Source organism: Blennius ocellaris, assembly GCF_963422515.1.
Source record: "Blennius ocellaris genome assembly, chromosome: 12".
NCBI classification, from domain to species: domain Eukaryota; kingdom Metazoa; phylum Chordata; class Actinopteri; order Blenniiformes; family Blenniidae; genus Blennius; species Blennius ocellaris.
This window is the reverse complement of record NC_137661.1, coordinates 1,756,483-1,828,571: the sequence shown is the minus strand read 5'-3', so window position 1 is coordinate 1,828,571 and position 72,089 is coordinate 1,756,483. Positions and strand designations below refer to the sequence as shown.

Sequence of the window (72,089 nt, the reverse complement as noted above, 5' to 3'; positions counted from 1 at the left end):
AATGATATTTCTCTGCTGGAACAACTTCAAAATGGTTTGAGATTGAAGACCACAGGATTTATGACAGGAATATAATTTCAAGTGTCTCAAAAAGGCCAGCGAATGTAAATAATTTAAAGACAATAAAACCTTCTGTCAAGAGTCACATGTAGGACAAACATAAAATCTAAAATATCTTTTTTTTTCATAGAAATTGGCTTAAACTACATTTCCCCTCCTAAAGCAGTTCATTTATTGTGGTTGAGGATCATAATAATGTTTCACAGTTCAACGTCTTAGGTGGGATTTAGTCATTAAATTATTTTTCTCAGGAAATATTTTAAATCCATGTTTTGGAATTTGACACAGGGAATCATTATAGGAACAATACTAATGCTAATTACACCAAGAATTTCTCAGTGAGTCAACAAGAATTTCTCAATGAGTCAACATCTTACATGCACATGATTGTTCTTACATTGAAAAACGTATTTCATTGTTTGACAAATTAGAAACATAATAAAGGATCATACTAGAATAACTAAAGTACTGGCTTTTTCCAAATATATTAGATGTAATATGGTTCCAGAAGTGAAAAAACATTGATCAAAGACCAGCATCTTAAAGGTTATTTATATTTTTATGTCACATTTTGTTGAACACAAAACACAAAAGTACCCTAAAAATTATTTCAGGCATCTATAATTACTTGAGTCGCAGATTTAGTTGTTTTTAATCAAGATGTATAAAAACAAAGTACCAGGTTCCAAGGACATGAACTCCAGGTGGTGATGGACCAGGGATGGACGGGTTCTCAAAGATACAAGCTTCTCAGAGTTTTAGGAATCGTCACCATAACAATATCTGTGTACGGGACGTCTTCAGAAGTGAACTTTAAGTATTGTGGGACTTGTTCACTCTTGTGGATAATCAGGAAGTCGCTTGTGTCCATCTGAACCATCCCCACAACTCTTCCTGTTAGAAGACACTGCCGCTGCCTGCTTTGTGGACTCAAACACTTTATGCTGATGTTTTCAGGATGTAATATAGGCATCCTGTTATTGGGGTTTTTTTTCGTGTGTGTGTTGTATGTGTTTTTTATTCCAGTACTACAAACATACTCTCCACATCCCACCTTCCCCAGATTGACTCTCACATCCCAGCCAGGCTGCATGAGTTAATATGCTCATAAACCTCTTCAACTGAGTCTCTCCATAGGATCCACAGTTTTATGGGATCTTGTCAAACGGGTTCTCGAAGCAGCTCTGCAGTGTCGTAGCTCATATCTCTGCATTGTAAACTTTTAATTAGATACAAGGGCTTTTAAAACAAGAACAGATAAAAGTATACCAGGAAATTTACAGGATGTTTGTCAGCTTTTCTTTACTCAAAGTACCTTGTCCAAAGTTAAAAACAATCATTAAGACTGAGCAGAATTAGTAAAACTGCAGACAAATCTCCAAAACCATGAGCCGAAAGACACGGAAAGACTTTGTCAAAGTGAAAGTTGGGATCAAATTCCCAGTGGGTTCATGGTGACGTTCCCGTTTTGAAATGAAGCAAACTGGCCTGATCTGTTCCTCTGGAGACACAAACGACATGACAGCTGTCGTTTATCTGTGAACAGCAGCTCATCTACTAGTTTGTGGTCATAATGTAAAGCTGCTCAGGACTTCCTCTTTTCATCCACACTGTCAGCTTAACTGTGCATCCACACACAACTGACAGGAATACTTATTCTTTAACTTATCTTTATCCTTTAGCAGAATCTTTTACAACCAATAGACCAAGTCTTAAAAGAAACACGGAGGATTGAAATTATTTTTTTTGTTTGTTGTTTTTTTGTTTTTTTTTTCAAAATGAAGCTCCACGTCCCACGGGACCAGACCAACTTGATTTCCTCTGGTTTGTTGCAAACTCCTGACAATCTTTGCAGCAGATTGCCGCGTCACATTCCCCGAGGGGTAATCCAGCAGAAACTCCTGGCTGAGCTCCCTGGGTGGGGTCCAAACTGTCTGAAACAATCAGCCGCTCTCTGGCAACATGTTCACCTAATATGGGCCGAATGTTTGCCCTGCAGTTCCCTTCCTGTCGGGGGATAACGACACCACCAGAGTGTTTCTCAGTCCTCCTGCAGTCTGGACACGTAAGACGTGTTTACACGGAAACACAGAGCAGGTTTTAAAAGGGAGAAGTTGTGAATCGTTTTTGCACGAACAAGGAGAAGTGAAGTTTTGAATGTTATTTAATTTAGTGATCTTCACTTCCCACTGATGGAGGGACTTCCTTAAATGGACAAACGTCTTCCATGCTGTCAGGGTGCAGGCGTCACCTGACAGGAAAGGCTTTTTCACAGAACTCGATTTGGAGAAAAACCTACCTGTGGAGAAAATATCCGCAGCGACCGCCAGAAAAGCATCGGACACCACGCCTTCTGACGCCACCGTGATGTTCAGCTGTCGTGCAACGTTACGATACACATTAGGACGAAGGTATTCCAACTCGTCGCCTGAACGAGACAGAACAAACATATTTGTCATATGAAAGCTGAAAAACGCAGGATGAGAACAAAACAGTGGAGCATTTTGAATCTTGCAAATATACAACAGAATAAACGCATACATTATTAGACAACATCAAGCAAAGCCATAGGTTTTAAAGAGTTTGAGCAACTGTTTATAAGCTGTTTTTTAACTGTTAAGAAAAGAATAGTTGAGTTGACGCGACTGTGCAATAATTGTGAAAAACTTTTTTTTTCTTTTTGTTCTCCAATAAATCAAGTGTCTTTGGATTATTATTTTTCTCTTTGAGACTCAAAATATAATCACACATTAGAGCCAAAAGCAACTCTTGACCTCATGAACACTGTTAGTAAAATAAAGAAATATGCACATAAGCTCCAGAAGCTGCACTGCATGCCTGTGAACATTTTGAAAGTCATCGTATCTCCAGTTCTTGTCATAATGTGAACTGGATTTTCCCGCTGATGCGTCACCTCTGATCTGAAAGGCTTCATCAGTCTCATCTGATCTGGTGACTCTATATCTATGTTGGTAGGATCATTCATTTCTAGAGTAAAAAGTTTAAACCAGGTTAGAGTAAAGGTGAGAATATCAAGGTAAACCATACAAGTTGCAGCGTTACTATCGATGTATTGATGAACTTGTGGTTTATTGTTGTTGTTATTGTTGTCATTGTTACATCACGTTGTATTTCCATATTCCTACTGTGACCAGCCCTCATTCCTTGTGCTTAAAGCCGAACTCGTCCAACCAGCAGCGTCAACAAGAAGACAGTCAGTCAGCAATAACCCTTCATGTGCATCACTGAAATCCTATGAGCAGGTTTACACAACAAGTGTAGAATCTAAATGCACAAAGTGGAAACGCAGAAGAAAGATGCCATATTGTGTGAAACAATAAATAGTGTGTAATGACTTCATTGGGGTAGATTTGTCTGTCTGTATCCTGCTACTGCACAGATTTTGTTATTTCCACCACAGATAGCTGTCAGGCCCTGGAAGATTGAATTAAATGGGAGGTGATCTAGAAACGTATTTCTGAGTTCAGCCATCCCTTGGTGGACTTCATACATCTCTGATTGCTCTTGTAAAAAATTGTTTATATTTTTAATTTAGGTTTGATTATATATCGATAAAGTCGGCTGTCTAAATCACACTCTCGTGTTGCAAATACTGAACAAATAATTTTAGTTGGGCAGCTTAGCAGTCGTCGTAACTAATATAATTGAAAGGTTAACATAGTGAGTGTGAATTACACTGTCTTAAAGCCAACAAATTCCTTATTTAAATGTCTGACAACTGTTGATGATCCAGTCGAGGCATGTTGATGGAGAGCCGGAGGTCTGTCTCTGCAGTGACCAGCTCATAGCAACATGATCTTAAAGTAAGTCAGGAATATGCTGTAGATACTTTCATTGTCGCTGCAAAGTGACTTCTGGAATCAATTTAGTGACGTTTTTAAAGCTGCATTTGAACTCTGACTTTTATTTCAAGCATGTGCAGCTCGACACGCCACCGCAGTCTCTTTACCAACCACTAACAGAGAATATGGAAATTGTATACAGTTTGTATTGTTAAAATTTGACTGAGTGGTTACAAATACAAGGTTTAATAGTGTGAAGAACTTACGAGACACATCTGGTTAAATAATTGCATTTTCATCAGAGTATTGCTGGATAACTGCACAAGGACTGAAAGAACAAGTTATTCTTCAAATGTTTATTTTCCTCCAAAAACAGTTTCAAAAATAAAGATGAGTTCTTCAGTCTGTTTTTTGTTTTGTTTTTGTTACTTCCAGTAAACTGGATAATTACAACAAATGTCACTTTGCTCTTTGTAACAATGAAGCAAGTTGTTAGGTTCCACTTTTTAATCGTTTTTTCCGGGATTCCAGTCACTGTCCGGTGCCTCTGCAGACATTGTAATTACATGACTGGCAATGACACGTTTCTGGATTATTACATGGCAACGTGCCGGAGTCTCCACCTCAAACAAACAACCATCAGAGCTCACAAACCTGATTTGACCTGAACAATCAATGAATGTAGGATCAATTGTATTTTTCTTAATTGTGGCTCACAAAAGCCCATGAATACATTTACATTGTCTTGAAGGAATTTTATGAAGCAGTACAATCTGTGAACCTAAATCTCTTTCGTGTTATTAATGGTATTTACAGACATTGGGGTCTTGCTGCTGGGGGGCCACACTGTGGGCTCCATGTGCTCCAGTCCTTCAATGATTGCTTACATAAGATCAAGGGATTGAGCAACAATTAACTAACCAATTGAAATCACTCCAAACACTGAATTACTGGGGTTCAAGCATCACATGTATGTGTCTGCTGATTGAAATAGGAAACATTCATTCATTTACATCAAATGTATTATCACAGGTGAGGATGGCTTTTATTTTTAACAGCTCTCACAATAGTTACAATTGTTTCACAAATGTTGAATGCTTCATTTGTGATCCTTGTGAAACCATGTGAAGTTTGAAATAGAAGTACGACGAAGAAATAGAAGTTTCTGGTTTAGATTTTCAACATTACGCATTGGTAAACCTGTGAAACTATTGGAGTCTGTCGAGACTGTATTTATTTACCAGCCTCCACAGTGATTGATTGGCCTTGTTCATGTTTTATTTACGACTCAATGGGGATTCATTGGAAGTTTATTTATGTTCTGTTTATACGCCTGATTTAAAAAGACACACACCCACACACGCGCACACACTCACCCAGCCACAGGATGACGGAGGAGACGTCCCCCAGCGCGCCACCTGACGCGGCCAGGCCGTGCTCGGGTTTGGACCAGCCGATCCCGGCTCGGTTCAGTCTGGAGTGGATGTAGTCCCGGCACAGCGCTTTGGCCTGGGACACCAGCTCCTTGTCGGTGGGCGAGCGGTCAAACACTTCGGCTGCGAACACAGACGAGCGTCGCAACATCTCCATGCCCCGGCTGTCATCCGCTGAGGAGTCTCCGCACTCTCCCCCACCCCGCCCTCACCTGCCTCCCCCCACCTCGGTTTCGTTTCCTCAGGACGATGGGAACGCTTGTTGGGATTATCCTGGAGAACAAACACCCGGATTAGATTGTAGGCATCTTCTGACAGCCTGGATAAAACCTGCCGATGCGGACGCGCTGCGCTGAACTGGAGGCGCAGCGGGAACGTTGGACGAGTTCTGCGTGAATGTGGTGATAAAGTTAGTCGGTTTACCTGAGACGCTATGACGATGACTCAACCACACTGTCCCGCATATCCCGCCGCATTATGACTTGCCACCGAGCTGACAAGTGCCTCTGATCGGTGAGTTTTAGGCAGGAAAGCTTTACCGCCGCTCCGCGTAAAATATGCGCTGCGGAGCGGAGTGGGAGAGGCGCTCCTTCTAAGGACACTTATTGTGGAGTCCAGGGGCGGAGATACACCATCAGTAGCACAAGACACGCCCTCTGCCCCCCCCCCCCCCCCTCCCCCCCTCCCCAACTCACACACACACACACACACACACACATACAAACCTGCGTATTTATTTACTCTTTCATCAATCCTTCAGCCCGCAATGGTACTTTCCGTAATCCTCCATCTTCCTGACATTGATCTAATCCAGAGGGTCCAAACTAAAGATCAATAGCTAAATGTGGCTCTCAAAACATTTTTTTATGGTTCCTGACAGTTATAAAACATGAATGACCTACATTGGGACACTGAACAATTTAAATGGCTTCATTTGGGTCAGTATTGTGTGAGATAATGTTTGAGTAAGTTAATTGGAAGTTGAATCGATTTTCTTGGTTTTAATAGAAGGAGACACATTTTATTGATCCTCCGGGGAAAAATACTTCTTTGTATTCAACCCATCCTAATTATAGTTAACACTGACTTGCCACAGAGCGGCACCCTGGGAGCAGAAGAGGTCAAAGGTCAGGCTCTAGGACCTTCACTGACCTGGAGGCCACCACTGCCTCTAACAGTCCACCAGTCATCTAGAAAATCTTCTCCCTGCAGTGCCCATGGCTCAGGGGTCACATTCATTACATCTTAAAGATCAGTAACAAGACGACATAACACACTTTAAATACACACCTACAAAACTATTGGAGTTAATTATGAAAAAATTCACCCACAATTCTTTAAGTTTGATGAAAATATCAACAGATTGACTTTAAATTGGGAAATCAGTTCAATGTCAACATCAAGCCATGCACCACAATGCCTCCGGGTGTAAATGACCTGGTGTCCTCTCTCTGTGCAAGTATCCAGTACATTTTGCATGTTTACCTCCAGTGTGGTTGAGATGCTGATGATACTTCACTCGAGTCTCAGTGTTTTTTCTATGTCCACAACAGAAATCCACAGTATAGAAATGAGCAGGAACAAATAGTTTTAAAATATCAGTCAATATTTTTCCTTACATTTCTTTCAATTTGCTTTTGATATTTTTGTAATTGACAAAGTCAGCAGGCATGATTGGACCCTCTGTGCATCCAGTTTAGCCTCCTTGACTAAATGTATGGCATCCCTGCTGTGGTGAGGACTTCAGCCTTTTGTGTATGTTTACACTGTGCGACCCTGAGTGAAAAACCCCTTATGGATCCCTGACCTCGCCCTGAACTTAGTCCAGAAGTTTACTATAGTGTGGGAGCGTGAGCCCTCTCTCACACAGCTGAAGCCATTTATTTTTTATTTCTTCACTATATTTCTTCTCATATGTTTGGGAAAGTGCAGTCCGTACTTATTATAGTGTCATATTCAATAAAACTTTTAATTTGTCAAACTAAGAAATATGTTCTCAGATGTAAGAAAAACAATCACGTGCATGTAAGATGTTGACTCATTGAGAAATTCTTGGTGTAATTAGCATTAGTATTGTTCCTATAATGACTCCCTGTATCTAATTCCTAAACATGTATTTAAACTATTTCCTGAGAAAAAGGATTTAATGACTAAATCCCACCTAAGACGTTGAACTGTGAAACATTATTATGATCCTCAACTAACTGCTTTAGGAGGGGAAATGTAGTTTAGGTCTATTTCTGTATAAAGAATGTTTTAGACTTTGTTTGTCCTGCAAGTGACTCTTGACACAAAGTTGTATTGCTTTTCAATTATTTACATTTGGTGACCTTTTCAGAGACACTTGAAATTATAGTCCTGTCATAAATCATGTGCTCAACCAGTTAAATCTCAATTGTGTCATTGTTCCAGCATATAAACATTATTGTGAGACTCATTCTGCTGAAGGCCTCCACCTCTGCAGGTTTCTTCCGGTTAAAGGGAAGTTTGTTTCTCTTCACAGAATCCTTTGCTTTGCTCATGTGGTATTGTTGATTTTTATCTGTTTGTATCTGTGCTGGAGAATTGAGTTGAGTTGAGTCGAGTCGAGTCGAGTCGAGTCGAGTCGAGTCGAGTCGAGTCGAGTCGAGTCGAGTCGAGTCGAGTCGAGTCGAGTTGAGTTGCTCACGTTTCTTGGTGTTTTTACTGTGGTAGTTTAGCAACATGGATGAAATACACATCCTCTAATCAACATATTATATGCTGTACATTTTCTACCCATTCTGAACTTACAGAGTTGCTGTGGACTGAGTTGTGAGTTGTTGTGGACTGTTTCTGGTCTTGTGCTTCTTGAATGTTGTGGTGACACACCTCCTTTGCTGGTCACTCAGAAATGGGAAGTTGCAGGTGACTGATCGCTGCTTCTGTGTTTTAAAACTTCAGACAGACGCAGGTGAGGCTCTTTCCCTGTGTTTCCACCGAATCTAACTAAGTACTGACAACGTATTTAACAATGCAACAAAACAGTTTGATCCACTTCACAGCAGCTTCTCATAATGTGAACCATTCATCAAGCTGAAGTGATTTCCAAACATGGAGGAAGTGAAACTTTCCCTGTGGTCTCTGGTTGACGAGTCGGTTTTACCTCATGACCCTGCAGGTGTTGCTGCTCTTTTCAGTGGGAGGAAACAGTGACGTGGTGCCTGTCTACTTGTTTTAACGTGCCAAGAGGGCAGATGACTTATTATGTGAGCCCTCTGTGACCCACTAATCCACGCTGATAAGGATTTAAAGCCAGCACAGTGTCAGACCTGTTACTTGGAACACACTGTTTTACGAGCCTGTCAAAGTGTTTGTGTGAAAGTATGGTCCTGAGACGGTCTATCACCCCAGATAACAGCACGGAGTGTAAAGTCCGATCAGTTTGTCATTTACACTCGCTGGGTGTGTGAGTGTGTTTTGGCAGTGTTGATGACCCGGCTGATGTGGATACCATGCGTAACTCGAGAGAGATCACACTCACACACACGCCTTCTCCACACCCTAACAGAAAACAGTTTGAGCAGATTTCCTTGGCTGACGAGCGGTAAGGGCATTCTGGGGATGCCGCCACACCCACAGCCTCTACTGTTTAGACATGCCTGAGGAATGCCCTGCTTTGTTTGTGATGGACTGACACAGCAGTTGCAGATCCACCTCAACCAGGAAGAGGACTTGAACAAATGCAAGGTTTCCCAGTCTTTATCCTCATTTGACAACATTGACAACGCTTTGCACCATGCATGTGAACATATTGTCCCATGTCGGTGAAGATGTTGGCATCACAGTGTGCTCCCTCTTCAGGTCAGGTTATACAGGTTCTACAGACAAAACTCATATACAGGTTGCATGCATTTATTATTGCTACTAGGAGAGCAACATGCTGAACTACTGGCTGGGAGTGTTCTGAAGAACACTTTATAAAGTGGCATTTCCCTGAAGGCGCACGGTGGAGCAGTGGTTCGCACTGCTGCCTCACTGTGAGGGGGTCCTGAGTTTATGTGTGGAGTTCCCCCCCCCAGGTCAAAACATGCATGTGAGGTGAACTGGTGACCCTAAATTGAACAGGATAAAGTGGTGTAGAAGATGGATGGATGATGATGATGATGATGATGATGATGATGATGATGCTTTATGCATCCCACAATGAGAGAATGTATTTGTTACAGCAGCATAAAAGGTAAAAAAAAAAAGCAATAAAGAGAAGCAAAATACAGATACAAGATAAACCACAATCTATTTCTACTATAAACCATTGTAACAATAAGCCTATAACTGAAGAGTGACTGTAGAAGTAAGTAAATGTGCAAAATAGATAAATATGTGCAAAAACGGCAGCAAAGTATGTGGGAAAGTTGAATGTTCTCCCAGCCTGAGATCATTTTATTGATAAATGCCACAACGTGTCATCATGTCTACTCCTTCCCTTTCAAAGTTCTCCAATTCAAAACAGCATGAGCATCTCTTCTCTATTTAAATAAAACTCGGAGTTGTAATATTAGTTTATTTAAGCCTGTTTTTGCCACGTGTGCTTTGAAGCCACAAAGAAGGTCGAGTTGGTTTTACACTCCTAAAAACACGTACAAAGCAGTCGTAAACGAATGTAATGGCCTGATAATATTCCGTTAGCACCAAACCCTGACCCCGGACCTCTGCTGGAAAATGTGTGGTTGTTGTACAATCAACCTGAAAGTAAAACCTCATTAACAAAGGTGCTGCTTTATGTAAAGAGTCATTTTGTGACTGAATGGAAATGGCTTTCAAGCTTGGGCGTGAGGTTTCTTTGTGTTTTCTAAACAAATCCTGAGTCATAGAGGAACTTAAAATTCCAGTGTTGCTGGATTGAGAAGGATAAAATGATAAGATGCTGCAACCCCAGAGCTCAGGAGTTTTTTTTTGTTTGTTTTTGTTCCAGCAATGTCTGGAGTAAACGTAATAAAAGTACTAATGAAAGTAGGTGAAAGGGTTCGAAGCCAATTAATAAACATATGTAGCTGAGTTGAATAATGAATTAATGAATAATAATAATACACAACTAATAAAAGCATGAAATTTGCTTTTCAATCAATCAATCAATCAATCAAATTTCATTTGTATAGCCCTTTACAATAACCCAGTGGTATCCAAAGTGCTTTACAACAAAGCTATAAAACAATGCATTAAGAAATAAATACAAGAATAATACATAAAAACAATAAATAAAACACAGGTGCTGACTGTGGGAGGAGCGACGGTGCTGCAGGTTGGTGAAGCCTTGCAGAAATTCATAAAAACAGAGCATACAGAATAAAATACACTGCCCCAGACAGAAGGCGGAGATCAGTAGTGGTGCGAATGTCGGGGGGCAGTTTGTTCCACAGTCTGGGAGCAGCAATAGCAAGAGAGCGTCACCCCACTGTTTATATATCCACCTTGGAATGTCTAGAACAGTGTTTTTCAACCTTTTTTGAGCCAAGACACACTTTTTTCTTTGGAAAAATCTGGAGGCACACCACCACCCGAAAATGTTAAAATGTGAAACTCTGTAGCCTCTATTAACAATATAAAGTCATTCTCATCAATGCTTTATCAACAGGAATCAAATAAATACAGACAAAAGTATTTCCCAATTTCTTTATTTTTATTTTGACTCCCTCAGTGTGAAACCTGGACCTGATGGATGAAGAGCTGAGATCCTGGTTTTCAAAAACTTCTCCATCACTGTCACTGACACAGTACTTTGATACAAGATGGTAGCAGGAGGTGGAGATGAACCACACTGACGTCTGTCACTTTCGATTTCAACGGCAAAGTTATGTGCTGCCCTCTAGTGGTGAAGAGTATTTATACATGATTACTCTGCAACACACTGCTCTCACAGTTGACAGCGGCTGTGAGAGTAAATTATTTTTTAGAGAAAAAAATGTGAAATTGGATAATTTCCCATGGCACACCTGACTATATCTCGTGGAAACACCAGTGTGACACAGTGGTTGAAAAACACTGTCCTAGACAAACACATCAGGGGTGGTTGGGGGTGGATGTGTTTAACAGCCAAACCACAGCAAGAGTCACATCACATTTGAAACACACACAACACGTCCACCCCCCCCCCCCCCCCCCCTGCTTTTCAATGAAGCAGAGGGAAGCTGAAAATATCTCCCAAAGGCATCAAATTACAGATGAGACATTTCCATGATGTCAAACAAAATTGTGTTTTATTTACATGTTTAAGTAACAGAAAACAAACAACAGGCTCCCAGAAAATGGCGTCTCTGGTTCACCATCGTGAAGCTCTTTTCTTCTTCTGTTGTTTTGCTTTCTTCTCTTGTCTTCTGGTCACAAACTTCTTTCCTTGTCCCAAATCTGAAAAACAAAATGTGTTTTGTGTTAAACAATGCTGGTTAAACAGCCTATCAACCAAGGTTAGTGTAGCTCTCTAATTAACTAGATATAAAATAAAGCCCATCTAACCGATCCAGTCACTTTTCAATGATGAATTACAACTTGTCTTGTCATTGAGGTGCTTACTTGGATTATTGTTGGGCTGGTTCTTTTCCGTCGGGTTGGAGGAGCAGTCAGAAGTGGTGACCTTTGCCTCCTCTTTATTAGGTTGTGGTGATCTTTAATAAGCAAGAGGGAAAATTGTTAGTTTCAGTTCAGTTAGTGTTTTTTCTTAAAATACTCAAACTCCTCAGAGCGGTAGAGTTTGGACAAATACCTGTTGACAGAGGCTGGAGGTTGTTGTGAGATTTGTTGTGCCGGGGCCTGGTCCTGCTTGTTCAGGTCAGACTGACTATATTTGGACCAATATTTGCATCCGGGCCAGGTGATGCTGGCAAGTAGTGGCTCAATATAGTCAAATTCATAAGAACTGCAACTGTCGCACTCCTCCAGGGGTTTGCTGTAAGAGTTCACATTGGAACATTAATGATCATTACACTGAACAGCTTGCAAAAGCACAATGATGTTGAATATTTGTAACACTTAGCAGCTATTGTATTGGTCTGTTTGTTTAAAAGACTCAAAATCATCAGAGAGACGACGAGAGGACAAATACCTGTTGACAGTCTCTGCATGGTCCAACTCCTCCAGGTGTTTTTTGTTATTTGAAGACTTTTCTTCACTGAAGGTGATGCTGGAGAAAAGAGGCTGGATATATTCATCCTCCTCAGAGCTGCAACCGTCACACTCCACTACGTGTTTGCTGCAAGAATTCACAATGGAAGATTAACAATCATTACACTGAACAGCTTGCAAAAGCACAATGATGTTGAATATTTGTAACACTTAGCATCTATTGTATTGGTCTGTTTGTTTAAAAGACTCAAAATCATCAGAGAAAGGAAGTTAGTTTGTACAATGACGTTGAATACTTGTAGACACACTTACTCGCTGCTGTCCTTTTTGTCTTTGAGACAGTCCAATGTAAGGAAAGAATGGGAGACGACCTCGGATGCTGTGACCCTTGTAAAATAATCTGTGTTCAGCATCTGTCCCACCAGGTCCATGAAGTCCTCCTGGTCACACTTAACAGCTGGGTCATCGTGTGTGGGAATCACACCAGGGACCTTCCAGGGACAATAAAACAAGGCAAAAGGCCTTTAGAGACAGAACGGAACTTGTTCAGAAAGAAAAACTGTTTTCCAAGAAATTTCACAAACATTGAAAATGTCTTGAATTTGCTTGCGCAGGTTGTCCTGGGTCCATTCTGTTGACAGTGGAGGACTCATTTCACCTGGAGACTGAAGACAGGAAGGAATTGATTTACTACAGATGCAGAAGAAAAGTGAAAATACACAACTTTCACTGGTCAAACAGTCAAAAGAGAGACAGCAAACAGTACCTTTAAAGTCCAACCCTGGCCGAACCTGGTGCCGCTGAAGAAGTCCTCAGTCCGTGTGCAGTGGTCCAGCAGTTGGTTTGGCGGCTGTTCAATGACGGACACGATTTGTCTGACCTGTGGAGTCAACACAGTGTTGCAGCATACGTCCAAAAAGACACCAATATTGCTCTACGCATTACCTACTATTATAGGAGCACTAATTTGAGTTAGGACTCAATGCACAAAGTGTCTTGACATTTAAAAACATGTTCACCCTTTTAACAACTCAGTGCTTCAAAGCACTGAATAGAAACGGTTCCATGAATCACTGATTCCAACTCTGTCAAAGAGGTTTCAATGAAAGGAAGTGTATTATTTACCAGATCATCGTCATCCTCGGCTTGAAACAGTGGCCTTCCTGTGAGCAGTTCTACTGCCACGCATCCCAATGACCACACGTCGAAAGTGTAGTCAATGAAATTCCCCAGCAGAATCTCTGGAGGACTGAAAAAGACACAGGAAGGTGAGGATGAGGTGGTCTGATGAAGAACCTGAGAAGTCAGCTCACAGTGCAGATCCACATGTGCTCCAGATATGTAGTCCAGATGTGGTTCACATACTTGTAACACAAGTTGCCCACGTATTTCCACTGCTTCTCCAAGGGGTTGCGTATGGCCAGGCCAAAGTCAATGACTTGTACTTGGAGTTGTTCTGCATCTCGATCCACCAGCATGATGTTGCTGGGATTCAAGTCAGCATGAACAACTCCTGCTTCCTTCAGGAAACTCAGAGCTTCAGCCAGCTGAAAGAAAAGACACGACAACACTCAAAATGAAATGCATTTCAAAAGCATCACCATTTTTACTACCGTTTTAAAGAAGTAAAGCTACACGTCCATCTACAACCCTAAACACGCTGCAAATACTTTACTGTGTTTCATCATTTCTGTTCTCTGACTTTAAAATTCAAGCTACGTCATGGAAAGGAAGTTGCAGCTGGAGAGTTTTAGTAAACTAAAGCATGGAATCAGGAGATGTTGAACAAGATGACAAAACAAAGAGAAAAAGAAGAGAAGAAGGTGAAACCTGATGGAGAAGTGCTCTGATGTCTTCCAGTGGAAGCTTCCCCCGCTCTCCCAGGTAGTCTGCCAGACTGATGTCTAACATGGGGAACTCGATGCAGAGGCTTCCCTCAAACATGAAGGAAGCATTACAGGTGGCAATGTGGAACTCTTCTGCCCCCAAATCCTTGAGGTAGTTCAGTACCTTCACCTGGAACCACACAAGGCCACATGAAACCAACTGCTACATAAACATAGAGGCACCAAGTGAAATGGTAACGAGTGTTTTATCGTCTCACCTCCTCTTTCGCCTGTTGGATGAAGACACTGACTATTTTCAAAGCCACCACTTCATTTGAGGGTTTCTTCAAGCACCGGAGCACGGTTCCAGAAGAACCCTCGCCCAGGAGAGCTTCCACCAGATAATCACAGGTGGGAGATGAGATTATGGAGCCACTTGGGTAAGAACTGGAGTCCATCGCTGGTTCCTCAGCACCGACCGTCAGAGAACTATGAGAAATGTCTGCTCTGCTGCAGCCAGAGAGCCAAACATTTGGTGTGAGAGCAAAGCAGGCTAACAGTTAAAAATCACACATTAATATTCTGGGGTTAAGAAATACTAAACTTGTCTCTTCTCAGGTCTGTTTGTTTAAAAGACTCAAAATCATCAGAGATAAAGTTTGGACAAATACCTGTTGACAGTCTCTAAATGATCCAACTCCTCCAGGTGCTTTTCATTGGTTGAACACTTTTCAACACTGAAGGTGATGCTGGAGAAAAGAGGCTGGATATATTCATCCTCCTCAGAGCTGCAAGCGTCACACTCCACCACGTGTTTGCTGCAAGAGTTCACAATGGAAGATTAACAATCTTTACACTGAACAGCTTGCAAAAGCACAATTATGTTGAATATTTGTAACACTTAGCAGCTATTGTATTGGTCTGTTTGTTTAAAAGACTCAAAATCATCAGAGAGACGACGAGAGGACAAATACCTGTTGACAGACTCTGCGAGGTCCAACTCCTCCAGGTGCTTTTCTTCAGGTGAACAAGTCACTTCTGGAAAGAAATCTTCTTGCACCGAGGGAAACCCATGGCTTGTTCTTTCCTGGCCATTCTCCACCTCTTCATGCAGGTCCTTCAGCGCTTTTTCCAGAGCACCGATTTTCTCCTGCTCGTCATTCAGATTTTTCAAAAACATCGCTGCAACTCCCATCACCTCCGCCGCGAGGGTCTGTCTGTTGATAGTGGGAGCGCCACTAATGTACTGCAAAACACAAGCAAAGACCATCATTAGACCTGCTCAGTTTAATTTTTGCCTTAGTTACCTTAGAAAACGTTATTATGGTCTTCAATCTTCCTCTCATTTCATTTACATCCAAAATGACGTGGTTCTACTGGAAATACTTGTATTTAACAACAACTTACATTCAAAATCTGGACCACTCCGTGAAGCACATTCCCCTCTCCGGTCTCCATCTCTGGAAGCTGTGGTGGGACCGTCAAGTTGTTCATGGCGTTGTCACGACAATCTGCAGCAAATATTTGTAGAAGTATATTGTCAATTTTTCACAGAAACTTGACAATTGGTAATGTCACCAAATGTACTTTTTTGCATTCAACTCACAGTTTTGACGGAAATAGAGAATGTTTTCTGGAATCAAATCCTTGAGAAGAATCTTGCAATGGATGAAGTCTCTCAGAGAATCGCTGTCGTGTGTCGAACAATCGCTGGAGGATGAAGAACTGGAAATCGAACTGGAATCTGGAGGGAAACTCGTGACTGCCAACACTGAACGAAGCTGATCCGGACTGAAAGGAAAAGGCCAAATGGCTTCTATCTGCTGTCTGTCCTTTGATGTGTCCTTTGATGCATCCTTTGAGGGCCTCAAGGGGCGGGGCCTCGTTGGGGAGGAGCTTCGTGGAGATGATCAAAGGACCTTTGATCTTCTCCAATTTTTTAAAGAGCCCTTTATGACACATCAAAGGACAGATCGCAGATAGAAGCCATTTGGCCTTTTCCTTTCAGTCCGGATCAGCTTCGTTCAGTGTTGGCAGTCACGAGTTTCCCTCCAGATTCCAGTTCGACACACGACAGCGATTCTCTGAGAGACTTCATCCATTGCAAGATTCTTCTCAAGGATTTGATTCCAGAAAACATTCTCTATTTCCGTCAAAACTGTGAGTTGAATGCAAAAAAGTACATTTGGTGACATTACCAATTGTCAAGTTTCTGTGAAAAATTGACAATATACTTCTACAAATATTTGCTGCAGATTGTCGTGACAACGCGATGAACAACTTGACGGTCCCACCACAGCTTCCAGAGATGGAGACCGGAGAGGGGAATGTGCTTCACGGAGTGGTCCAGATTTTGAATGTAAGTTGTTGTTAAATACAAGTATTTCCAGTAGAACCACGTCATTTTGGATGTAAATGAAATGAGAGGAAGATTGAAGACCATAATAACGTTTTCTAAGGTAACTAAGGCAAAAATTAAACTGAGCAGGTCTAATGATGGTCTTTGCTTGTGTTTTGCAGTACATTAGTGGCGCTCCCACTATCAACAGACAGACCCTCGCGGCGGAGGTGATGGGAGTTGCAGCGATGTTTTTGAAAAATCTGAATGACGAGCAGGAGAAAATCGGTGCTCTGGAAAAAGCGCTGAAGGACCTGCATGAAGAGGTGGAGAATGGCCAGGAAAGAACAAGCCATGGGTTTCCCTCGGTGCAAGAAGATTTCTTTCCAGAAGTGACTTGTTCACCTGAAGAAAAGCACCTGGAGGAGTTGGACCTCGCAGAGTCTGTCAACAGGTATTTGTCCTCTCGTCGTCTCTCTGATGATTTTGAGTCTTTTAAACAAACAGACCAATACAATAGCTGCTAAGTGTTACAAATATTCAACATAATTGTGCTTTTGCAAGCTGTTCAGTGTAAAGATTGTTAATCTTCCATTGTGAACTCTTGCAGCAAACATGTGGTGGAGTGTGACGGTTGCAGCTCTGAGGAGGATGAATATATCCAGCCTCTTTTCTCCAGCATCACCTTCAGTGAAGAAAAGTGTTCAACCAATGAAAAGCACCTGGAGGAGTTGGATCATTCAGAGACTGTCAACAGGTATTTGTCCAAACTTTATCTCTGATGATTTTGAGTCTTTTAAACAAACAGACCTGAGAAGAGACAAGTTTAGTATTTCTTAACCCCAGAATATTAATGTGTGATTTTTAACTGTTAGCCTGCTTTGCTCTCACACCAAATGTTTGGCTCTCTGGCTGCAGCAGAGCAGACATTTCTCATAGTTCTCTGACGGTCGGTGCTGAGGAACCAGCGATGGACTCCAGTTCTTACCCAAGTGGCTCCATAATCTCATCTCCCACCTGTGATTATCTGGTGGAGGCTCTCCTGGGCGAGGGTTCTTCTGGAACCGTGCTCCGGTGCTTGAAGAAACCCTCAAATGAAGTGGTGGCTTTGAAAATAGTCAGTGTCTTCATCCAACAGGCGAAAGAGGAGGTGAGACGATAAAACACTCGTTACCATTTCACTTGGTGCCTCTATGTTTATGTAGCAGTTGGTTTCATGTGGCCTTGTGTGGTTCCAGGTGAAGGTACTGAACTACCTCAAGGATTTGGGGGCAGAAGAGTTCCACATTGCCACATGTAATGCTTCCTTCATGTTTGAGGGAAGCCTCTGCATCGAGTTCCCCATGTTAGACATCAGTCTGGCAGACTACCTGGGAGAGCGGGGGAAGCTTCCACTGGAAGACATCAGAGCACTTCTCCATCAGGTTTCACCTTCTTCTCTTCTTTTTCTCTTTGTTTTGTCATCTTGTTCAACATCTCCTGATTCCATGCTTTGGTTTACTAAAACTCTCCAGCTGCAACTTCCTTTCCATGACGTAGCTTGAATTTTAAAGTCAGAGAACAGAAATGATGAAACACAGTAAAGTATTTGCAGCGTGTTTAGGGTTGTAGATGGACGTGTAGCTTCACTTCTTTAAAACGGTAGTAAAAATGGTGATGCTTTTGAAATGCATTTCATTTTGAGTGTTGTCGTGTCTTTTCTTTCAGCTGGCTGAAGCTCTGAGTTTCCTGAAGGAAGCAGGAGTTGTTCATGCTGACTTGAATCCCAGCAACATCATGCTGGTGGATCGAGATGCAGAACAACTCCAAGTACAAGTCATTGACTTTGGCCTGGCCATACGCAACCCCTTGGAGAAGCAGTGGAAATACGTGGGCAACTTGTGTTACAAGTATGTGAACCACATCTGGACTACACATCTGGAGCACATGTGGATCTGCACTGTGAGCTGACTTCTCAGGTTCTTCATCAGACCACCTCATCCTCACCTTCCTGTGTCTTTTTCAGTCCTCCAGAGATTCTGCTGGGGAATTTCATTGACTACACTTTCGACGTGTGGTCATTGGGATGCGTGGCAGTAGAACTGCTCACAGGAAGGCCACTGTTTCAAGCCGAGGATGACGATGATCTGGTAAATAATACACTTCCTTTCATTGAAACCTCTTTGACAGAGTTGGAATCAGTGATTCATGGAACCGTTTCTATTCACTGCTTTGAAGCACTGAGTTGTTAAAAGGGTGAACATGTTTTTAAATGTCAAGACACTTTGTGCATTGAGTCCTAACTCAAATTAGTGCTCCTATAATAGTAGGTAATGCGTAGAGCAACATTGGTGTCTTTTTGGACGTATGCTGCAACACTGTGTTGACTCCACAGGTCAGACAAATCGTGTCCGTCATTGAACAGCCGCCAAACCAACTGCTGGACCACTGCACACGGACTGAGGACTTCTTCAGCGGCACCAGGTTCGGCCAGGGTTGGACTTTAAAGGTACTGTTTGCTGTCTCTCTTTTGACTGTTTGACCAGTGAAAGTTGTGTATTTTCACTTTTCTTCTGCATCTGTAGTAAATCAATTCCTTCCTGTCTTCAGTCCCCAGGTGAAATGAGTCCTCCACTGTCAACAGAATGGACCCAGGACAACCTGCGCAAGCAAATTCAAGACATTTTCAATGTTTGTGAAATTTCTTGGAAAACAGTTTTTCTTTCTGAACAAGTTCCGTTCTGTCTCTAAAGGCCTTTTGCCTTGTTTTATTGTTCCTGGAAGGTCCCTGGTGCGATTCCCACACACGATGACCCAGCTGTGAAGTGTGACCAGGAGGACTTCATGGACCTGGTGGGACAGATGCTGAACACAGATTATTTTACAAGGGTCACAGCATCCGAGGTCGTCTCCCATTCTTTCCTTACATTGGACTGTCTCAAAGACAAAAAGGACAGCAGCGAGTAAGTGTGTCTACAAGTATTCAACGTCATTGTACAAACTAACTTCCTTTCTCTGATGATTTTGAGTCTTTTAAACAAACAGACCAATACAATAGATGCTAAGTGTTACAAATATTCAACATCATTGTGCTTTTGCAAGCTGTTCAGTGTAATGATTGTTAATCTTCCATTGTGAATTCTTGCAGCAAACACGTAGTGGAGTGTGACGGTTGCAGCTCTGAGGAGGATGAATATATCCAGCCTCTTTTCTCCAGCATCACCTTCAGTGAAGAAAAGTCTTCAAATAACAAAAAACACCTGGAGGAGTTGGACCTTGCAGAGACTGTCAACAGGTATTTGTCCTCTCGTCGTCTCTCTGATGATTTTGAGTCTTTTAAACAAACAGACCAATACAATAGCTGCTAAGTGTTACAAATATTCAACATCATTGTGCTTTTGCAAGCTGTTCAGTGTAATGATCATTAATGTTCCAATGTGAACTCTTACAGCAAACCCCTGGAGGAGTGCGACAGTTGCAGTTCTTATGAATTTGACTATATTGAGCCACTACTTGCCAGCATCACCTGGCCCGGATGCAAATATTGGTCCAAATATAGTCAGTCTGACCTGAACAAGCAGGACCAGGCCCCGGCACAACAAGTCTCACAACAACCTCCAGCCTCTGTCAACAGGTATTTGTCCAAACTCTACCGCTCTGAGGAGTTTGAGTATTTTAAGAAAAAACACTAACTGAACTGAAACTAACAATTTTCCCTCTTGCTTATTAAAGATCACCACAACCTAATAAAGAGGAGACAAAGGTCACCACTTCTGACTGCTCCTCCAACCCCACGGAAAAGAACCAGCCCAACAATAATCCAAGTAAGCACCTCAATGACAAGACAAGTTGTAATTCATCATTGAAAAGTGACTGGATCGGTTAGATGGGCTTTATTTTATATCTAGTTAATTAGAGAGCTACACTAACCTTGGTTGATAGGCTGTTTAACCAGCATTGTTTAACACAAAACACATGTTGTTTTTCAGATTTGGGACAAGGAAAGAAGTTTGTGACCAGAAGACAAGAGAAGAAAGCAAAACAACAGAAGAAGAAAAGAGCTTCACGATGGTGAACCAGAGACGCCATTTTCTGGGAGCCTGTTGTTTGTTTTCTGTTACTTAAACATGTAAATAAAACACAATTTTGTTTGACATCATGGAAATGTCTCATCTGTAATTTGATGCCTTTGGGAGATATTTTCAGCTTCCCTCTGCTTCATTGAAAAGCAGGGGGGGGGGGGGGGGGGTGGACGTGTTGTGTGTGTTTCAAATGTGATGTGACTCTTGCTGTGGTTTGGCTGTTAAACACATCCACCCCCAACCACCCCTGATGTGTTTGTCTAGGACAGTGTTTTTCAACCACTGTGTCACACTGGTGTTTCCACGAGATATAATCAGGTGTGCCATGGGAAATTATCCAATTTCACATTTTTTTCTCTAAAAAAACATTTGCTCTCACAGCCTCAGTGTGTTGCAGAGTAATCATGTATAAATACTCTTCACCACTAGAGGGCAGCATAGAACTTTGCCGGTGAAATGTAAAGTGACAGACGTCAGTGTGGTTCATCTCCACCTCCTGCTCCCATCTTATATCAAAGTACTGTGTCAGTGACAGTGATGGAGAAGTTTTTGAAAAGGAAGAATGTGAACCAGGATCTCAGCTCTTCATCCATCAGGTCCAGAAAAGAAAAAAAACAATCCACACTGAGCATATGCGAGAAGAATCTCCAGCTTTTAACTTCACAGTAGACCTGGTTTCATATGGAACAGCCTGAACCAAATTCCTTATCCAGCCTCATTAAAATAAAAAAAAAAATCCCTGATCCAGTGGTTGAAGTAGAAATGACTTATTTTGACACTTTGAATATGATGTGGTAAAATACTATTATAATCTGATAATCAGATACACTAATACAGTGTTTTTCAACCTTTTTTGAGCCAAGGCACACTTTTTTCTTTGGAAAAATTTCGAGGCTGTTGGAATTCGTACCTGTGTTCCCCTGAATTCCTGCGTGTTCGTTTGATCCGGGAGAGGCAGAAACAGTTAATTTCTTCAATAGTGAATTTAATAATCACACAAACAAGAGATTACAAAAATGCATATTAGATTACATAATGCTACAAAATTCCATATATCAGAGATTACATAATACGAGCTCGGACCGTTCTTCCTTGCAGACCCAAATGTGCAGGCTGGGTCTACAGTGAAGAATGGCACAACTGCAACACGGGGTTCATATTTATACATTTGCATACGCCACCTCAACCTCACATTGGTCAGTTCCTCGTGATGTATGCGTTGCTCTGGTGAAGTTGCTATTCCTTTGTCTTCAAAACTGCTTCAAACTGGTTCTTCTCTGAGCTCGACGTTCTGTGGGACAAAGTGACCTCTGACCTCTTATCTGTCCATCCAATCTTACCTTGACCATGTTTCAGCAAGTGGAGCACTGAGGAGACGTCGCCAACCAACTTGGAAAGTCCCTGAACATGGATTTAGAGCCGTTATTCCCAACTTAGGAGTGGGAGAAACTCCAGCTGTGTAGAAACACAACTGAATACAATATGTTTAACTTCTATATTCCTTCAAGGCACACCACCACCCGAAAATGTTCAAATGTGAAACTCTGTAGCCTCTATTAACAATATAAAGGTTAAGTTTCGATTTCAACGGCAAAGTTATGTGCTGCCATCTATTGGCGAAGAGTATTGTAGCATCACGGAGTTGGTCGCTGCAGGGCATGATGGGAGTTCAGGTTATGTATTGCCGGAGGTTATTGAGGGTTATTGTTGGGGTTGTTGTGTGTGTTGGTTTGTGCTTGTGTTGTGTTTTTGTTCCTCGGTTCAGATAGTTAATTTTTTCATCTAGTTTGGTTTGTTGGATGTCGGTGGTCAACCATGAGTGAGAAATGTGTTGTGTGGAGTGTCATCCTGTTATGAAGTTCTGTTTGCATGTGTTCATGTCAAAGTAAAAGCCTCTGATGATCAGCTTGCAGAAAAGTATCTCTTCTCAGCAATTCATTGCTGCTCTCACAGTTGACAGTGGCTGTGAGATCAAATATTTTTCTAGAAAAAATAAAGGTGAAGAGTATTTATTCATAATTACTCTACAACACAAATGTTTATTTAGAAAAAAATGTGAAATTGGATAAATACCTACGGCACACCTGACAAATATCTCACGGGGCACAGTGGTTGAAAAACACTGGCCTAGAAGAAGCTGCCCTGGAGAACACAGGGCCCTGCCATGGTCACGTACAGTTAAAATGATTTTGCGGTCTTCAGGTCTCCAGACAAGATGTCTAAGTTTGGTGAGGTTGCTTTCGAAATGATGATTTTACTTTACTTTTTAATGAAATTTAAAGGCCACTTCTCAAAGGAGGGTTCTTCCAAAAAGTGACTGATAAATGGGTAGGACTGAAGAGCTTCACAAACCTGTTAAAGCATCTTAAAATCAACTGAAGTCAATGCAGCAGCTCAAAACTGGCTGTAAAGTGTTTTCTCTCTATGGATCTGGTCCTCCACGACAGAGTGATGCAGAGTGTTGTAACTGACCAAAGTTTTTCAAAAGCGTAAGTGTTTCTGGGTTTGAGAGCAGCGCCGGCTCTCTGGAGTGTTTTTGAAGTGATAAAATCCAGTTTTCATTATACTGTATTTCTAATTTGCGTTTAAAAAATTAGAGATTTGAAGTAAAGAATTTTTTTTTCTTTATTGACAGGATTTTGGGACAGTTATTAAGATCCAGGTTTTGTTGTAAAGAAAGTTTTATTGCATTAAAACATTCAATATTTAAAATCCAGTTAAAACGGAAAATAAATCAAGTGGAAACTGAACTGATGTCGTTCCTCCTGAAGACAAAGTGGCAGCTTTTAGAAATCAGACCAGGACTTTATCCTGGAGACGGCGCAATATATTTTATAGCTTTTAAATGAACATTTGAGGTTCAAAACTCATCACACAGATCAAATACACACTCTAGTTAAAGTACTGAAAAAGAAATTAAACTGAAGCCAATAATTCACAATGCTCAGAATGTATCCGGCCCCAAAAAATGAGTTTGAAAAAGAAGTAGGAATTAATCATTTTAAAGGCAGGTTGTTGGTAAAAAGTCAGAGCTTTTGTTTCAAATTCAGTTCAACAAAGATGAATTTGCTGAAACAAAAATATATTCAGTCTGATGGTTTAGAATCAGTTTGACTGTTTCAATGTATTGACATTTTTCATATATGTTTTATGAGCCCGTTTTGTCTGGAACCTGAATGCGCTGCTGCTTGTCTTGGCCACGACACTCTTGAAAGATATTTTTGATCTCAATGAGGTTTGTTCTGGTAAAATAAAGGTCAAGAAGAAGGTGCTAATGCTAATCTACTGGCAGTAAGATGCTTCCAGGTGTTTTAATGGGCTGAAACAGACTCTGCCCGTCAGTTCTGACCCGAGCTACATTACATACATACAGAACATCTTATTTTGACAATCGACAACAGGACAAAAGAGCTTTGGGGCTGCTTGAGTTGTGGTGTTATTCAGAGACATATACTTTATTACTATACTTCATTATGAAGACAAATCTGTCCTGCAAGATGAATGGATGGATGTTGACAAAGAGCTGATCTAGAACAAGGGTCGCAACCTTTAATGCTCAGAGAGCCATTTGGTTTCCCACTGAACACAACACCCAGAGTCACAGACACCTTATTTTGACAGTCCCACAGGAAGACCATGCCAGGAGGACACTACACACAAAACCTTCTTCACTGCTGGTTGACAACTTACAACTAATAAACTAAACTACATGAACTAAGCAACAAAAACACAACACAACACAATTATTACCAACACTACAAACCTAACATAACCCCCAATAATTACATTTAAAACACCACAAACAGAAACTCCCATAATGCATTGCAGCTCTCAGCTCCTTTATTGCTACACATTATTAAAATGGAAGATAAATGTGGAGATGTGGATTGTTAGAACCATGAGTGTGATGGTGTGTCTTTAATGTCCTGTAGTTGTTGTGGAATTCACTAGAATGTTCCGTCACTCTCAACAAGTCTGGAATGAACCTCCTGGAAGTGTCGGCCTTTACTGTGAAAGGTACAGGAAGCTCCCAGCTTCAGATACCAGTTGAGCTGCAATTCTACGTTCTTCATTGTTGCGTAATGACGTTACATCGCTGCGTCGTTCACAACCCTACATTTTACCACTCTTTGTAGCGGGACTGAGCTCTGGGTGGCTTTGCCTCCTTACGTCCCTCTCTGGGTGGCTTTGCCTCCTTACGCCCCTCTCTGGGTGGCTTTGCCTCCTTACGCCCCTCTCTGGGTGGCTTTGCCTCCTTACGTCCCTCTCTGGGTGGCTTTGCCTCCTTACGTCCCTCTCTGGGTGGCTTTGCCTCCTTACGTCCCTCTCTGGGTGGCTTTGCCTCCTTACGTCCCTCTCTGGGTGGCTTTGCCTCCTTACGTCCCTCTCTGGGTGGCTTTGCCTCCTTACGTCCCTCTCTGGGTGGCTTTGCCTCCTTACGTCCCTCTCTGGGTGGCTTTGCCTCCTTACGTCCCTCTCTGGGTGGCTTTGCCTCCTTACGTCCCTCTCTGGGTGGCTTTGCCTCCTTACGCCCCTCTCTGGGTGGCTTTGCCTCCTTACGCCCCTCTCTGGGTGGCTTTGCCTCCTTACGCCCCTCTCTGGGTGGCTTTGCCTCCTTACGCCCCTCTCTGGGTGGCTTTGCCTCCTTACGCCCCTCTCTGGGTGGCTTTGCCTCCTTACGCCCCTCTTTGGGTGGCTTTGCCTCCTTACGCCCCTCTTTGGGTGGCTTTGCCTCCTTACATCCCTCTCTGGGTGGCTCTGCCTCCTTACGTCCCTCTCTGGGTGGCTTTGCCTCCTTACGCCCCTCTCTGGGTGGCTTTGCCTCCTTACGCCCCCCCGGGATGAACTGCAGTGGGACCGAGGCTCCAGGAGCCACAGTGGAGGGACCAAAGAGCCACATGAGGCTCCAGGAGCCGCAGTGGAGGGACCAAAGAGCCACATGAGGCTCCAGGAGCCGCAGTGGAGGGACCAAAGAGCCACATGAGGCTCCAGGAGCCGCAGTGGAGGGACCAAAGAGCCACATGAGGCTCCAGGAGCCGCAGTGGAGGGACCAAAGAGCCACATGAGGCTCCGGAGCCGCGGGTTGCCGACCCCTGTTCCAGAAGAATGTCAGAGTTTATAATTAAAGCATCATATTGGACTCAGTGTTGGTAAATTAAGACAAAAACCAGAGAAAGTGATTGAAATGATGTTTTATTTGTTAGGCGTTTATTTCAATAACATGGGGGCTACATGGGGGGGGGGGGGGGGGGGGGGGGGGGGGGGGGGTGTGCTCAGGAGCACAGTCCTGAAGACTTCCTAAACAATAAATAGGAGAAACACACTGGATGTCAACTGTGCAACAAAGTCAGTCTCTTCCACAAACAGGATGTCCGACGCTTTACATGAAACCTCCATCAACACTTTGTCTTAAAGCTCCAGAGGCAGAGACAGGGACATGTTCAGCACACAAAAAGATAAAGATTCCAGTCTTTGTCAAAACATACGTTTCCCAAACAATTAACACGGTAGGGTTAGGCATCCTAAACACCTCGGCTGCGCCTCCCATGACGTTTACAGCCGCCCAACACGCAGCAAATACTTCATCAAGTACAGTTACATCAAAATATATATATATATATTTTTTTTTTTTTTTAGAGGGAAAACTCTTCCAACTTTCACACAGAGTAAAGTTTAAAGTCACAATGGTACATCCTTGAGCTGTCACCCCTATGTAAAACAAAAGCAGGACTACTTTGGGTATGAAAGAGAAAGGTATGACCACACTACAGAATCCAGAGCATGAGTCCCGGCTGCACCCTTTTATTAACCGCTAAAATGGAGTTTTCATTAATAAATACAGCTAGTACCATGGCTTTTGAAAGCTTCACTTCCTCCTTCCATGACTCGCATCGCCAACCTTCGCCCACATGTCATCCCCCCCCCCCCCCCGGCGTCCCTCTGACACTTCAGCTACTTCGACAGGAGCGAGTGCACACCTTTTACCGTACCTTCCTTGAACAACGTACTTTAATTCCTCTGTAGCAGCAGCAGACTGCGCCCTGTAAAGCTTCCGTCTGCATGTAGTGTAAAGACGAGCTACGATTTGAAGCCCCCTGTGCAGGAGTTGGTCCCGTAAAAACATTCTATCCCATCAGTCAGTCCTGTCATACTGAGCACTACACATGCAAAACAAACAAAAAAAGAAGATTGCAATGTACACGTCTCCCTTTCATTATATCCTGTATACTGGAGCAAATATTATTATCATTTACATCGTGAATTAAGCAAAATGCCCAGGCCGTTAAAAAGCTGAGAACTGTTAACACTTTAACCTGCAGTTATCTGTTTTTAGTTCTGCTTACAAACCAGACTGGAGAGTCCCGGGGGTCCTGAAGGCCCAGCCTCCAGGCGCACCACGCGCTACTGTTCAGTTTCCGTTCATCTCCATGGGTCCACCTTTCGGCACGAGCAGGCTCATCCGGCCGGTGGTGCTGGCCGCGCTCTTGATCACCTCCATCCACCTGCCGGAGGAGGACGGGTTCAATCAGCGCCGTCGGCGGCGAGCCGGGGGTCGGAGGACGGGGCGGAAAACGTACCTCTCGAAGGTGTACTCGCTCTCCGCTCGGAAAAAGTAGACGTGAGACTTGAACTGCAGCTTGAAGACGTACTCCTTGTGGATGTTGTCCGACTCCTCCGGCGTGCTGACCGAGTAGCCGAGCAGCGGGAGGCTGGCCAGCGGGAAGTCGTCCTGGAGAGAGAGAGAGAGAGAGAGAGAGAGAGACACTCGCCTCAGCTATGTGCTCTTTTCAAAACATTAATGGTTTTCTAGCATGAACAGGAAGTGACGCGACTCCCACCTGGTGAGTCTTGTAGAAGAACAAGCAGAAGTTGGTGAAAACGACCCAGAGCTTCTGCCAGCCGTTGCTGTTCTTGAACTTCCGCAGGAGGTAACCTGACAGCTGGTTCTACACAGGGAAAGGAAGGACACAATAAGAAGAATGGTTGCGACCCTCATCGTAATATGTGGATGAATAATGTCAGTGATGTGGTTTAGAGCAGTGGGGGGTGTTTTGTGTCGACTGCTTGGATTTCTGTAGAAAGTTTGAACTCTTCTGCTCTTTACGCAGCCGAGAAATGTATTATTCATGATTCTCTCACAGTGAGCCTACAGTGCTGCAAGTTCTTGTAATTTAACTCCAGCCTCAGACACTGACTGGCTGCTGTCCATGCTTGTTGAAATCGAGCCTCTAATGGCGTCCTCACACATGAGCTTAGTCTCATCATTTGAACATTTGGTCGCTCAAAGGGGCGTTTTTTGTGTTCTTTAATGGAATCATAGGTGACCACAGGGATCAAGTGTGGTGCTGTTCTGCTGCACATTACAGGTGAACAAGATGAAATGCTTCATTTTATTTTTGCTTTCCATCAGACTCCTCCTCTTCCACACAGTGACAGAATAAAGAGTCAGACGTTGCCGCCTGGTTGAAGAAGCCAGACAGATTCGTGCACTGAACAATGCAGGGATTCGACTTGAGCAGCAAACTCATCTTGACGTCTTTATAAGAATGACATTGATTCATTATGCATAAATGAGTGATTGTGCACAAAACTCCAGAAGCTTAGCGGTGCATACTTAGTTTACAGTAATATCATCAAGTCAGGACAAATACTACTGTGTAACAAATTATTGTTTTTAAGTTTCTGGAGTTTATGACACTGCTGTTATTCTGAGCATGCATTTAAAGGGAAAATACTGATCACTGTAGTCCAAACAAATTATTTGTTGAGTTAATGTAATTCAATCTTCACATTAAGTTGATTGACGCCCTTTTACAACATGTACATCATGCATTAGAATGAACTATTTCACTAAAGAGAAGCTCAATAAGCTCATGTTAATCGAACATATTTCTGATATGACAACTAAACATCTGTTTATTGATTCTTTTGGAGTTGTTGTTGCTGCGGTTCCAAATAAAATGGTTTACTTTTGCAGTTTTTACTCCGAAGTATTTAGGTTCAACCTTCATGCATATCTTTTGTGTTTTGACTCTTGGACTTAAAATGTAATTAAACATTGCAAGTTTAAGTGATTTGCACATCGTATAGAACCAGAATTGCAATACTTAATTCAACTCCCCATATAAAGAGTTGCCTTGTTGTCAGCCTCCATTAGTCCCGGGCTCTGTTAATAATGTGGAAAATCTCGGTGGCAAAGTTACAAACCAAACTGCAGAGTATACATCCTGAAGCGTTTACACAAACAGTTTCCTGCTTCAACCTGATCCTGGTGGCTGCTCTGCTTCCTCTGTCACACTTCAAACAATGTTGAAACCCCAGTTTCATTACTGTTTGTGATTGTTTCCAACTTTCACCATTTAATGATTGCTTTAGTGACGAGGAGTTGTTCATCTTCCTGCAGAAATCTGAGCATGAATTTATGTTTTTGGAGTTTATTTGCACCATTGTTTGCTGTTTTTTTTACTTTGTTTAAAGAGGCACATTCCAATACAAACATTTTGATCAACTGATTAAAATAAACACTAACAATGTTTGCGTCATGAAGCTTCTGCTTGGGTGGCTACAGTTCACTTATTCTATCAGCTCCAATTCTATGACTGATGGCTTCTAGGTTTTTTGGGGCTAAAAGATCAAGTACCTGGTTCATTCGCAGGTAATCAGTGAGCGACAGGTTCTGGTTTCGGTACCAGCAAACGTGTGTGATGGTGTTTGGCCTTTGGCCCTGACCGAGCAGAAAACGAGGAGGAAGTTCTGGCGAGATGGCCGGAGAGCCGAAGACTGAGAGCGGGGTGAAGAGACACAAGGGAGGGAAAGGGTGCAGAGATACGTGTTAGCCATGTTAGCTTCCAGGGGGAACAGAGGAGGACAGAGAAGAGGCGGCGAGGAAACTGCTCCATGTCTGTGGAGTGAAAACGTCAGTGGGAGAGAACAGTCCTTGCATGCACACTGTTACGAGAGGGGCAGCTGTCACACTCTGCAGTCCAGGACAGAAGCAAACTCTGTGAAACAGCAGAAACACAAGGGGGAGAAAAGAAGAGTCAAAAGGCTGAGAAAGGAAAGATGAGTCGCTCAGAGGAACCCTGAAGACACGTTTCTCCACCCAACGGCTGATGACACCTGATGTTGGTGTGTGTGTGTGTGTGTGTGTGTGTGTGTGTGTGTGTGTGTGTGTGTGTGTGTGTGTGTGTGTGTGTGTGTGTCAGTGAGGGCGGAGGAGGAGTACCTCCACAGCCAGGCTGTGATCAGACATGGACACACTGGTGTTGCGGTGCCAGCACACATGCATGGTTGTGTTGGCGCGGTGGTGTGTCTGCTTGTCCAGAGAGGTGCGGGAGGAGTTCATGTCGTCCTCCGACTCCTGCTCCAGAGAAACCTCGTCGGACGATCCTGATGGGGGGGGGGTTTGGAGGAGAGGGGATCAACTCAAAGGAAATTTCTTTTTTTAGGCTACGCGGAGGAAAACTAGACACGGAGACGGTGTTTCCACTTCAAGTGCTACTCTCATGAAGACCAATGGAAAGTTCTTACGGTTGGAGTGATCGTTGAGCCCAGCATCGAGGAAGATGCTGGTTTTCTCTTGAGACTTCTTGGACATGTCGATAGCCAAGTTCAGGTCCTCAATCCACTTCCCCATCTCCACCTTGGAGCTGGGATCACAAGGACGAGACACTGAAGTGTCATGGTTCACTGGGAGACGTGGTCACAGGGCAGGAGTCGCCTGTGGCGTTCCCACACTCACCTGGCCGCCACGACAACCGTCCTCTGAGCCGAGTAAATGGTGAAACAGTGGGGGACGGACCATTCGTTTTCACTTTCCTCCACCTGCAGACAAAGGACAGAATCCCCATGAGCCTTAGCAGAGTAAACAGCAGTCCACTGACGGTCCCGGGAACAAACACTCAATGCATTTGTTTGTTCTCTCCAAGAGGCAGGCCTCATTTCCTGTTATTGTTTTGAACATTTTGGAGGAATTTTCTAACGATATGCAATGCAATTTGTGGTGTTTTTATGCATTTAGGCAGGGGGATCGCAAAAGAGAAGCACAAACTACATTATTTAAACTAGTAGCCCCTAAATATCAAGCATATGACCACAGATAATAATAATAAGCAAATCAAAGTGGGTTTTTTTCATCTTATACAGGTTTATCTGATCATGCTTGTGGGGAAAAAGTCATTATATTGTTAGCATCCAAACAGGGGCATATTCATATGAAAACTGCCTGTCCAGAGTCAACTGCAGATAATCCAGGGGGACACACCACTTTTTATCAAACACTGGAAAAAACCTTTGTTCATCCCTTCACCGTATTTTTGTGGGAACATTTCTTCAGCCTAATATAATATCTGGTACCACATAATGATATTTTAAAGGGGTCAGATGTCAAAATTCCCTTTCTAAAGGTTTTCCAGCAGGACTACTCGTCTCCATACCTGCAACCCAGAAGAGAAGAAAGTGTGTCCTCTCTCTCCTGGCTTGTTTCAGGTTTTAAAAAGTGTGTTGCTCCAAGCAGCCAATCAGAAATCAAACCCTATATAGTGTCATCGGGGGTTTATCCAATCACAATCAAGGTAGGCTCCTCCCTTTGACTCCTCCCCCAATCAGGCAGCTCTGCTCTGGCACATGGCACCACGAGAGGAAGTACTACCTTCTCTTCCCAATATGGGAAGCAAAGCTGGATTTGGGGCATTAAAGGTTTAATGTGACGTTTATTTGACCAACGAAACCCGTGTGAAAGTGTTGAAAAGCTGTTTAATATGACTCCTTTAAAGGGCTTATGTCATTTTTGTTATCGCGGCACATTTGTAGGAATTTTAAAAAGATGGAATCTTTGGCAAATAAAGCTTTTTTTCCCAATTTGACTTCACTGCACTCAAAAGAATGCCATTATTTTTTGGAGGAAATGTTTGAAATGAGAATCCTCCTTTATTTCAAAATGTTGCATTTCCCCATAACTGTTCAAACTCAGCTGTCAGGTTAATTATAATAGGTAGGGAAAACAAGAGGAACAATATAAACAGTAATGATCAATAAATATTAGGAAAAGAAAGGAGGAAAAGAGTCAAAACAGTCAGCTTAAGCACCTAGATCTCAGGAAATAGAACTTGAAAAACACAGCTTTGATAAGGAGACACTTCTGTACCCTGTTTAATTTAGTTTTTGTTACTGGAATAACTTGTGTACATAACCAGCAACAGTTTTGACAAGCAGACACACGTGGTTGTGCATCTTGCGTGATGTCCTAGGTATGCTGTGTCTACACAGGCATGGGAGAAAGCCGGGAAGGGTTGGGGCGTCCGAGCTGGCGAGGCTCAGAGGACTTACCGGTGCATCCAGCACTATGAGCTGCAGCCAGGAGTGAAGCAGAGACACGCAGAGTTAGGAGACCCACGCCCTCCCTTCTCAACACATCGTAGGAAACGCTCATAACATCCTAATCCAACACATCTCATCCACACCTACAGCTATTGGACGGGTGTCGGGAGAGCTCAACTCACAATCATGCCGTGGAGGGGCAGCTGCCCGTGCACCTTGAACTGATTGGTGGCCGTCACGCCTTTACTCGTGTACAGAAGCATGTCCGAGAACTGCGGCGACAGAAGCAAAGGTTACACGCAGTCTGTGTATTAATGGGCACTAAAACAAGAACAGTCCGGCAGTGGAGTTTTGCACTAACCAGAAAGAACATCCTCTGCTGCAGCCCCTTCTTGGTGAGCTTGTACAGGCAGCCCTCTCGGATGAACTCCTGCACGCAGGCACACGCTGGTTAGACACTAGACTGCACAGTTTCTCTTGCTCCATCTACTGTCGGCTCTGCGTCGCTGCACTCACTCTGCCCGGCGTCGTCAGGTTGTCGATGCCGATCAGGTCTCTCTGCAGCTCCGTCAGCTTCTGGAAGTTCTCCAGGCGGATCAAGCTGCTCTGGAGCTGAGTGGCGATGTCTGCCACTTCCTTCAAAGCCTCTGCAGAGGAAGGAACAAGAAGCCAAAGCAGCGACATCAGTGACTTGTCAATGTATGTCAGATGAGCAGAGATGACAGCCAATCACTGTGTGAACCCAAAACATGGCTGTCTGGAGTCCCAGTACATCCAACAAGCACACAATGTTTAAAGTGACTAAAATCACTTTATATTTTCATTCTGGGGCATCAATATGTTGTTGTAGCTACATATATCAACCTTATTCAATCTTTAAATGTGTGTTGGGAATGTTGGTTTTTTCCCCCTCAATGTATTTGGTTTGACAAACAGCAGACATTGGATATTATGATTAACATCATTAGTAAAAACTTTTAGTAAAGTAAGAGGAGAACTCTAAATAATGGAGTTAAGAGTGTTTTATGGCTTTTCAAAGTGAAAACAACCCACTGCTGATACCAAAGATTTGGAAAAACTAGAAACCGTCCAATGTAAAGGCCTTTCCAGTAATAATAATAATAATAAGTAGTGAAGCAGGTGATACTACAGAAATCCTCTGGGACTCCTCGCACGGAACATTTAAAACCAGTCACTTCAGATTACGTCTGTTAATTGCTGCTGCTCGTGTTCTGCTGCTGAACATCCCACTGAACATAACACTGAACATAACACTGAACATCACACTGAACATAATACTGAACATAACACTGAACATAACACTGAACATCACACTGAACATAACACTGAACATAACACTGAACATAATACTGAACATAACACTGAACATAACACTGAACATAACACTGAACATAACACTGAACATAATACTGAACATCCCACTGAACATAATACTGAACATAACACTGAACATCACACTGAACATAACACTGAACATAACACTGAACATAATACTGAACATCCCACTGAACATAATACTGAACATAACACTGAACATAACACTGAACATAATACTGAACATCCCACTGAACATAACACTGAACATCACACTGAACATAACACTGAACATAACACTGAACATCCCACTGAACATAATACTGAACATAACACTGAACATAACACTGAACATAATACTGAACATCACACTGAACATAACACTGAACATAACACTGAACATAACACTGAACATAATACTGAACATCACACTGAACATAACACTGAACATAATACTGAACATCCCACTGAACATAATACTGAACATAACACTGAACATAACACTGAACATAATACTGAACATCCCACTGAACATAACACTGAACATAATACTGAACATCCCACTGAACATAATACTGAACATAACACTGAACATAACACTGAACATAATACTGAACATCACACTGAACATAACACTGAACATCCCACTGAACATAATACTGAACATAACACTGAACATAACACTGAACATAATACTGAACATCCCACTGAACATAACACTGAACATAACACTGAACATCCCACTGAACATAACACTGAACATAACACTGAACATAATACTGAACATCCCACTGAACATAATACTGAACATAACACTGAACATCCCACTGAACATAATACTGAACATAACACTGAACATAATACTGAACATCCCACTGAACATAACACTGAACATAACACTGAACATAACACTGAACATCCCACTGAACATAACACTGAACATAACACTGAACATCCCACTGAACATAACACTGAACATAACACTGAACATCCCACTGAACATAACACTGAACATAACACTGAACATAACACTGAACATAACACTGAACATCCCACTGAACATCCCACTGAACATCCCACTGAACATCCCACTGAACATAACACTGAACATAATACTGAACATAACACTGAACATCCCACTGAACATAACACTGAACATAATACTGAACATCCCACTGAACATCCCACTGAACATAACACTGAACATCCCACTGAACATAATACTGAACATCCCACTGAACATCCCACTGAACATCACACTGAACATCCCACTGAACATAACACTGAACATAACACTGAACATAACACTGAACATAACACTGAACATCACACTGAACATAATACTGAACATAATACTGAACATAATACTGAACATAACACTGAACATAACACTGAACATAACACTGAACATAATACTGAACATCCCACTGAACATCCCACTGAACATAACACTGAACATAACACTGAACATAACACTGAACATAACACTGAACATCCCACTGAACACAACACTGAACATAATACTGAACATCCCACTGAACATAACACTGAACATAACACTGAACATCCCACTGAACATAATACTGAACATCCCACTGAACATCCCACTGAACATCACACTGAACATCCCACTGAACATAATACTGAACATAACACTGAACATAACACTGAACATAACACTGAACATCACACTGAACATAATACTGAACATAATACTGAACATAACACTGAACATAACACTGAACATAACACTGAACATCCCACTGAACATCCCACTGAACATCCCACTGAACATAACACTGAACATAACACTGAACATAACACTGAACATAACACTGAACATAACACTGAACATAACACTGAACATAACACTGAACATAACACTGAACATAATACTGAACATAACACTGAACATCCCACTGAACATAACACTGAACATAACACTGAACATAACACTGAACATAACACTGAACATAACACTGAACATAATACTGAACATAATACTGAACATAACACTGAACATAACACTGAACATAACACTGAACATAACACTGAACATAATACTGAACATCCCACTGAACATAACACTGAACATAATACTGAACATCCCACTGAACATAACACTGAACATCACACTGAACATAACACTGAACATAACACTGAACATAATACTGAACATCCCACTGAACATAATACTGAACATAACACTGAACATCCCACTGAACATAATACTGAACATAACACTGAACATAACACTGAACATAACACTGAACATAACACTGAACATAACACTGAACATAACACTGAACATCACACTGAACATCCCACTGAACATAATACTGAACATAACACTGAACATCACACTGAACATAACACTGAACATCCCACTGAACATCACACTGAACATCCCACTGAACATAACACTGAACATAACACTGAACATAACACTGAACATCCCACTGAACATCCCACTGAACATCCCACTGAACATAACACTGAACATAATACTGAACATAACACTGAACATCCCACTGAACATAACACTGAACATAATACTGAACATCCCACTGAACATAACACTGAACATCCCACTGAACATAACACTGAACATCCCACTGAACATAATACTGAACATCCCACTGAACATCCCACTGAACATCACACTGAACATCCCACTGAACATAACACTGAACATCCCACTGAACATAATACTGAACATAACACTGAACATCCCACTGAACATAACACTGAACATAACACTGAACATAATACTGAACATAACACTGAACATAACACTGAACATAACACTGAACATAACACTGAACATAACACTGAACATAACACTGAACATAATACTGAACATCCCACTGAACATCCCACTGAACATAACACTGAACATAACACTGAACATAACACTGAACATAATACTGAACATCACACTGAACATAATACTGAACATAATACTGAACATAATACTGAACATAACACTGAACATAATACTGAACATCCCACTGAACATCCCACTGAACATAACACTGAACATAATACTGAACATAACACTGAACATCCCACTGAACATAACACTGAACATAATACTGAACATCCCACTGAACATAACACTGAACATCCCACTGAACATAACACTGAACATAACACTGAACATCCCACTGAACATAATACTGAACATCCCACTGAACATCACACTGAACATCCCACTGAACATAATACTGAACATAACACTGAACATAACACTGAACATAACACTGAACATAACACTGAACATCACACTGAACATCACACTGAACATAATACTGAACATAACACTGAACATAACACTGAACATAACACTGAACATAACACTGAACATAACACTGAACACAATACTGAACATCCCACTGAACATCCCACTGAACATAACACTGAACATAACACTGAACATAACACTGAACATAACACTGAACATAACACTGAACATAACACTGAACATAACACTGAACATAACACTGAACATAACACTGAACATAACACTGAACATCCCACTGAACATAACACTGAACATAACACTGAACATAACACTGAACATAACACTGAACATAACACTGAACATAACACTGAACATAACACTGAACATAATACTGAACATAACACTGAACATAACACTGAACATAACACTGAACATAATACTGAACATAACACTGAACATCCCACTGAACATAACACTGAACATAACACTGAACATAACACTGAACATAACACTGAACATAACACTGAACATAACACTGAACATAACACTGAACATCACACTGAACATAACACTGAACATAACACTGAACATAACACTGAACATCCCACTGAACATCACACTGAACATAACACTGAACATAACACTGAACATCCCACTGAACATCACACTGAACATAACACTGAACATAACACTGAACATAACACTGAACATAACACTGAACATAACACTGAACATAATACTGAACATAACACTGAACATAATACTGAACATAACACTGAACATAACACTGAACATAACACTGAACATCCCACTTCAAGCTGCAGTTTTTAGTGCAAAAGTGTAAACAGTCCATGATTCTATTTTATTTTTTCCTAGATTCCATTTTAGTCAAGAATGTCTTCACTGTCACACACTGACACTGGTTCTAATTATGTAAATGATTTGCAGGATGATAAAGTGAGTCAAGCAATGTGTTACTTGATTTACGTGACAACCAACTGCACAGGCCTTAGAAAAGGGATCTAGTTTAAAAACGTGTGTAAAAACCAGGGCGGCCCTGGAATGGAGCAGCGTCTCACAGCGACCTCCTGACCAAGTCGTCACAATGCAACTGTGATACCAGAGGAATGAAACGTCTGGATCTCCATCGCTGCAACCCTGGTTTTGTTCAGAGGCTCTTTACAGTCAGAATCAGGAAACCTGTTCTCTCTAGACCAACCTAGAGTCTCACAACCTTTAATGCTCAAAGAGCCATTTGGTCCCGTTTAACACTGAACGCAACACCCAAAGAGCCACATGCTTTTATTTTGACAGTCCCACAGGAAGACCACGCCAGGAGGACACGACACACTAAACCTCCTTCACTGCTGGTTGACAACTTACAACTAATAAACTAAACTACATGAACTGAGCAACACAACACAATTACTACCAACACTACAAACCTAACATAACCCCCAATAATTACATTTAAAACACCACAAACAGAAACTCCCATAATGCATTGCAGTTATCGGCTCCTTTATTGCTACACATTATTAAAATGGAAGATAAATGTGGGAGATGTGGATTGTTAGAACCATGAGTGTGATGGTGTGTCTTTAATGTCCTGTAGTTGTGTAATTCACAAAAAATTGTGCTCCTCTCAACAAGTTTGCAATAAACCTCTTGGAACTGTCGGCGCTTCACAGCGCTACAGTTTTCCTGTGAAAGGTACAGGAAGCTCCCAGGTTCATGTACCAGTTGAGCTGCTGTCCAGCAATTCTACGTTCTTCATGCTATTATTATTGCGTAGTCGCTGCGCCTACGGCTCCAGAGCCGCGGGTTGCCGACCCCTGGTCCAGCCTCACTTCACCACACACCTCGTTGTCGCGAAATTGACAACAACGAAACCCAAAACAGCAATTTGAATGAGTGAGTGAAGAACCTCACCCTTGCAGTCGTCGTGGTCGCGGTGGGAGGGCGAGTAATGTTTGCACAGTCGCTCCAGGATGAGCTTGTAGTGCATGAGGCGCTGGATGGGCTTGAGGAGGAAGGTGTTGAGGGGCAGGTAGCACACCTTCTGCAGCTCAAACTCCTTGTACACCGTCTCCAGCTTCTTCAGGCGCTTGGAGGCTTTCTCCAGCTCCGTCAGCACTTCGTCGTGCTTCTGCAGGTAGCTGGTGAACTCCTGAGGGCGGAAAGGCAAACGGCGCGGCGTACAGTCCGCTGGCGAAACCCCACAAGCAAGAAGAGCCGCCGGTGCCCGAGAAGCGACGGTCTTCCTACCTTAAGAGCACACATGTTCTTCAGCATCACGTCACCGATCCGTTGGTAGTCTCCCTTCACATGAGCATTCGAGCGTCCCTCCCTGAAGAAATATACAGATTGTGTCTCTTACGTTCGGCACGTGAACGGCATGAACGCAAGGAAAGAGACACGGGGACGGAGGAGGTGCACCCACCAGAGAGCCAGCCTCTGGTCCAGCTCCTTCAGGAAGCCTCGGTGGAACTCGTAGATGGGGTCGATGTTGGAGAACAGCAGGGTCATCAGGCCTTCAGGCATGGCGTTTTCCTTAATCACCGCACTGCGGAACCACTAATAGACAAAACATGACCATGACCACATGGTTTAGTAATAATAAAGCCAGATAAATATAAGAATCTGGTCTTGTTAAACTTTAAATCCAGCTAAACTTCAGAGGGGAAGGCAAACAGTGGAAGTTGAGAGTCGCATAGTATGATTTCAAGAACGCAGTCAGGTGGAAAACCTTCCAAGCTTTAACGTATATCACTTTTTTTTTTACTTATATTTTATTTATTTTCAGAACAACATGAACACAACACAACAGCAGGTACCAGTCAAACATGTAATCATCTAATTTATATATGTATATGACAGGGTTTTTAAAAGTTTATCAATGCGCATACATTTTGCACCCCCCTGGATTATACAACAGAAACCTGTCTTTCTTTCTTTCTTTCTTTTTATTCATTTCAGTCACGTTATTTTCTTTTTCTCAGATTTCATTAAGCTCATTTCATTGAATGTTTCCATAATAAAAAAAAGAACACAAGCAAGATAAAATGTACAATTGGTGCCCCTTTCTTTAAAAAAACAGTAACAGCAAGCTAAAAAATATACAAAATGGACTGATAAGCAATTTACAGAATATTCATTTCAGTCCCATAGCAAATCATGTAATTACAGCAGGAGCCAATCAAGGTTGCAGGTAACTTATTTTAGCACAGAAATAGCAACTGCGAGTTCACAGACACAAATCCTCTTTAATCAAATTTAACTTAATTATTATGACTCATAAGATTTTATTGTTTGACCATTTGAATTGTCTTTTAAAACATGTTTCACACGTGTTCATTTAATTCTCGACTTCAGGTTTTGGGCACAGTTGTGACAAATGTCAGTTAAAAAAAATGCTTGAGGAAGAGGAGACTCACCACAGTGATGACCTCAAGGTCTTTCAGGTACGTCCGCTCTGTGGTCAGAATCTCTTTGGCAATAAAGTAGGCCTTATCGGCGGGGTATCGCTGCAGGAAGGACACGGAGGATCAAGAGATTATGAGAGTGGGATTCTGGGGTCTGTGAGGTGAGCTGGGGGTGAACTGTTGGCAGCGTACCTTCCTCCTGCCCTCCTCCTCCTCCTCCAGCCTGGCATTGCCGCCCACCTCGCTCAGGATGGGGCTCTGCAGGGGGGACGGGGCCTGGCCCGGCAGACTGAGGGTGGACATCTGGAAGGAGGGCGACAGGCAGAGCGGCTCCTTGGAGATGAAGGGTGAGAGCTGGGGGCTATCCACCACCGTGTCTGCAGGACGGGGGAAACAACAGGAGTTTAAACTTCACAAGGTTTGCAATTTAATCTCTCAAGTCAAATATTAATAATGCAATTCAGAGTCTGCTGACAAATGAGAGCAACCCCGAGGGTTAAAGACCTCCACTCAAACAGGACCAACTTCGGTTTTTAAAAACAAGGGGTGGAGTTCAAAATCAACAATCAAGGTCTCCATCCACAAACGCACATCAGCGACACTGCTGTACACATATATACACAACTGTATATACGTAAATACCCAAGAAGACCCAGCGCCATCAACAACTGTTTTTGTGCTTCTTTTACAATTGTCTTATTTCCCCTGAGGGAAAAACATTTCAGACACAAACAACGCTTCATCACACGCAGCGGCCACAAATGAAAGGGGAGGCTGCCGGCCGGACCGAAGCAAGGAACGGTTCCCACACGTCTCCCCTCTTCTGCCATCGTTTCCAACATGACTGGTGATTAGAACGTAATTAACACAAGCCTGACCCCATGGCAGCGAGGTGGCTCGGTCGCTCCTCTCCCAGCCTGCCAGCTTTTCTACGCTTCGACAACACAACCAGAAGGCCAACCCAGCAGAGGAACGCCGGCCCACTCTCCTCCCTGAGTCATGGGTCACCACAGCTGTTCTTACACTTGTATTAGAGGGGAAGGAAAAAAAGAGAAAAGACCGAGGGGGAAGGCTGAGGGAGAGGGAAAGAAGAAGGGAAAAAAAAAAAAAAACTCGACCCGGAAATAATTGCTCAAGCAAAAAGACTGATCAGGAATGTGGCTTGTCTGGAGGGCAAATAGTTGTTTATATTTTATTTGACGGGCCCCATAGGGAACGTGTGCAGAGAGGAGGGCGGCTGCTGGCACAGCCACGGAAAGGACGGAGGCTTTTCTCTCTTCTTTTTTATGCTGTGAAATGACTTGGCACAGAGCCTGGCCAAACAGCGAACACACACTCGGCTGGAACTCGGTTGGAGAAATGTTGTGTACGAGTCCGTCCCGCCCCTCCCCCATCCCGCTAACAGCGTAACACCGACTCTCTGCAGACACACTGCCTTCAGGCTTCTAACTGCGCCAGCACTTATTTTGACGGCAGAAAGAGAAAAGATTTGAACAAATTAGAGAATGTTTGGGTTTAATAGAAGTGTGAACAGAGTCTTTTCTCTTTAATCTGAAACATTACAGGCGACCACTTGTGTATTCTCAGGTTGGCGTTGGTACTGCTGATAAAGCAGGTCAGTGATTCTATCGGAGGTCATCTGTTGAAGGCACAGCAGCGAGGAAAGACACAAACTAGAAGCACTAACCATTAAAAAATTACCATTTTCACATGTTGAATTGTTTTTCGGGAGACAAAAGTCAACGTGTCTAGATTCAGACTAACTCCTGAGCTGCAGAAAGGCAGTGAGACGTTCCAGTGAAATTCAAGAAAAAGGAAGGAAGGAAGTTCCCTGAGACGCTGTCTGACGCCACCAGGGTCTCCTGTCAATCACGTCACTACCGTCCCTCTGAGCTCACAAAGAATCTTAAGTCTGACATTCATGGTACCCAAAAGTGATTACTTTATTCTTGAGTGTAAAAAAAAACAACAACATACAAACATTAAGTACAAGTTGTTTATAATTAGTAAATATACAGGATTAAGTGATGATTACTTGGTGCCTAAGTGCAGTTAGCTAATTATAGTTTTCAGCCCATCAATGAATCTTTAGTTGAGAGGTGGCAGACATTTTTTCTTTTTCTTTTTTTAAAGCCATATAGACGAACTCTTTATCAGATAAATCAACTCTTCAAAATTTGCATCTGAAACAAAACGTCTCATGCTCTCTTCAGGCGACACAGAAAAACCCGTCCAGACCTGCGGCTTCAGAGAGATTTGTGTCTATCTGCCATCCTTCAAAATGAATATGAGAACAAGCCACTTCATTCATTCATTCATTCATTCACAGATATTACGGAGGAAATTAAACAAACACCTGAGATAAAGGCATAATAAAAGAAAGTAAGTGCTGTAAGGCACTGCGGTGCAAGTGCTTCAGGCAGAATAACATTCTGTATCATGTACACAAACAAAATAATAATAATAAAACAAAAAAAATGCAGAAACTTAAGTTTGACTTCAGCTTCAGTAAAGTGGAATCTCCAGCTCCAGGCTGTTCTGTGTGGAACATTTGAAGGCAAATTGTGAAACTGCAAAAAATGAAGACTAGATCTCTCATTGGAAGTGTAAGAGAAACCTCTGGTGGCCATAAGACGCAAACATTTTGTATTAAAGCCCACTGCTTTGTCCGTGTGGCCAAAATCCATTTAGTTCAGTTTCAACTGAAGCTAAAGATATTTGTCTTAAAACTGCTGGTATTACTTAAATTGGGTCATATTATGCAAAATTCACTTTCTAATGTATTATATTGCGTCACCAAACCTGGAACGACGCTCCAGAAGAGAAGAAAGTGTGTTGCTCCAAGCAGCCAATCAGAACTCAAACCCTATATAGTGTCATCAGGGGTTTATCCAATCACACTCAAGGTAGGCTCCTCCCCCAATCAGGCAGCTTTGCTCTGGCACATGGCACCACCAGAGGAAGTACTTCCTTCTCTTCCCAAGATGGGAAGCAAAGCTGGATTTGGGGCATTAAAGGTTTAATGTGACGTTTATTTGACCAACGAAACCCGTGTGAGAGTGTTGAAAAGCTGTGTGGGCGGAGCCAGTCCAGCTCACACAGACACAGCAGATTCTGAATGTAGCTCCTATGATCCAATATTGTAATGGAGGAAAATCAAGGAAAAACTGGATCTGGGGCCATAAACTTTGAATATAATGTTTTTGGACCAACGAGACTCGCTGAAAAGATATGTGATATTATATATGATACATCCTTTAAGTAAAAGTAAAAAAAAAAACCCAACATTCTAAATGTACTGAGAATATTTTAGTGCCTATCAAAAAGTTGTTCACGAGTACATCCTTGCCTGGTATATCTAGATTCTTTTTTTTAACTTTGTTTTAATCTTTTTTAAATGTCTGAAGCACCTGAAATGCAGGAATAAAAACACCAACAAATTGTCTTTTCTATTTGTTTTGGTCTGATTCTTTCAGGTTAAAATGTATCTTGATGTTGGGAAAGTGCCAATAATACCTCCGACTGTCAGCTTGACATTCAAACTTGCATAAAATCAGTCTCATGTATGAGGACCTTCCACTATCTACAGCCAGGTAAATATATATATAGACACTGACATCATTTTCAGCATTTTGGCTCCATGGATTTGAAAATAAAAGTTTCAAGATGTACAAACTGTGTAGTGTAACGTCTTATATGTCCTTTTCAAATAAAAAATAATGTAATTGAGCAACTGGGCTTCATCTGTTCCGTGGGCATGTTTGTGTTATTCATCCATCACTGCTTTTAGGAGGAGCTTTGCAGAATATTTGCATATCTTACAATTTTACACATCTAACATGAATTAGATGTGTCCAAATCGTAAAAAGAACAATAATGTGAGTAAGTCCAGCAGCGGCAAGTGTGAAAAATCGCAAAAAATATATTTTCTCCGATCAAGAAGAAAACCGTCATTTGTATCAGATCAATGATTTGCAGGAAGTCAACATAACTATGTCCAAATCAACAATTCAGACAAGACTAGAATAAAGGATTCAACACAAGCCCTAATCTATTAGTGAACCTCAACTCCATCACGTGTAAAAATAAGAAAAACAAAACAGACGTGAAAGGTCTCGTGGGCGATTGATCAACGTTTCCCAGAATGACGGGAGGAAAGTGAAGACGGAGAAGTGAGCGTGCACGGCCACCAAATCTACTGCTTTGGGTTTTATTCCTTGAGCCGAAGCCTCCGGTGGAATCAAACAAAGAGGTTTCGAACGCAGCGATGTGCAACGTTCCGCCATGATCACGTCAAGTCACCTGACCGAAATCCCACCTGGGGGCGTTTCCCCTGCAGGTTCGTCTCGCCTCCAGAACCCCGACTGAAGGCCGCTGCAGGCGAGTCCTGGCAAAGCATCACCAAAGTCCAAGCAAAGGACCTGCAGCCAGAATTGCTTTTAAATGACAATTCAATTTGTGATTCTGTTCATTTTCTAATTTCCTGATTCTGGTGTTCATGCCACCAATTTAAAACTGGTTTCCTGCTCATAAACACCATCTTGGTCGCTTCATTTTAAATCTATGGAGGTGGTCTTCAGAGTGGCAATAGAGAAAACTGAATCAATGTCCAAACAATTCAGGACCTGACCTGTATTAAAAAAATCTCATTTTCAGATTCCATTTAAAAACAACGAATAAAAACATATGTTTGAATACTGCATTAAATCTTTTGACTGATACTGAAACAAAACTCGATTTTTTCACTGTACATAAAGTTAGCCTCTCTTGGTCCACACTGGATTTATCACCATTACCTGAAGACAGACGGACGTCACCTGACAGCAGGCAAACACTTTTCAGCGACTGTTAGAAATAAAGCATGGTAATCCGCAAAAGTCACCACTGCAAACTCATAAAAATTTGAACACAACAAAAACATACTGGAAAATGAATAACTAACGTGCAAAAGAGCCCGGCTTCCTACCAATTATCAGAGTCTAATTCACTCGGTAGTCCGGCGATACTGAAACTCCAAACACACTGAAGCCATTTGCATAAGAGAGACACTGTCGCCGTACCTGTGATGCAGGATTAGTACCGACTGGACAAAAAGGATTCTTTAATTAAAACAAAAGTTTGAGAGTACTTTACTCAGTGTTGTAGCTTCAATTGTAAAGCAAAAGCTGGTGCTTCATTCACTGTCGTACAAAGTTCACTAAAACCTTGGCGTATACATTCATCTAGATTGATAAAGTGGTGTGAACAGTGGACTTTCTGGCTCGTGTGCACACTGTTTACATTCTTCGGCGGAGCTCAGCACAAACCAGAAACATCAGTTTGTGTCAGCTTTGGTTTTCGAGGTTCATTAAAGGACCAATCAAGTCACCGACTGCGGACGGGAGGGGAGGCTGCAGGGAGCCGCTTCAGCCAGCAGGGGGCGGTGAAGCACAGAAGAGGCAGTTCTCACTTTGAAATACAAGAGGCCTGCAAGGAGACGTCATACCTGGACAGCCCCCGTTTGACTTTTAACCCTGAGATTACATGACCAATTAGTGATGACTACATGTTACACTGCACAAGAATTATATGTTAAGATTCATCGCAAATAATGATGGAAGCACAGTGTGACGTTAGATATCCCTTTTTGTTCTTTAGATTCATGGTAGAAATTTGTGATAAACCATATAATAATTACAAGTTGGAAATGGCTTCAATCAAAACTTGAGGTTGATCATCTGTCAATTAATCACTAATACTTGAAAATTAAGCTGCAATTCTTGCAATGTGAAAAATGTCTCATTATTCTAATTTGGGTTGTGTAGTTCTCTCAAGTGCACACAAAACAAAGTGGATAAAGATTTTTCTTTTGTTATTTGACATATATATTTTTTTTTAAAAACCTATTTATGTGCAATTCTGTGGATTAGTGTTTGAAAAAGAAGCAACGCATGCATGCAAAGATGTAAAGTTAACAAGTAAATGAAAAAAAAATGGTAACGATTGTGCTTTGCAGTCTTGATGTTGAGATATTGTGCAGACACTCAGGGATGCGGTCATAGAATGATAAAGAGCACCACTTTAAGGCCAAGCTTCAGGAGAAGTCAGGAGCAATCAAAACAAAAGAAAGCAAAATAACTCACAACTATGACAAGTGCCAGTCACACCGGGTCTCTTCACCGCTCCAACCTCAAATAACGGCACTAAAAGAAGCTGTATACGTTGTTTGATGTTTTCCTTCACCTCTGAGTGGAGAGGAAGGGACGAGAAGCCAGAACCCAACAACACACATCTGCAGCCTCACGTGATGGAGCCATTTTTACCAGCGTCTATTTCCAACAAAAGCGATGCTCAGATTAATCGGTGTTAATTGTGAATAGTTAACCAAGTTGCCGCCTCTAATTGACTGGAGTCAGCTGGTTGGTGGACAATTGAAAGGTCCTGGACCGCCTCCTCCGGGCCTCTACATTTTGATGTGTGGGGAGCCGGAGGGGTCTGACAGAGCCAGGGACTGCAGGTTGTGGCACTGTAAAAGGAAACCCTCAATCCCGCCACTGCCCGTCAGAGGGTTACTATAGAACAGGTTCTGCTCGGGGGGCAGGACGCTGTCGGAGCCCCAGTCGGAGTCGGAGTCGGAGCTGCCGTTGCCCGAGCCCTCGGTGGCGGTGGGCGGGTAGCTGAGCTGCTCCAGCTGCTCCACCAGGTCGCTGAACTGCAGCGCCGAGCTGCTCTCCGAGCGCACCGAGCACGCCGGGAAGTTGACCATGGAGCTGGCCTCCGACTGGACGTCGGACCCCGGCAGGCGGAGCGAGGAGGAGTCGGGTCCCCCGTACCCCCCGGACATCATGGACTCACCGGCGGAGCTCAGCCCCAGGTTGTCCAAGGAGCTGCACTCGGAGCGGTTGTTCACCAAGGAGCTGGTCTCAGAATGACCCACAACGCCGTCGGGGAAAATGTTGGCGTTCCCGTTCAGGTCCTCCATCCCCACACTGAATATTCCGTCTTTGCCGAGGTCGGACTCGCCTCCAAAACCAAACCGATCTACTCTATCATCCAGCCCAAAAGAGTAGGCCTCGGCACCGCCGCCGAAAAAAGAAATCTCCGCGGGGTCGTCGTCGATGAACTCCTCGGTAACCTGCAGCGGCGAGTTGGACACGGAGAACACGGGATTCTGCCTCGCACGCAAAAGCTCCGCCTCAAACGCCTCAGGCGTCAGAACCCCCTTCCTCCTCCTCCTCCCCCCACCCACGGAGCTCGCCGCGCCCCTTCGCCCGCCGCGCTCGCGATCCTCCTCGCCGTTTCTGCAGGGCTGCGGCTGGGAAGCGCCGCTCTCTACACACACAAACAAGGGGCTGCAGTGCGCTGCTGCCGGGTTGCTGGGGGCACCTTGAAAAGCCAAGTGAGACGGGGCGGTGGCCTTGACAGGGTCTTCCTCCGGAGGACTAGGGGGCCTGGCGCCAGCTTGCAGTGGGGACTGAAGCTGCTGCAGCTGCTGCTGCTGGTGTGGAGGCTGCTGAAGAGGCGCTGGAGACGGGCTGGCGCTGGAGAAACGTTGGGGCGCAGGTTTCAGTTCTGTTCGGGGCAGAATGCTGGAGACGTGCGCCGAGTGGAAGGACACGGTGGAGGAAGGGGAGCCCGGGGCCCGGAGACTGTCGTTGAAGGACAAGCACTGGAAGAATGAAACCAATACAGACAAGAAGGGAAGAGCGGAGTGAAGGAAGACGTTGAAGTACTAGTCTCGTGTTGTAATCCGGGAAAGTGACTCCACTCACCTGCTTAGGCACATCTGTGGCGAACGAGCGAGCAGACATCCGTATCCGACTGTTCCTCCTGGACACAAAACATCGTCAAAATCACCACTCATTTACGTGGAAACCCTGTTTTCACTAGACGACCACCATCCACCATCAACACACCTCTGATAAGGGGTTCTCTTCGCACCATTTTCCTTGACGTAGTCCACAAGCTGCTTCTGGGTCCTTCCACTGGCACAAAGAGTTCAAATCACAATAATGAGTAACGGCGGTGAGGGAACAGGAAAGCCACAGTGCTCCTGTATGAGGGCGGACGTGAGCCTTCGTACCTGTATCTGAAGGAGGACCCTCGGGTGAAGAGGATGGCTTTGGACTTGGGTTGGGGTTGGTCAAACAGACGGAAGAAGGAGTGGTACTCCACACAGATCTTCCAGAAGATCTTACACTGGTCTCGACTGCCCATCATAAACTCCAGAGTGTCCTGGTGGGGGCCCTAAAGGAACCATCAACAAGAAACTGACCACTCATCCTCCACCGTGGATTGGACGTTATTCATTGTCAGGACAAATTAGGAATCCCTCCCAGAATACACACATGGACTTCTGGGTGGAGCTTGATGAGGAAGCGCTTCCTCTTGAAGCTCAGTTTGCGAATCTTGGACCAGTTGAAGGTGTTTATCTTCGTGTTAGCCTTGGGAACAAAGAGTGAAAGAAGGAAATGAGACGGTGTCTGCTGACTTGATTATCAGGTTTCCTGGGAGAAAACATGCCCGTGGGAATATTGATCACCAAACACTACGAAGGCTGCAATCACCTGAAAGACCTGAAGGCCCATGTGTGCCACGGCCAGGTTGATCTTGGTGCCTTCCCGGTCGGCTGCTGGGTGGAAGCGGACGCCGTACAGTTCCAGTTTACGGGCAATTTCCAGGATTTGGAAATCGGATTCGGCAGGAGTCTGGCCCCTGGCAGAAGACAGGAGCAGTGCACACAGGTCACAACCTGATCTCAGCATACCTGGATAAACAGGAACCATCCCTCAGCCTGTTTCCTTTAGCAAAACCTTTTATATTCTGCAACCACACCTATTGTATCTTTACATTGCACTTTTGTCAGGAAGATTATACCCCAATACCTTGAGGTGCTTTTTCACCAGAGGAACCGAGTTGAGCAGCGGCGCTGCTGTGAAAACAAAAGTAAACGCTGGACCAACATGAAGCCGAAGAAGAGGTTTCAGAGCGGCGGCAGTTGAATTCTACTGCAGGATGAACGAGGTGTTAAAGGTTCACGGGCGGATTTTGGAACAAATGCCACATAAACTTTTGAAAGTTTGAGGTGATTGACGAGCAAGATGACGTCATAAACACACAGATATCTACAACCTGGAGACGTCACGTCCAGTAAACCATGGAAACGTGATGATCTGCTCCGTCTGAGCAGTGTTTCGTCGAGATAGAAAAGTTGGGCGTGAAACCAGCTGCGTCAAACGACTGCAGCACATTTAAAATTTGCTCCGTACCAAATGTTCACTCTGATCTGCAACAACAGGCATGAAAACCCCCTTAAAAGGTCTTGAATCCTTAAAGGAAGCATTTCTTTCTACTGCTGCAGCAGCAGTTGTACAGCCGCAGACCCTTGTAATTTGACACCAGTTTCACAGTCTTCTTCTGACGACCTTGTAAACAAATCTCAGATATGTTGTTGTCGTCTAATGTGGGGAAAAACATCCAGGGCAGTTTGAAGGTAAAGTTTTCTCCTGAAATGAACTGGTACACATGAAGCTAATTAAACTAAACTCTTATAACCACCAACATTGTGATGTGGCACATTAATATGGAAGGAATAACAAGCACTACTTAAAACCAAAAACATACAAAACAATGAATCTTCAGGGGGAAAAAGCAGCAACCTCACTCCAACAGCTTTTTAAACGCCAAAACAAATCCTTTCTGTTCAGAGAAATCCTTGTTAAATGCACAATATTGCAAATTTATCGTCATCATCAATAATGTAATGGACATCTGAATATTGATTATTAGGTATTCAGCCAGTCAGATGGAATTCTACAATAATAGTTTATTTTTTAAATAGTATATTGCTTAATTTTTTCAATATTACATAACATCTGGTGGCAGCCGGCCAAGTCAACAAGCTCAGTTTTTTAAACTCCATCTTAAGTTACATTGTGATTGCCGTATTCAACATTATCACATATCACATGTTAAGTGCAAATTATTTCAATTAATTAGAATTTTTATTTAATGTAGGAAAACATGATTTTTGCAAATATCTGCAACTGAGGGACTATTCTAAGAAGAACATCAAGCTGGATTCTTCCAGGCTGTCAAATGATAGAGAAACATAGAAGAAAAGAAACATAAGAATCGTATCATCACTTTACAAAGGACTGAGTTCATACTGCAAACTAAATGCATTAAAGTAAAATGGGAAAACGAACTTCAAGTGGAAATTACTGGTGATGATTGGTCCAATATGTGGGAAACAAACCAGTCGACCACCAACTCATGAATCAAGAGAGAATTCTCCTACAAGAATCTGGTTCACTTCTTTATGACCCCCCAAAAAAACTAAAAACTAAAAATATAGCTGGAGAAACTGTGGACAATCTGATGTGGAGCAGTCGAAATGTCAGAAAATGTTGGTGGGGGGGGGGGGTGTTTTCCGAGAAAACCCAAGTGAAGCATTAAGACAAATATTTGGAAACAAACTGTCCAAAAGCAGTTCAGTCACATGAGGATTGTCCCACACAATGACAAATATCTGATAAAAATATAGTTAATTGCAAGCAAAAAGCAAAGACTGGGGTAGAGAAACACTGCCGACACCAGATCAGAGGCTAAACATCTTAATGGAAAGAATAATACACATACTCAGACTCCAAAAAGCACAACTGGAGAGAAAAAATAGAGTATTATAGAGTAGTATTTATAATGTACAATACTGGACAATGAACAATATATACACTTGTCTTAAAGGCCAGTGTAACATCAAGGAATCTCCCAAGTGACATTAGTTCTTTGGTTTGCATTTATGTTTGTATATATATTAAAAAAAGTTCAAATAAAGACTTAAGGGGAAATAATTTAAGATTATACGCATGTTGGCTGCAATCCCGACTTGTTTATAACGCGGTACAGAATTCAGACTCTCTGCTGCGGTAAACCGTTCAACACAATGGTTGTAATATTAGTTACATCCAGTAATATTGCCAGTAATTGTCAGCTTCCTGTGGTTCAACAGAGACGGTTGAAACCCACTTAGGTAGTATCATGTCTTGTATGCAGAGCAGTGTGACCATAAATCCCTTAGAACTTCTAGGATTTGACAGGCATTATTTAAAAGCGTGTGATTACACCCAAACCGCATGTTAGGAAGACATATCCGTCCAATCATTACCCCATTCTAATTTTGCTCATCCGTTAAGCAGTGAAATCTCCTTAGGGCCCTCCCCTGGCCCACTGGCCTTATGGCTAATAGACCGGCCAGAGCTGGGGATTAGGCCAGGGGAACGCTCCGCTTGTGCTTCCACGCTGGCAACCAGGGGAAGAGATTAGCACCAGTCTTTAGAGCCGCCTAATGCGCCGGGCTGAAAGGAGCCCCTCTTGGCTGTGAGAGAGCGCCGGGCTAACGAGGAGGCTGGCGGTGGGAAAAGTGCAAGGAGGGGTATTGTAAGACCAGATAGGAGGAAGAAAACCCCCGTTGTGGTTTTTCGGTAAGAACACAGTTGTTTCAGTTGAGCCGCCTCATCACTGTGAATACTTTGTTTGAAAACCATAAAAAAATAAAAATAAAAATGCAGACAAGCCCGTTAAGGATGTGGCTGCAAAGTCAAAGACAATGTTTTTCTTTTGTAATCAATTTGGGGGGGAAGTGGAGATAATGGAGGAGATTGGTCTGCTGAGTGATAAACAGATCAACAATAGAAGCACAGAATTCAGATAAATTATCTGAATGAAAGGTTCTGATCAACTCAAGTTTTACAATAGAGACAATCTGGCTGAAGGCAGATCATTCACACAACTTGCACAAACTTTGAATACAAAGATTAGCGAGAGAATTTAACGACGGCTTTGACTCATTCCTCCAACGTGGGATTGATTGTTTTTAATCCACGACATCTGAGAAGGGAACATTTAGAAAGAAGAACATTCTCCCCGGACATCAATCAGATTCGGGTTCGACAACTGTGACAAATGTTTTCCCAGAATGCAGCGCACATTCATACATGTTTTAAAACCTGGCTAAACCGTGGTCAGAGTTAACGTGCTGTGACAACCAGGGAAACCGACACGACGCCCAGTGCTCTTCAGCCTGGACTGATAAATGGTGACTATATATTTAGCAAAAAACCAGTGGCTCCTTCTGCCCAGCTTAATAAACAGAGACGGGAAATATTTATTTAATATCACATATATTTGAGTAAGTGAAAGACTGACTCCAAGCAACTTGAGGAGCTGAGTAGTATCCAACTTCAGTAGTATCTCAGTTTCATTAGGACTAAAACAAACAGCCAAAAGTGACAAATACATTTTTAGCAGTAATAATGATAATCAAAAATGATGCTGAGAACAATGATCAAATTAAAAGCTGTGCAAAACACATGCTAATGTTGACATGTTAATAAAACAGTTTCTTGAATGAAGCACGTCAATATTCTACCAGCAGCAGCCTCACAGATCTTTTCCTGCCTGAAGCATCGCCGGACAAAGAAAACGTCAACAAAACTGACTGGCGTTTGCAGTTTGTTCATTTCCACACAGCTTCAGAGCGAGCAGCAGACAACACTGCACTGACAAAGGCTTGTCCTCTCAGTAAATGTGTTAAACCCCACATGCCAAAGTCTGCACAATACTGCAATCGAAGAAGGCTTTAGAAGAAGATTTGACAGCTTTTTGCAACACGCTGTAATGTTAAAATTGGCTTGATTTAGAATGAGACTGCATGTTTCTTTCAAACGGTAAAACACAATGGAGGCATGTGCCAAATGTACTCGTCCATTTTTGCAGTAGAACAAATAGAACATCTGACAGAATCTGTATTTAATGTTTACTGTGGTACAGATTTCCGGGTTAACTTGTGTTTAATGTGGCCAATCTGGGTGAATTTAGGCTTCAATCCTACCGATCAGTAAGGATCCAAGACGTTCTGAACTTGGAAGTTGGACAGTTTTACGTTTTTGTTGTTTAAATAGAATTTCTGAGACAAAGATGACAAGGCCATGATGAGAACCCTCCTTACATTTCCCCAGAATTATGGCATGAAAGAGTGAATTAAAGCTGCCTATTTATTACCAGCTTAACCATCTTTATGTATCTACAAGTGATGTTAGTAAAACAAATCAACAACAAAAAATAGATCAAAAGTCAAAGGAGCATAAAAGTATATTTGAAATACTTCCTGATCCTATAATCAAAGTCCAATTTTTTGTGCGAACAAACTCAAAACGCATGTTTACTTTGCTTCATGCAAATTTTAAAATGCAGTCGTGTGGCTTCTCAAACAGCAGGTTTTTTATGTCTTTGTACTGATAAGTAGTCGTTGGTAATTGTAAGAAGAAAAACAATTAATGAAGGCCAGAGAACAAAAACAAGAAAATGATTCTACCAAGCATCAAATTCCATTCTTGGCTCTCCGTTTGAAAACTAAGTTAAAGACGAGGGAGCTGAGCGACTCCAGGGATTGAGGGATCCAGCGAAGACGTGTGATTCATGTCTCATAAAGCTGCTGGTTGCTTCCAGGTCAAGTCTGTACGATGAAAGACGTTCGTGTGGTAATGCTGTCGAGTCTGGAGATAAATAAGTACTTCAGTCAGGTTGATCTGTTTGTGTATTTCCAATATTCTCTTCCAATCAGCTGTTTCTCTCCTCGGACTGAACCTGAAGCACAGACAACAACTGCAACACATCTTTCTTTTTTCTTTTTCTCTGTATCTGATCACATGTTGGTCTGCGGTTTACACCGGCGGTATCTGAGAGGCGGGGCAGTTTCAAGAGGTTGTTGTTGCTGGTCCCTTTTTTTCTCCTTGTTTGTTTTGCATTTCAAGCAGAGTGAGGCTCCATCTGATTGGCCAAACGTGTCAAACATGGACACATATAAGTGACTGCGCCTCAATCGCTCTTTGGCAATACCCATATTACAAATTCTGATAAGCAGGCCCAGTGCAGACCATCAAAACTCCACGGCTGTACACAAAACAAATGAGCTCAAACCTGCATGTAGCTTTCATGCAGGCTTCAAACACAATGAAACGTTCAATGTTTTTTATTCTTTAAACTTGAGCATATCTAACTCCAGCAGGTTTGTCATCTTCCAATTCTGCGTCTGTTGGTTTTTGCAGAAACAGTGATGCCGTTATGTTGGGATCGTTCGTGTTTTAATTGCAAACCCAGAGCGGAACCTAAAGTCAGGACTCACAAACACTGCATTCAGAAGCAGCAACACACGAGGTGAAAATGGAAAATCAAATTAACGCCTGAACTGTGCCTGAAGGAACCGGCGCTCGGCACCAGGCTCATGCTCGCTGTCAGCGACGAGGCCGTTTGAGGAAAACACAGGCAGACACCAACCACGAGACGTTCCTTTTCTCAGCGCTGAGCCCAGAGACAAAGCCTCAATCAGCTGGATGAGATCCACCGACTCTGAAGTGAGGATAACCTCACAACTCTGCGTGTGCCGCGGGAAACTCACAGATGTCTGCGGTGCAGCTCCATGATCCTCTCCTGCACTTTCTCCTGGTAAGGCAACAGCTTGTTCGTCTTCAGGTAATCCCCGTCTGACGCATCATCGTAGTCGCCGATCTCCGCTGTGGTTTGTGGACAAAGACAAAAACATGTCATCTGGGAAATCGTCTTCAAATGCGGTACAAAGAGCGTTCGGCCTGACGAGGAGGGATCAAGAGCCTCGTTGTCATTTTATAATCGTCCCACTTTGCGGTGCGATTACTCGCTTTTGCCTCTGTGTGTGTTTGAATTCATGTCATAATTACAGTGCAACAGGTCCTAAAGGCTTTCATCCTCCACTCCAGGCTCCTTGTTTTGGTTTAAGGCCTTGGATGAAGTCTGTTTTAACACGCTCAAGAGCTTTTCGTGTCGCCGCCGAGCATAAAACACGCCAGAAAGCAGCTTTATTTATACTCGATTGCAAACTTTTGCATTGGTAAACTGAATTCAGTAAGGAAACTGCTGCAGAGATAAACTCAACTTGCATATTTATCAAATTTAAAATCTAAAAATGGCTGTGATGTCTTGTTGTCACGGTTACAATAAAGTAACCATGACCGTCTTATAAACGTGTACATATCTTGGGTAATTGTCCGAGTGATTTTTGGGAGCGATCAGGAGCCATCCTCAGTTCCAGATGGTTCTATTCCTGCACCTCCTTCACTGGTTTGCTCTCAGGCCGACTCCTGTTTTCTCATCTGGTCTCAGTGTTTGTGTGATTTAACCATGTGGTTACTGACGGCCTTGTAGGAGGAGGCTTTTCAGACGAGGCGGCGCTGAGCTCAGGGGAAGAAGGAAACTAATATTAAGAATACTAAAATCTGCAGCCAGGAATTTGTTCCAAAGACAGCCTTTCAGATAACAATGGATATTTTAAATTACGGCTACAATACGCGCATCATTTATATCAACATCAAAACAATTGTCAGACAACCAGCGAGTTAAAATAGAACAATAAAAAACCTACACTGGACAAGGTGAGAGGCCAGCAGGGCTCCGGTGTTCTCCGAGCAGATCAGCCTGCCCTCCATCAGATCTCGTTTTATCTGCAGCGAGAACAAATACCTGCACACACACACACACACGCACACACACACACACACACACACACACACACAAAAAGCACAGAGGCTTAATGCCCATCTGTTTATGTCCTCTGAAGAGTAAATAAGCACAAATTAAGCCCAAAACAAGCTCATCTTGGATTGATTTAAGTATCTCTCACAACATTACGTGCAACTTATAAACATATGACCAAATAACACCCAAGAACAGTTTTCATTGTTCATAGAAAAATGCATTTCTTTCCGAGTTTGACAGTTTTCAAATCATTTTTTCCAGAACAACAAATACTATAATCCCAAAAAAGCCCTGAAATCCATTATTATGAGCTGCTGAAATTGGAGAGAAAAATCAGTTTCGTTTCTAAAGCTTGTGTAACACAGGCATGAGATAAAACGCAATATCCAGTAGGAAATGACAGTCACTGACCTGGTGTACTCCTCCTGCAGCTGACCGGGGTCCGGGGGAAAGAATTTCACTGACAGCCTAAAGAGAGTATTTGCAGGTCCTGGAAAAAAAGAAAAGAAAAGAAAAAAGGATGGAATACCGCAGGCGCATTTTATTTCAGTGGAATTTGAGTGAATGTTTGAGTGGCTTACGTCGGACTTGTTTTGCAATGGGCTTGGTGGGCTCCAGCCAGACCTGAGGAGGAAAACCAAACAAACCCAGGTCACTTTAAAGCGTTGGAGATGCGAGGATCTGAGTGACTCTTTCCTGCCATCATCATCATCCCAACAACGGCAGGGAAGTGTTGCTCCCTCTCCTCCAGCTCTACATCTGGGCCTGGTTGAGGGAGGAATGCTCCGGACAGATGCAGTGAGAAATTGGTACGATGTGCCCAAATTCAGCCCCTTCACTGTTACACATGTTCTGCAGATGTCGGACACGGAGACACATTTCGCCCAAGTGTTGATACTTGTTCGTCCAATCAGATTGAATCTTTTTTCCTTGTGTTTATCTGTCAACATGCCCCCCCCATATCTGTTGGATTATTTTACAGGATTAATGTCTCACGACATAATTTAGTCCAATAAGTGCCAGTGAATGATTCTAATCACTCAAGGCTGAAAATGACATTATTGTGTGATGTGATGACTCAGCAGCAGCCGTGACGTTCCCATTTAGCTTCAAAACTTAATGTTGTGGTTTTTTTTTACCGATATACTATGTTTTAGAATAGGAAGTTGCTGAGCCTCGTTTCAAGCTCCTCAAGTTAACACATCACGACCACGTTCGCACATTATTCGTTAACGACAATTATTTTATTGCACGTCGACTTTTGCCTTGATCGGCTCCGACTATTCAGTTCCACGCAGCCGGACGTCGCACAATACGTTTTGAGTAAAAACAAATCAGTGGAGGTGGAAGTTAATTTGTACATCAGAGTTCAAGACTCTTATGTACCATATTTATCTGAATATAACATGATTCTGATTGGAATATGAAGCCACTCCCATTTTACAAGGGTTGCATGTGGAGTCAGTTTTAAGTAATAAGCAGAGGAGTCATTTTAATCACATTTTAACCTTTTTTACTGATGTTATTACACTGCAATTACAATATTAACTTTACAATTACATTACACTTCTCATGAAATTAGTAGCAATAAATCTAACTGATAAAAGTGCTCGGTCACACTTTGAACCCCTGGTAATGAAAATCAGACTTTTGTGGTGGATTAAAGTGGCCTGCAGCCGGTCTTCAGTCTCTATTGTCCTCCCGCCTCGCCGGCTTCCCTCCGTCTATCGCCCGTCTCCACTACTCATCCTCGCCGCCGTCCAAAACATCTGAGCTGCTGCATTTTAAAAACTTGAAGCGACTTGTTGACAACAATGTCCAGAACATGTACCTGGTTTATTATTGTTATTATTATTCCCTCAATATAACCACATGGTCACCTTAATGGTCCTCAGCTGACAGAAACACCAGAAGCTCAATATTTGACCCCAAATATAAGAAAAAACATACATTTTACAGACCTTTCAACTGTCAGACTCAAACTCTAAAACTTCTTCATACTTTTCTGACTATAGAAAAATAACATACCCTGACATTAAAACACATTAGTTGTAGTAAATGTTGGGAAAGCAAATGGTGTGTTTATATTGCAGGACATCAAGTATAAAAATGCATTATGCACTTCTATTTAATTCATAATTTAAATTTCGCAGACAATGGTGTCATCAGAAAGTTTTGTTTATGTTTCTATTATTGCTATCAACGCAACAATTCAAATGAAAATAATAATCTGAACTAAACAGCGAATATCATGTAACAGACTCATTTCAGCACAAAAGAACTCACTTTCACCTGCAACACTCCAGTTTGGACTCTACTGTGAATGAAAACAACCACGTGCAACTGTGACCAAATCAAGTTTTGTAATCAAACTGAATGGGACAATTTCAAAAAGGGGATTTACCCCAATGTTACTCATCCGGTCAACCGATGTTCAGGACTTTAGGTACAGTTTGGCTGCTTTCACGCCATCGACAAAGAAACATTCCCCCTCAGTGCCGGGCAACAGACATATTGTGTATACACGCTCTGGTTCTCAGTACTGTAAGTGGTCCGGCAGATCTCACTAAACAACGCCGGCTCCGTTCCCTTTGAAGAGAAATATACCGCGTTTCCATGAGCCTCTGTGATACTTTACAAAACAAAATTCAAACCCTGGTGGTCTTCAATTATACTTATAATTCTAGAGGATAAAACAATGGAAAGTCTGACAGCTGTATTTAAGTTCAAAAATATTCCTGGACTATATAGACCAGTGAAGTCCAGGAAAAACAGTGTTTCCTCACGGTTTGCGGTGCGAGAAGAAGCCGGAGGAGAGCGTCATCAAGCCGTCACCTGCGACCTTCAAAGCCCTTCGCTTGTAACGGACGAGCTGTACGTACCCAGTTCAGCTGCATGTTCTGATACTCCAGGCCAAAGTAATCGCTCTCCATGAGGTTGCCTCTGTGGAAAACATCGGCGAGGAGGGCCTGTCCAAACGCTTTCGACTGAAAGAGACAAAGGAGACAGAAACATCCATCATTGTGAGGAACACTGAGGCTCTAGACCCTCAGCACAACAACGACATCAAGTTGACTACGAAACATTTCGTAACTCCATTTTTCTCTCTTCTGCTCGGGTGCAGGGAACTAGAACAGTCTGTGTGGCGCAGAAAATATGTGGCGTCTGTAAATGATCCACTTCATTGTGTGTTTTACGGCCGCTTATGTTCCATCTGTCAATTCAAATAGTTTCCCCAACTTGTACAAGCAAAAAATAAAAAAATAAAAAGTGTCCTCTTGCTGCTGTTGTCTGAACACAGAAAAGGCAAAAACGAGTCTCAGGCAGGAAATGTGCACTAGTTTACCTTCGCAGTGCTCTGGGGTTTGTTTTCACTAAACGAAAAACTAATTACAACGTACTAAGAACACACTGAACTTGAGGTTTGGAATCCTCGCCTGCGACTTTTTTGAGAAAATTATAGCCTCAGACATCTGGTTGCAATGTAAAATAGTATTTTTAAAAGAAACATTAAAAGAACTGCTTTGCATCGGCCGGAGAGACGCGTCTCAAGCGCAGGGAGTTTACTACTGTCGGCCTGTTATTTATTTCCCCCTGCTTTTATACGACCGTGTGTTCTGCATTCAGAAACAAATCTATAAATTGCAGGTGAAACCGGCGGCCATGAATCTCGGAACTTGTTGGAAAAAAAAAAAAACTGCTTCTCCCCTTTTATTCCCCAGACATGCAGTGCATGTGATCACAGCTGATCTTCAGCAGAGAGCAAACAGCCAGACTGGTGGAACACTTGGTGCTGGGAGAGAGTTTGAACGGAGGCGGCAGAAAATAATGCCGTGAGGAACCGTGAGGAGGTGTTTGTTCGGTGGGCAGCAGAGGTTCTATGCGACTCGCAGCAATCCAGAGCCGACGCCTGCATGCTTCGGTCAACAGTGTTCTTAAGCCAGGAGGCGAATCTTCCCTGTGGCTGGACAACGTCTCCGTGCAGTAATCCCGCTCTCTCCCCAGGTCTACAGCGCTCGCCTCGCTCTGCTGCTCCTCGGCGTCAACGGGAGGAGAAATCCAGCAGAGAAACCCGGGATTTGGAGCTCACAGTGGTAACGGCAATGAAAAATTATAATAAAACAATAAAACAGACTTCAAATGCATATTTAAGACGCTTAAGATTTTTTAAATATTTGATTTTTAAACTCGGTGTTCATGTCTTTTCTGGAATCCCTCCTCTGCGTGGCTCATTGACCTTCAGCCTCGACGTAAGAAAACAGTGAGCCCGTCTCAAAGGACAGTGAGATTGCACCGAGACGTTCAGCGTTATCTTTTAACAATCTGAGACAGGAGGGCCGGCGTTTTCACTGGGATCCTCGCTGAAAATCACCTTCAGCTCTCACAGTCTGCATGAATGCACCAAAAGTATGCACGTCGCTCTCGGCGGCGGTTGCAGACGTGCATGTCGTACGTGGACAGAAGAGGCTGCGTAGAGTTTTATAGCGACGACTGACTTCCTGGAAGCGATGAGACAAGTCGGGTTATCGCTGTGTGAAAAGATGGGATGTTTACAGTGTTGGTACATAGTTTATAAAAACAAGAAAACACTTCAAAGACACCAGCCTTTAAAAACCGCAACACACCAGGGGGAGTAACTGTACAACACATTATTTGCAAGCCGGAAAATTCACTTGGTCAAGAGCCTTTACAGAAACGTGTTCAAGTTTCTACCTAAACATTTAGAACCACTCTGAATGTCAATACTGTCAAATCTAGGGACTTTTAACTTCTTCAACAACAGTTTTTCAATATTAAGCACTATTTGTTTTTAGTACCAAAACCATCAGCTATTGATTTGGGTGAAAAAGAATTATAATTTAGTGTGGTCGGAATTCACAAAAACAAAAAAACACAAATACCAATCAAGACAATTTTGAATTGAACCATTAATATCAAAATGTATATTTCAATAGACTCAAATTAAAGCTTTCATGTTGACTGCAAATGTTTGAAGTATTGAACTAAAAACACATTGTTTTTGTTTCAGAGAAGTTTTGCGTTTACATAGAAATGGCAGAAACGCTGACATGCAGTTTTCCTGTAGGGCCACTAGTGGGTGCTGTTGTTGGTCTTTTGTAATGAAACGACACACAATATGCTATAAACATTAATAATAGCGAGTCCACACAAATATGTGTGGACAGACGACCAACCTGGATAATTATTACAGTGACTCCCAACGATACAGTTACCGAGTCCCAGGAGAACCTGGACTGAGTCACGACACTCTGGAGGAAACTTTAAAAAAAGAAATAAGTTGTTTGATCACATGGCAGCAGCAACATGATGATGAATGTTATGTTCTTTATGCTACATGCAGATTATGGTTGCTAGATAAGGGACTTTTAAACTTTGTTTTTATTGTCCATCTACTCGCACATGTTCCCTGAAAACGAGGCCGGAGCTTTTTCGGAAAGGGTCTTCCTCCGTTTACGTGACAATGGAGTTGGAGTTTTATCAAAAAGTTCAAACCCGGGAGCCATTTTCATAAAATTGCATTTTCAGCCGCTCTGAGCACCGAAAACTCAACCGAATGTTCGGGTGTTAACTTGAAGAGGTTGTTGTGTAAACGGGTCCTAAACTCATGAGGGACGGTGCCTCAGAAATGCCCATCATGGACATTATAATACTGTGGAATGCATCAAAATGCTGTTCAATCTTTTCGAATCATTTGAACTCCTTCCAGTGACGTACAACAGGATAGTATTCTAGTAAACAACACAGAACCCATCAAGCCAAAACTCCTGTCACAACTCCAGCTCGCCTGATGAACATGTTTCTATCTCTGCAGATGGATTTCCAACACTGATTGTCCCACGGACATCCAAAATATGTCAAACTTCAGTTCATATTAATACTGACACATAAAACACAGGTGGAGTCCATGTGGAGGCTCCCACGTTGTGATTCTGGCAGATTGTAAGTGACAACAGTGTATTTTAATATACGGCGTTATTCTGTACTTCATACGTCTCCAGCATTTACACAGAGGGACATGAGTCTGTATGAAACCTGATGAAGAATTTGTACGTGGTCGACCATTCCGCTGCTTAGAAACTCACATTCTGCATTTCCACTGGCTGTTCAACTCGGATGAGTGTCGCAGCGTGTCGTCGAGTTCGACTGTGGTTTTAAAGTGTGACACTGTGGGGAGAAGATCTCTTTCCACTTGATAACACAAGATTTCATACCAAACCCAAAGATATCGGCACAATTGTCAACCTGAGACTCTTGAAAGAAAACACGGAAAAGAAATGTGTATTTTCCACAACACAAATGAGCAGAAAGCCCCTCTGCTGCGTTGCTCTGAAACAGGCAGCAGTTAATAATAGTAGCAGCACCCGAGGACGCCGTGTTCGAGGACATGTCAGGCTGTTGATCATCTATGATTTAGTCAGTGTTTGGACAACTTAAAGGACCATTTCTAGAAAGTCCACTTCAACAAAGAGAGTGAGTTGGGAGTATTGTAGGATGACAAGACGAACACCAAAATAATAACATTATGAGATGTAGATTATTTAGTTAAAATTTTTACTTAATTGATCCAGATTTGTAACCAACTGAACTTCAAATATTTGTATATGTTCAGATGTTGGACCCCACAGTGAAACAGTGAACGTCAATAATCAAACTGACCACAAAACTGCAACTTCCTAAAAGTAGTGCCAACATTACCAGAGCCGATCGGATTGTTTTTCTTTCTGGTACTTTGATCATGAATCATCGTTAAGACGTTCAATCGGCTGCTGCCTGCTGATCTGCGACAAACCAGCGAGCTGCTACTTAAAGGCCCATCTGGCGTCTTGATTCCCGACACATGTGTGACGTGACAGTGAGACCCGGCCGACTTTGTTCACGCCCAAGTTGTGGCCGGAGCGCCGGGCTCATCTCGGAGCGGCGACGCTAAGAGGCGGGTCAGTGGGTCACCCAATCAAGTTCCCGGAGCAGCAGGGATTATCACAAACAGATGTTTCTCTGGGAGACTAATCTTCCCCCGTGTGAGTGCAAGGGGTGAGCCGGCTGCAACAGAAGGACGCGGGAAAAACCAACCGGAGCGACGGGAGAACCGTCTTTCCCACGTGTGAAGAGAAGAAGTAGATAGCGGCCTGAAACCACAGGCAGGCGTAACCAAACATCAGCCCACTCAGTCAGACGCAGGGCTCGGGTGGATCTTGCACGACAGGTTAAGCGTGGTGTAAGGTGAACCAGCATGGAGCTCCAGGGAAACCTCCCACTCACAGCAGGGGTTTGTCGGGGCCTGCACCGGGAACAGTTTGATGTGCTTTGTTAAAGCGCCGCCACCAGGAGACGCTCCCACCGATGACCTTTTAAACGCCACTGGCCATTGTCACAAGCTCTTTGAAGCCTTTCTTAACCACACCGCAGCTTTTCTTGTGGGAGCCACTGCTGGCTTTCTTTCCCCGGCCGAGGCTTCAGGACGCACCTGAGGACAGCTGGTCGCAGCGTTTTGTTGGCTGATAAACACGGCGTGGGAATCGGGGTCAGGTGTTTTGCCTTCTGCTCAGTGACACACATCCAGTCTCCACTGAGCCACTAAAGTCCGCAAAGCTTCATCTAATTTCTGCTCAACATTTCAGCTGCATTAAAAAAATCAATGATGAAAATTTACATTTTCCCACTCCAGTCGAATCTGTCCTGAGACTATTTTGTCCAAAAAGTCATACACAAACATGCAAATAGAGAAATATTTTGCTCATGAATGAATGAGCAAACAATTCCCTCTTAATGTATTGATGGGAAAAGCCTATTTTAGAATATCTGCCAATGCTTTTAATTGTAAAAATGCCAAAGAGCATAATTTCTGCAGAAAAAATATTTAGTATAAGTACTAAGTTTAAGTATATATACTTAATATAAGTTTAAAAAAATAAATAAATAAATAAACAAATATATACATGCAAGAAACACAAAAACTTTTTTTTTTTTGCCAAAGAATAAAAAACAGAAATAATAAAGAAGTTGACGTAAATACCAAGCCCTGTCAGTACAAGGTTCGATAAAACGTTAAAATAGTTTTTTTTTAGGTTTTCAATCTGCATTTATTGGCTAAAATATCCAAAAAAATTAAACAGGGAAAAAATTGGTGCAGTTATAGTTTTTTCTTCGAGTGGAACAAAAACCCCCCCAAAAACCACACACCTTGCTAACGTTTTTGGCAATAAAACGTTTGGGCAGGGCGTTACTGTCTGAGTTCGTCACATGCATCATCACCGTTGAGAAAACAAGACAAGTGCAAGAACAACCTATCCAGATTACTTTATTGTTCCTTTCTGTTACCGAATGTTTTCTGAGGAAAGCGGCTAAATCTGCAGTTTTCTGAGAAGTTTCAATTCTCCTGCCTGGAAGTGCTCGCGTGTGAACCGACGAAGGAACAGCAGCAGGTCGGTGCTGCGAGTGGAAGGCGTTCAGCAAGCTCTCCCTCACACGGCCATTAGACGGCTCAGCCACTTCAGTGTTCTGTGAGAGACGAGAGCCCAGTGCTCCTCGCTCACGATGAACGAGGGTGCTTCTCCTTGGAGCACCACATGAAACATAGGTGGAGTTTTTTTTCTTCCTCTTACTCGCTGTACAGAGACATTGAAACTTTTGCACATTATTAGCTCCGTGGTTACAAACAAGACACAAATTCTCTTCCCCACTTTCTTTTTTCGTGTGAGGACGAGGAGAAACGAGGAGGGTCGTGTTCCTTTAAACAACAAAGGTTTTTATCCCTATTTTCTGAAAGGGATTGCTGCTGCAGGACAGGGGTGGGGATTCCTCTGCTAAACTGTGTGTGTGTGTGTGTGTGTGTGTGTGTGTGTGTGTGTGTGTGTGTGTGTGTGTGTGTGTGTGTGTGTGTGTGTGTGTGTGTGTGTGTGTGTGTGTGTGTGTGTGTGTGTGTGTGTGTGTGTGTGTGTGTGTGTGTGTGTGTGTGTGTGTGTGTGTGTGTGTGTCCCTCCCTTCCCCCACCACCCCCTGCTCAAACTTTGCACCGGCCACGACTGAACTGCTCTTTTAACACCACAAACTGCCCCTCTCTTCTCTCCTCCCCCCTTTTAACCCACTTACTTGTCAACCTCGCTATTTATGTGCTTGTTTGCTAAACACTAAACCAAAAAGCTCGCTCCCCGGATTCCCTCCTCCCACCAGCGCCCCGACTGTACTGCAATTTCACACAGCGAGGTTCCACACATCCCACCGCGAACCCTCTCGGCTTTTTTTTCCTTCTTCTTTTTTCTCAGAGTTGGAAGTTAAGGCCAGCGAAGTGGGCCGGCCCGGCGGCATAAAAGAAGCCTGTGTTTCCCCTGCCCTGCCGGCCCTGCCTCCCCTGTCCAGAAACCACAAAGCTGAGCTTTCTCTTGCGCTCTGGCTGAGGGAGGAGCCTGTGGACGAGAGCCACGCTCGCAAATGTTCACCGACCACGAGCCTCGCCAGGATACCTGCAGCCCACGAAGGCCAGCAGGTCGACGCTCGGCCTGATCTCGTCTGTCGGCCTCGCTTACAGGCTGAACCTCAACCACGTCACGAACGAGACAGGAATATTTAAAGGAGGGAAGTATAGTAACATCCCTTGTTCTATTGTAATATATTCTAAATATCAAAATAGGAAGGGAAAAAACAACCTTGTTACGAAGATTGTTTACACATGACAGGTGAAAACACGTCATCCTTCCTGAAAACCAAAAACGTGATGTTTTGCAAACGATGTCCGACTAAATAACAAATGCATAAATGCTAAAAGCAACGTCATTTTGATGTTGGACCACTAGTGGGGGCTGTTGTTTGTTTTTGTAATGCACAGAAGAACTATTTGCAACAGCTGCAGCGCACATACGCAGAGTCAGCATTTCCACCATACACATGGAGACGGAACCCGAGAGTTCTCAAAAAAGGAGCGTTCCCCCCGTTTACAGGACAACGGGGTCAGAGCGTTATCAAAAAGTTTCACCATGGAAGGTATTTTAAAAAGTTGCGTTCTCAGTGGCTCCGAGCAGCGTTGCCGTGTTAAACCCAAACTGCAACAAAAGCTTTGCGTTTTCACTTCACAACTTTGTCGTGTGAAACATAAATGGAGTCTCAGAATGTGGACGGAAGCTGGCTGTGTGTGGGACGGGCCCAAGTCAGCACATTTTGTCATAGTACATTTTAAAGACACAAAATTGTTTTCAAAACTGTTGATGACACGACTTTGAAAACTATAATAAAAAAAACAACAATCTAAATGTTGAGATGAGGATGAAACCGTGACATTATGGTCCGGTTTATATAAAAAAAAAAAAAAAAAGTATCTCCTGGAAACTGCGCCATTCTCTCGCTTTCTTTCCAGGAGTCACACCTGCAGTCAGTAACATTTTGATAACGATCACCAAAACGCACCGGAATGTGAGAAATGCTGAAAATGCCGTACTTTGCATGTCAGGCCAGTAGTTGTTGTTGTGCATCAACATACGAGCACAAACACAGTGAACGTCGTAACCAGGCGAGATCCTTTTAGGTGTCTTTAGCTATCATAAGTGTACTCAGTATCTGTGTACTCAGTACCTGGTGTACTCAGTACCTGGTGTACTCAGTACCTGGTGTACTCAGTACCTGGTGTACTCAGTACCTGGTGTACTCAGTATCTGGTGTACTCAGTATCTGTGTACTCAGTGTCTGGTGTACTCGTGAAATGCACCTCTACTGTTCCATAGGCTGGTGCAGTTAAAGGTAATAAACATACATTGTGTTGGAGAAGAACTGTTAAATTCAAAGCAGTACTTTCTAATCCACTTCTGTTATCATTGCCAATCCCTCATCTAGCAACCATAACCTGCATGTAGCATAAAGAATATCATTTTCATCTTCACGTTGCCGCTGCCATGTGATTAAACAACTTTTTTTCTTTTTTTTACAGTTTTCGAATTCACGAATATCGAGCTTAACAAGCTTGGTTTGTTAAACCCAATAAATGACATTCAGGATCCATGACGATTATCAACACTATATAGGGTTAGTTGTTCAGGTTAGGATTAAATGGGTTATATTGTTTTGTCTTAATTTCTGTGTTTTTATCTCCACTGAACGTGGTTTGCAGGTGGAAAATCAAAGCAAGTCAATCACACCTCTCTTTTATGTTTTGATCGCACCTAAAAGTTCAGTTTTCACATCCTTTTTATTTTAAAATCACATATATAAGTTCTAGGGATGTTCTCATAAGCGATACTGTACAGCAGACCTCCAGAGGCATGGAGCATTTTAACACTGAAACTGAACCGCAGCAAAAACATTATTTGAATGTTTGTGCTGCTTTGTTTTTTTGTCACACAAACACTCATGCATGGACACAGAGGACAGTACGATGTAAATATTCTCCCTTTAACTGTCTTTCTTCACGGGAACAGACCCACTCAGTGTCTGACGGATGAATGCAGTGCGTCCGTCTCCAGACGACGGTGTATTAAATGTGCACTTTATTGGAGGAGTGCTTTTAAATTCACAAGAGTGAGCAGCAGAAGCATCACTACCAGAGCGGTTATCAATGTCCTGACATACTGCCACCATAGTACATATGTGCAGTACTCCACATTTCAGACGAGGTGCATTGTTTCCTACTCGCGCCACCACGCTTCAAAAAGTGTCTGTCACCCCCAGAGCCATTGTGAAGTAAACAAACAAAATGCATTGAAAGTTTGCCGCTGTCCCTTGAAACACCGAGTGTGACCAGTTCACACATCTGGAACATAGACTGTCTACTGACCCTGCCCATCATGCTGCTGAAACACATTCCCAGGTTAGTGGGCTGCCAAGTCAGTGTAAAAACCGAATCTGAATCCTCTAATAAGACAAGGGGGGAAATATTCATTATATAGGCATTTCGAGGTAAAGAGGATTAATTAAAAATGTGTTTCTAAATACAATTAACAGCCTTAGATGATTGTGTGACACTCAGACTGGTGTAAATCATAAAATATAAAGAATGTGGAATGACTTATTGTGGGACTCTATTTAGGAGGCAGAAGTTGCTTTAATGCTTCCTGTGAACGCCAGGAAACGGGAGGACATGGCTCCTCGTTGTAGCATGTACCATTCTCCTCCCTGGTTCATTGCCGGAGACCCCGGCTCCACCTCAACAGCATCGCCGGCGACATACATGAAGACTGAAACTCGCTCTGGCACAAGTGCATTTCTGCTTCACTTTCCAGTGTGAATGACGGCAAACAGCAGGTCGTGTGGAGTCTCCTACACAAACGCAGTGGCTATTTGGGCAGCTGAGCAAGCACAACGCCACAATGAGGGGAAGCAGTTACTTGAAGGCCGCAAACATTCCACACACTGCAATTTGGTATCTATTTTTGCTTGCAGCTCATTTTAAAGGGGAAAAAAAAAATTACAATTGCAGCACAGGAGAGGTTCTACTGCTTCATTCATCTCCCTTTAAAGTGCTCCGACATTCATGAGGCCTCGGAGCTGATGTACGTCTTCACACACACACAACACTAAATCCTCAACAACCCACAACTCCTCAGCGTGAATGAGGAGAAATATTAAGTGCTGCTGTGTAATGGTGAACAACAGAGCCTCTCAGAGGCCATCTTGTTCTTGGCAAACCCTGCAGTCTGCTCGACAACAGGATCGCTGTCATTCCCCCTTCTGCGTTCCGTGTATTTCTGTCTGCCACCTCCCATCAACACCATGTGAAGAGCGGCGCTGGGCCCACTGGGCCTGCGTTCACTCGCCCTCCTCATGCACTGAAGTCTCCCTCCATCTGACAAGCCTCTGAAGCGTCTGTTTACCCCTCCTTCGACACACTCAGTCCCACCTAAATTAAACGTGTGTGTGTCGTGCTCTATTAGCCTAAGACTTTGAGACAACATATGGTGCACAAGATTATGAAACGTCCGTCTCAGCAGTGGCCCCGAACTGCGTCTGCCAGAACCTCTATTGTTGTCGCTACGCAGGGATTTAGGACAGACATGTAAAGGACAGTATAAATAACCTGTTGTAACACAATTAGCAGGAGCCACATGCAGTTATTCTCCATCTACCAGCCCTGGACTGAGTATTGAATCACAGAGGGGATCTCAAACACACACACACACACACACACACACACACACACACACACACACACACACACACACACACACACACACACACACACACACACACACACACACACACACACACACACACACACACACACACACACACACACACACACACACACAGGAAACATACTCTGATACAGCAACTTCCAAATTGCTTCCTATTTGCCTTCTGAGTGACTTCTGCAACAACTTGGCCCATAAACACAGGAAACCAACGTGACAGTGTTTCCTCACACCAAGAGGCAAACACTGAACTTGTCTGTGAACCAAGTAGAAAATAAACAATAACTGTTGACATATTAGTTGTATATGACGATCAGGGCTTCTAAGTGAGTGAATGCTGACTTTAGAACAGGCGATGTAGATCAGAGACTCGCAGCTTGGATTGTTCATACCAGACAATTTGCTGTTTAAATAACATGCATGAAATTGATATTTTTCACCCTCAAAAGAACCCAGCGATGCAGTAATGTGGGGCCATTTGAAAACAGGTTACAAAGGTCATTCTATCCTTACTAGTGAAACTTCTGATTGATCATTGTGGGATGTATTGGCTCGCAGGGAGCAAAGCACGAGCGCGAAGGCGCATGTGTCCACAAGTTTTAAAGTCGAGGTCACTGTCAGACGAGCTGCGATGAACACTACAACTTGCTGCAGCAGAAGTCACAGCCAAGACGTCAAAAAGTACGGTGGCGAGTTACACTAAGTTGCCCCCATAAGAGGCCTTAAGGAGGAAAGGATTTCAGCACCAAGGCCATGTGGCAGCTGGTGGCAGCGGGTGCCACGGAGCCACACGCTCAGCATCCCACCTCCTGCTGACTGCAGCCTGCCATGCAACCACCTGCAGCCCCATGGATGCAGGGGGGACGGGGAGAGACTCACCTCAATGTCAAAGAACTCCTGGGAGTCGTCCAGGCCTTGCACACGGATCTGCAGCTCCCTGCCATAGTTCCTGCCCCCACTGACCATGTTGTTGCCACCGAGGCTCTGGCCTGGCTCCAGGGTGCTGATACCAGCGTTGAACTGGGCTCCCAGCCTGGTGCCCGGGGTCTGCAGGACACGGTATGACCCCTCGATGTCCCCCATGGCTGTTTGCAAAAACACCAAGATGGACACAAATCAAAACACCTACTGACTTTTGACTTTATTGTAATCAGTTTGACCGACAGACACACTGGGGAAGCGAGGCTCATTCATAAAACACACAGTGCTGGCAAACGTAAAGAAAACAGAAGTGTCCGAGAAGAAACCGCTTCATGATACTGTTTTGATGAAGATTAGTTTGTAGATTTCAGTTGGGGGGAAAAAAGACAAAATGAAACCGCAAATGCTCACGATGATACATGAGGGCCCCAACTGGGTCACCAGGGACACGAACAGAACACAAGAGGAAATTAAAAAAACTCACGAAAATTCACAAAACACATGAATGAATCTTGTTTTTGTGAAGTTTTGGGTTTTGTTTTTTTTTTAGAAACGCTGCACACGAGATCCTACGTTACCGACCGTGCGTAAAGTTAAACTCCCCCCGCGCTTCCACCTTTACTGGGACGACACTCGTTCTGCAGAAACACACAAGCACGCAAAGTTTGACCCACCTTTGTTTCGTGTTGTTTGCCGGACAACAAAGTAAAGGACTAAAAGTTGGTACCAGCGAAGAGGACTCTGCCCCGGTCCATGGTCTCTCTCCCTCTCTCTCGCTCTCTCTCTCTCTCTCTCTCCCTCTCGCCCTCCCTCGTCACCGCAGGCAGCGGGTGCGCACTCACCCCGGCTCGCGATAGGCTGGAGCTCAGCCGCGCGACACTCCATTGGTTCAGTTCTCTTGCTCGTCGGCCGAGGAGCCAAGATTTACCTTCCGTCACCTTAAAATAGCCCGAAAATGGCCCTAAGTTTGGTTTCATAAGACTTCTTGGAAAGTTAAAGTACACACAGCAGCTTCAATCTCAGCCCACACCAAGAGGAGGAAAGACTGATTTATGTATTCGACGCAGTCTTTGTTTAAGTTTGTCCTGAAGTTTGGTGTGGTGATAATTTAAAGTACACGGCTTTCTTGTTGAATCTTACATCATTTCGCACCACGTTACGCACACAGGTGAAAAGTGCACCTCCAGACTTTTATCAAGACTTTGAAGCAAAACAGTCAGTATGAAGCTGCTCTGCTGCGCAAAACGAGCCTCTGTCGTGAAGCACAGTGATGATCAGCGTTTCGTCAGCTCGTCGACCCTCCAGTTGTGGTGGAGCGCCCCCTGCTGGTCTCCAGGGCGCACAACAGCCACTTTGAAAAGCTCTGCACCCTGCTGCTCTGGAGCCACGTGTGGCTCTTCTGTCCCCACAACATGATGCGTGAATACACATCTTTTAACATCTTATTGCTCTTTTATTTGCACACCAGACTATATTTCATAGCTTCATTTATTTTTGCACAGTTTGAGCTGAGAGAAACTATGTACATTTAAATTGTGTCACCTGCACATTGCCTTTCACTTCAAGTGATACATGTTGAGTCTACAGTTGTATCGATTGGAATAATAAAATCAAAATAAGAAAAAGTCCTTTGAGGAGTTCATTTAGTTTTTATAGTTAATAACCTCTGTTTTATCTGTTTGTGTGATACATGGAGTGAAACAGAATTAAGCTATCTTGAAACAACAACTACAAGCCCTAGAAACACTTCAAACTACTGAAAATGCAAATAGAAATGTAAAACTGTAAAAAAAAGGTCTTAAAATAGCCTAAAAGTGAAAACAGTCAAAAGGTTAAAACAACTTAAACACCATTTTGACAGCATGACAACCTATACAGAGTTGGAACTCCAACTTCCCTTTGTTTGTTGTAGTGTAAATAAGTAAATTCATGGAAAAATACTATTATTCAACCATCTTTTCACAAAAAATAGCAATTATAAATACTTAAAGTCAAATTAAAATGCAAAAAAATAACATGCCTTTGCACATTAATAGGCTTTCAAAACTGAAATGTCTGAAACCCTGTCTGTTGCAGATCTTTCAGCGGCACTCTGGTGGCTTTGAAGCAGGTACAATGTATGAGTAGTTACAGACCTGGATTTAAAACCACTTAAATCCACTTAGATCACTTAAATGCCCTCTCTCCAAGTTACAGCACACACACAAGATTTACAACTCATTTTCATTAAAGTTGTCTTTTCTCATGAAAAAAAAATGTCTTCAGTGAAGAGCACATGAATATACTATTTATTAAACAGCACAGTGTTCAGTGTTTTTGATAAGTTGCTGTTTTTGTTGTGAAACCAGCCAAGGTCTTTTTGTTTTTGAATTTGTGATTATTGAACACAAATCCATACAGACTCAATGGTGGATAAACTTTGAATTGCCATTCAGTAAATAAGTACTAAAGTGTTGATGCGCTGTTAAAACGTCACCTTCTGCATTATTGCTTTTATAGATACGGCTGAAGGTACAGTATATACTGAGAGCCTGAACTATGTGCAATTGAACAGAACAAATTTGT

At 42.9% G+C, this 72,089-nt stretch overlaps 2 protein-coding genes across 4 annotated transcripts in view; both read right to left on the bottom strand.

Moving 5' to 3' along the window:
- Positions 1-5,476, bottom strand: part of boka (BCL2 family apoptosis regulator BOK a) — a 16,455-nt gene extending 10,979 nt beyond the window's left edge. The window contains exons 1-2 of one of the 2 annotated variants that reach the window (XM_080506486.1): positions 5,240-5,476; positions 2,360-2,488 (exon numbers count right to left, since the gene is read on the bottom strand). In XM_080506486.1, coding sequence (XP_080362612.1) covers positions 2,360-2,488; positions 5,240-5,453 — 343 coding nt within the window. In that variant the 5' untranslated portion in view covers positions 5,454-5,476. The remainder of the gene's footprint in view (positions 1-2,359; positions 2,489-5,239) is intronic. The other variant, XM_080506487.1, reaches the window with a different exon arrangement.
- Positions 5,477-25,854: 20,378 nt separating this feature from the next.
- On the bottom strand, positions 25,855-70,319 carry farp2 (FERM, RhoGEF and pleckstrin domain protein 2). Of its 2 annotated transcripts, none has more exons than XM_080506071.1 (27): positions 70,199-70,319; positions 69,483-69,688; positions 58,353-58,457; positions 56,052-56,094; positions 55,882-55,960; positions 55,358-55,455; positions 54,359-54,473; positions 48,468-48,615; positions 48,249-48,344; positions 47,984-48,147; positions 47,817-47,885; positions 47,673-47,730; positions 47,287-47,569; positions 40,114-40,298; positions 39,934-40,023; positions 38,940-39,073; positions 38,765-38,846; positions 38,429-38,666; positions 32,434-32,564; positions 32,279-32,347; positions 32,100-32,189; positions 30,341-30,423; positions 30,130-30,248; positions 29,825-29,988; positions 27,438-27,545; positions 27,177-27,328; positions 25,855-27,101 (listed from the first exon to the last, which is right to left on the bottom strand). In XM_080506071.1, exons 2-27 carry the CDS (start codon positions 69,684-69,686, stop codon positions 27,008-27,010), a joined length of 3,201 nt encoding a protein of 1,066 aa, XP_080362197.1. In that variant the 5' UTR covers positions 69,687-69,688; positions 70,199-70,319; the 3' UTR covers positions 25,855-27,007. The 2 variants fall into 2 exon arrangements, with proteins under 2 accessions (XP_080362197.1, XP_080362198.1); XM_080506072.1 differs by lacking the exon at positions 29,825-29,988 and adding an exon at positions 29,240-29,379.
- Between the last annotated feature and the right edge of the window lie 1,770 nt (positions 70,320-72,089).

What these genes read in the sequence shown, in the direction of transcription:
- farp2 (XM_080506071.1), bottom strand. Translation starts at nt 69,686, where the DNA reads ATGGGGGACATCGAGGGGTCATACCGTGTCCTGCAGACCCCGGGCACC. An exon ending in TGGGCCTTCAGGTCTTTCAG is followed by an intron (nt 48,345 to 48,467) that starts GTGATTGCAGCC and finishes TTTGTTCCCAAG; the next exon opens with GCTAACACGAAGATAAACAC. An exon ending in AGAACATGTGTGCTCTTAAG is followed by an intron (nt 38,667 to 38,764) that starts GTAGGAAGACCG and finishes TTCCGCCCTCAG; the next exon opens with GAGTTCACCAGCTACCTGCA.